Here is a 72,089-nt window from a genome sequence, read left to right as displayed (position 1 = left end):
GGATGTTATTAGCAGCGGGTGCCCGGCTCCTTCCCTGCAGCGCCGCATTAGCCGAAGGCTGGAGTTCTCTCCTGAAATCAGCTTCCGGCTCTCCCCATTCGAACTATGGGAGAGACGTCATGATGTCTCTCCCATAGTTCCGAGGAGCAGCTGGGCAGACAGGACGGCGGCAGATGCAGGAGCAGGGATTAAGGTAAGTGTTGTTTTTTTTTTATAAGCGACACTACAGGGGCATTACTATGGGGGTATATGGGCACTATTACAGGGGCATTACTATGGGGGTATATGGGCACTACTACAGGGGCATTACTATGGGGGTATATGGGCACTACTACAGGGGCATTACTATGGGGGTATATGGGCACTACTACAGGTACATTATTATGGGAGTATTACTACTGTATATGGACACTACTACAGGGGCATTACTAATGGGGTATTACTACTGTATAGGGGCACTACTACAGGGGCATTACTATGTGGGCACTACAGGTATATTACTAAGGGGATATTACTACTGTATATGGGCACTACAGGGGCATTACTATGGGGGCACTACTACAGGGGCATTACTATGTACATATATATATATATATATATATATACAGTATATATATATATATATATATATATATATATATATATATATGTGTAGGGGGCAGCAGTCAAAATATTGCCTAGGGCACCAAATTTTCTAGGGCCGGCTCTGAAGAATCTAGGGGATATGTATAAGGAATAATGCACCACTAGTGTAAATAACTACATTTTTTTAGCTGGGTACACACTAGGACGATGGATCAGCCGCCTGGCCGATCCGCCGTGCTATCTGACTATTGGTAAGAGCATACACACTTACCAATCATTGGCCCGATGTGTCGTGCCGGACATCACAACTGGGCAGGCATTTACATGTGCCTGCCCTGTTGCAGTATTAGTCACCGGCGACATCTGCAACAAGTGTACGGACAGTCAACAGATATTTATTTATTAACAGTTTCTTATATAGCGCAGCATATTCCATTGTGGTTTACAATTTAAAACAAAGTTAATAGAATAAAACTGGGTTGTAAGAGAAAGACATAAAGGTAAGAGGGCCCTGCTCGCAAGCTTACAATCTATAGGATATATAGGCCATCGGTTGTGCAGCACAGCCGATGTGCTATGTCTATGAACGACGTAGGTCACAGACATATCGGTGGGACACACCCGCTGACACGCACGCGACATATTGGCCATTCAATTGAACGGCCGATATATAGGCCAGTGTGTACCCAGCTTTAGAAGTCACCTTAGACTTCTGTGAAATGTATATAGTACTCAGTCTACATAATCTGGCTTTTATTGTAACACATATATCATTGATGGTTTCTACTATTTATATATGTTACAGTAGATTGAGCATTATCCCATATAAACAAACATAATGACATTTACGGCAACATGGGTGTATTACTTATGCTTACCATTGTCAGTTATAGAGCCTACTTTAGCACTTATGTTACTGTAACTAAAATGGCATTGTGTTGCTTGGATTGGTCAGATGACTGCACTCCGAACATCCCTCTTCCCATCATAAGAAGCGGAGAAAAATATTTTGCCATTAACAACGGACCAATGGTGTTTGTAGCAAGTGCCAGGGAAAGGCCCTACAGAGTAGAAAAACAACATAAACTTCAGTTAATTTTCTCAGGTGATTTTCCAGGACACTTTCATTTTTTCCATGCTGAAAGTTTAATTCCCAAAGCTTTTATTCTGATAATACACACTCCAGGGGCACCCACATTTTATTTTGTTCGGCACCAAAGGCAAAGTGTGGGATGGATTTTGTATCTTTAGTCCCTTATGGTCACATGGGTCTCCTGGTTTTCATTTCAGATTGACTGATGCTCCAAGGGGTCTATTCAGCGACAGTGATGATTTTGTCCCGAATATTATCGGGCAACATTGTCACAATATTTTAGCAATTATGATAAAATATGTAAGCTATGCAGCAATATTTTCAGCAGGGACAGCGGTTGCGGTAACAGGCTGTCCCTGCGATGTCACAGAAGGGATTGTTTTTGGGATTCCGAAAACAATCCCTTCTGTTTGTTCCCTGCGCATGCTCATGACCATGGAGGGGTAAGTACAGCTTTAGCCTCCCGAAATTGATTGATATGTGTATATAGGTTTTATACTAGCCTGTATACATGTATATTTAGGAAGCGGTATGAAATGCCGGCGGTGCATGGCCGGAAGTTTGAATCCCGGCAGCGTCAGGCAGACAAAAGCAGAGATCCCGGCAACAGCAGCCCGACAACGCTGGAAATCCCAATCGTCCTTAGGTAAGTATCTACTAACCTTACCTAACCCTCCTTAGAGGTGCCTAACCCTAACCTCCCCCCCTGTGCCTTAATTTAATCCCCCCTCTAAGTGCCTTACCCTAAGCCCCCCTTCCCTGCTGCCTAACCTAAGTCCCCCGAGGGGTGCCTAACCCTAACCTCCCCCCAGGGTGCCCAACCAGGGCTGGATTAAGCCTTTGGGGGGCCCGGGGAACTTAAGATAGTGGGGCCCTCTCCCTCTTGTAAGCGATACCCCCCTGGCTTTGACAGTCATGTGTGTGCCTCTTCCTCCCGCACCTCCATGAGGTAGCAACAGAAACACAGGTACGACTCCTAAATGCAGTCCGGCAGTGGGGGGCAGACTCCCGAACCTCCTCTTGGGCAGTGCGAGGAGGCTGGAGAAAAGCAGAATCGTTCACGGACAGCAGAGCCAGAGTTATGTTGGAGCGAGGCCCGGCAACTGAAACCTTGGGGCCCATTACACTAATTTTTCTTGCCCAAACCCCATCCCTCCCCATTTGGTACAGGCCGGTCGGCTTGAGTCTTTTGTTACATCAGCAACGGGGAACCTCTAAAAAAATGGATCCTCCCTGGACAGATGATAGCTTCAGACAGTATTCAATATTCATGTAGGCAATCGCATGGCCCGGAAAATGCCTGTTTAAGTAGGAATATAACCAATGTCATCATCATACAGCAGGGGTAATATGTTTTTTTTTAAGTGTTTAATGAATATTATTGTGTGACAGCCCCTTCCCTACTGTCTTTTCAACTGTCTCATCCCACCATGTCTCTTCTACAGCCTCAGATCCCCCATGTTTCTACATAACCTCAGATCCCCGTGTTTCTGCATAGCCTCAGACACCCTCCCCCATGTGTCTATCCAGCAGCCACAGCCTCCCCTTGTCTGTTCAACAGACATAGCCCCCCCCTGTGTCTCTGCATCAGCCTTAGCCCCCCTGTGTCTCTACATCAGCCTTAGCCCCCCTGTGTCTTGGCAGCAAAAGTCACAGCTACCCCCCAATTTCCCAACAGCAGCCACTACCTCCTGTCTTTGGAGGAGCATCAGCCACAAACACCTCCCTGGGTCTTTGCAGCAGCCATCTTCCCCATCTCCCCCTTCTGGAGGAGCATAAGCGACAAACAAGCACTCCCCTGTGTCTTTGCAGCAGCCACCTCCTCCCTTGTCTCTCTGCAGGAACAGCCACTGCATCCCTGTGTCCCTCCATAACCCCACACTTACCTAAGTTGCATCTTCTGCTTGCTCCTCCTCACAGCGGCGGCAGGCTCCTCACTCAGCTGGTCTTCACCCAAGCAGTAAACGGACGTCATGACGTCACACACACTGCGGCGGAAAAAAAAAAACTTTATTGAGCAAGCCAGGAGATGCCAGTGACAGTGAAGAGGCTTACCTGCTGGGTTCATCCTATTACTGCAGCGGCGCGGGCCCCGCACAGACTGGCCTGGGTAAGAGTGACTGGGGTCCCTTGGAATCTCGGGGTACTTGTATACACCTTTCACTGGGCCTAGTCAAAGCTGCTCTGGCTGGGGGGCCCCCTGAGAGGGGGGGCCCGGGAGTACTCGCCCCCTATGCCCCCCCCTTAATCCGGCTCTGTGCCCAACCCTAACCCTCCCTCCCCCTAGCCTAACCCTAACCCTCCCCCTGGGGTGCCTAACCCTAAGCCCCCACCGGGAGCCCTAAACCTAACCCTCCCCCCCCTGCCTGTCCACTTGCGGCACCCGGCATCCCTTTGATCGGGATGCCAGGTGCCGGTCTCCCAGCATCGGAAATATGACAGGTGTCTAGATTTAGACGCCTGTCATTTAACCCTCACCGGGATAAAGCAGTCGGGAAGCTGGCTGTCGGGCTTACGTCAGCCGGCTTCCCGATTGCATCCCGTATATTTATGTGCTTTTTATATATAAATGTTAAATATAATCGCATATTAATATACATGTATACAGGCTAGTATAAACCTAGAGATGTGCGGGTTCAGTTTTACTCAGATATGTTCGGATCTCAAAAACTGCATTTTATTGGCTATAGCGTTATTGCGTGTTTTGGATAGCCAATAAAATAAATCCGAACTTGCGATAATTTTGGTGTAAAGAACCGAGTAAATCCGAGTAAAACCGAACCCGCACATCTCTATATAAACCCTATATACACATATCAATCAATTTCGGGGGGTTTAAAAGCCTCTAGAGTGACATACCTGTCGCAGATCACCGGGAAGCAGGGATGGAGACTGGGCAGGCTTACAAAATGCTGCAGGAACTTATGGGAAAATTTCCATCTGTCCTTGCAGTTTTCGGGATAGTTAAGTATTTTCCTCATATAATACCATTTTGAAATGGCGTTATAATAAGGAAATATTTATCGAGTGATTTAACACTTTTTGCTTTGCTGAATAGCAAAAAGTGTTAAAGCACTGTAGAGATCAATGGCTGATCCCTACAGTGCGGTACTCTGCGAGATGGGAATCAATGGAGAAGATAATTGCATTATCTTCTATATTATCTCATTGCTGAATAGGAGATTTACATAAAAAATACGGAAATCATAGTTTCTGGATTTTTTATGTAAGAAAATCATTGCTGAATAGAGGTAAATAAAAACGAGTGTATTTCCAGGCGCCAATATAAATATCATAAGCTGCACTCCTATCAACAAATAAAGTTATACCCTATTATAACTCCAACAACAAAAACATGAACCATAGAAATATTTGTGACTAGAATGTGCTGATGTCAACTATAGAGAAGGTGAATATCATGTATCATAAAAATCAAGTACTTCCCTTCGTTGTATAGTTTGGATAATTCACATAAGTCCTCCTTCTTCCCTTATATGTCCAGTGGACTTATGTGAATTATCCATGGTTCATTGCTGAATAGACCCCACAGTATTGTACATTATTATAACATACCGACCTAAGATTTTGTTTGCAATTTTGGATACTATATTTCATAATAAAAAATATACTTTCATATCATGGGCTCACTCTTAAAGGAGGACAATATGTGTGAGCAAAGTTTTGTGTGGCGTGCAAATAAGTGTCGAACTTATGTAGCAATTATGGCCTTGAATTCAAGTAGGCGCATTTCTGTGGGTTAATGTGAACGGGCGAAAGTTTTTGCTATTCTATTTCAAACAGATGCAAGTGATAACTCTCCATAGGAATTGTGAATTTTTCTTCGCACTCCCTGAGCAGGTGATAAGGTGGTGAAAATCCTTATTTTAAAGGTGAAAATGGCAGGATTTAGATCCTTGGGATGCCCCCCCCCAAATGATAATTAGGCACTTGGTTTTAATTAGCATAATTTGGCCAATAATGACGTAACATTTTTGGGGTGATATTTTGCAAAAAGCAGAATAATGGGTTAAATTATGTGGAACAGGTATATAGAGGTGCTACATTGATGGGAAAGATATTTTTAAGCTTGTAGATGGGAGTTACAGATAATTTATGACAATTTAAATTTAAATGGCTTAAATCACATTACAGGCTTTTTTATGCACCCCTTAATTATATACAGCCTTTACATTGCTGGGAAAACCCTTGCTTTCTATAATTTTTTTCCAGTTAGTAAAAAAATGCAAAAATCAGTTATTTGAAAACTTTCAAGAGACCCCAATACTTTATTTATGGCTACTAATAGTCTTTTATACAGTTATCCAATGTTAGTTGCCATTTTTTGGTGGTACAGAGTGATTCCCCACACTTAACGGAGGTATTACCAGCCAGATTTATCATGTGACTGCCAGGATAAGCATTTTATAATTGAATAGCACAACTATTTTGAGCGTGCATATGTGCGGTAAGCAAAATGACCGTGCAGTAAGCGCATTAAGTCAACCTGCTGTAAACCATGAGTGTACCGCGGCTAACTGAATTAGGAGAGTGTGGTATGTTAAGTCAACATTTATAATGTTGACATGCATCAAATCAACATGAGAATGTCAACATGGTTGAAATGTTGACATGCTTAGCATGTCAATAGTGACCACATCAACATTCATGTCTACACAGATGAAATGTCAACATAACTGAATGCTAACCTAACATCCTTGGTGGCCCAGCAGTCAATTACCTGGTCCCAACGGCTCCAGCGGCTTCTTCCAGGTAAAGACGGCCATGTGACATGCAGTTCCGGTGCAGGTGTCTGAGGAGTGGTGTTCTGGTAAGTATTCTCAAATTATCCCTACCAGTAACCCTCTCTCTAGTGTCTAGCCCTAACCTCCCCATACAACCAAACCCTAACTCTCCCGGCGATGCCTAACCTTAACAGTCGGGATTCTAGGAATGTCGACATTTCACATAGATATATTTCAAATGTTCCCATTGTGAAAATAAATTAGTGTTTTTCACAGAAATTCCCCAAAGCCGGGTGGCACCGTGAAGATGCCGTTGGTTCCCGCAAGCAAACACTGAAAACTTGAAGTTTTTGAAGTTTGCTTGATACTAGGCGGTCCTCTCAGGCCCCTAACAATGAATGGGACCATTACTTAAACCTTGCACAATGAATGGGACCGTTACTTAAACCTTGCACAATGAATGGGACCGTTACTTAAACCTTGCACAATGAATCGGACCGTTACTTAAACCTTGCACAATGAATCGGACCGTTACTTAAACCTTGCACAAACGAGCATTTCCGCATGTGTAATGGACCTGTTAGTGATGATGAACAGACCCCATAGGGGGAAGATGTATCAAATCTTTTAGAGAGATAAAAAAGAAAAGTGTAGCCTAGAAACTAGTCAGCTTCTGTCATTTCATAGACTTTACTAGATAAATGACAGAAGCTGATTAGCTACATTGGGTAACTGCTTTATTTTATATCTATCCAAGTCTTGATACATCTCCCCTTTTGAGAGCAACATAAGTTTTTAAGGTGCATTGAAATTTGAAACAGAACAAAAAGTGCCCCTATAATAAATCCACTACAATTCACATAAAAAATATGACTGTGTACATCCTTATTTATGGGGGGAAATGTATCAAACCTTCTAAAGAGTGGAGAGGTATACAAGTTGCCCGTAGCAACCAAACAGCATTTATCAAGTACAAAATTATAGGTAGAAACTGATTGGTTGCTATGGGCAACTTCTCTACTCTTTAGAAGGTTTTAATACATTTCCTCCTTCGATTCTTTTACATTTCCCAGCAGTTTACATGCACTTACCTTGCATTAAAAATGCAGAATGATAATGCCAGTGACAGTCAGGGTGTATGTAGCCTATTATTATAATCTATTAATGCAGCCGCCTGTGGCACCAGACCAGGGACAGGCACATACATCGATAGTTATCCTTAAGGTGCATATACATGGGACGACTTTTGTCAATGATATGAACGATAACGATATAGTTTATCATTAGATCATTCATATCATTGACTTTTTTTGCACTGAACGACCAACGATGCGCGTGGCCATATGGACGATACCGATATCTGAGGTTGACCGTCCAGACTGGCCAACTTGCTCGATATCTATGAATTCTTCATGATTTATATTCTGTCAGAAATCGTTCATGTTCAATGATGAAATCGTTCAACTAAATTGTTCAAATTTAAAATAGGAAAAATCGTTCAATGATATCGATGATTGAGCAAGTTGTCCCATGTGTACGCAGCATTACTCCTGCATCACCCAGTGTCAGTGCCACCACCAGTGACTCACCTCAGAGGAGACCTCCCAGAGACAGGTCTCCCCATTCCCACTGGGGTGCAGCATCCCTAAGGAATAAATGAGGAGATCCAGGCGGCCAAACTCGTGTCCCACCTTGTGTGCAGCCTCCTTTATATCCCGCTGGCTGGTGACATCCAGCTGCAGGACGGTGACTGTCTCTGGGTTCCTCTCCCGCAGCTCAGCGGCCGAGTCCGGCTCCATGCAGGTCCCTATTACTTTGGTCCCATGTCTGGATGTAACCAGGAATTTGCAGACCTGGAGGCTGAGACCTCGACTTGCTCCCTGCACCATCGCTATTCCGGCTGTCATGGTTATGAGTTTAACACGCGCCAATGGGAGTAGCGCAATATGCCATTGCTGTTTCTAAAACTTCAGAAATGCTTTACAAAACATACAATACTTTGCCACCTAGTGGAAGGCCTTTATAGCTGGCCTAGTGGCCTCATGAAAAGGCAATAGAAAAGCTTTGACAAGATGGCTCCTGTTTAGAGCACATAATGTTAAACCAAAGCCATACCCTAGCGTTCAAAATGCAGATGGAGACAGAAACCTATCGTTGGGTGACGCTCCATCTGCGCCCCCCCTCTTCCCATCGTGCAGTTCGGTTTGGCGACTCCTGATTGGAGGATATTTAAATAGAAACGGCGGCGGCTGTGGATACCACAGACTGCACTGCTACACTCCGGAGATCCTGGAGGAGGGGGATCCCTCGTGTGACCACCTAAGTCCGGTCATATGTGAGTGCTGAATGGGTTGTGCCTCTGTGTGGGTATATAGAGAAGCGACATAGGTTATCCTTACACCAGGCTTAGTACCTGCTCTGTCTGTTGGCTGTCTCCTGCAACTACAGGTCCCATTGCAAAATGCCCGCACAGACTCCAGCTGCCAGGGTGTCATTGTATTCTAGTTCTATAGCACTCAGCTGGGGATGCACAGGTTGTCGCTACCTGTCCTGATTTTGTGAGCTATGAGTATTCTAAGGGATCAATTCAATTAAAGTGAGTTGGCATTGTAATTAAATTAAAAAAGCAACCAAAGGTCCTAGATCTTGCCCCTTACTTGTGTATTTCTTTGAACGCAGCCCAATGGGGCTGCAAACAAAAATCTGTAAGTCCAGTATTGTACTTGTAACCCCCTTTTTACCATTTAAGGGTCACCAGGTTACTAACTCCTTTGTTACTCCTAATATACCCACCCTTACCCTCTATTGGTGGTGTACGGTACCTTTCCATTGTCAGTGCCTCCACCCAAGCTTATATTATGATGAATTATGCTATTGTGTAGATAGACTTGCTTGGGTAAGCCTAAACTTAGTGCGGTTTCTAAAATAGGTGGTATGTATGATTCAATTATTTTACAACTCAACTCCCAATGCATACATATCTACTATACACCTTATAATGGTATACCAACTTTCCTCCTCTCCACAGGTCCGGTCAGCTCTGGATTTCTAATGACACTCCTCCTGATAAGTAAAGTCACATACAGTACACATATATTTTCTTATTTTATCCTGCAAAGTTGCAGTTAAATTACATACATAACAGTTACAGATCACACAATACAATGCATTGCATACGTGTACATGAAATAATGCAATTAACTGGTATAACCTCTTCTTATATATGCTACTATATACCACCTACTGAAAGTAGTATGTCCTAAGATGAAATGTCTAAGTTCTTATGCCTTCAGGCTGATATAAAGTTTATTAGTTGCTGTCCAGTGGATACCTCCAGTTTGTATTATAATTAGAGTCGTATACCACTTTTTAGAATTATCTCCTGGTCTGATGTTTCCTTCAATACAGGTTATTACCAATAAATAGATAAAGGATATCAGAGATAACTTTTAGCCCAGAGTTTGCCAAGGCAATATCATTTATAACAAAACTTGCATTTAAGCTGTCACTTTAAATACTGCATGGGTTAATATTTTACAGCCAATTCACACAGCAGAAGCCAGAGTAGGACTTGGTATATGCTGTTTTAGTTACTTTTTATTCCAGACACAAGTTTATGTAGAAGGAGACAGTATGCATCCCTGGATAATTAATACAAGGTACAGCTACTCTCTCTTTCAATTACTTCTGATTCCTCCTAAAGTGATGTCTTGCAGTTGTAAATACGCTCCCCGGCTCCTTCCTCCACTTATATCAAGCTAACACTGGCCTGCCTATCAGCTGTCCTGCATCCTGTAAGTGCACAAGTTATGTTTACTCACAGCTGATGACTGGTGCTTTCCAGGGAGATAGACGGCTTTATGATCACATGTCAACGTTCAGTGCCTGCCCTGGCAGGACACTAGTCTGCTTCACTGACAGGGGCTGTGTGTACACAGGCTCTCCAGCTGCTTGTGCAGGGATGACTGCTGATAGCCTCACGCCATCAGCTGCAGTGTCTCCCTCTCCCTCGGCAGGGCCGAAACTAGGATTTTTGTCACCAGGGGCAAGACAGTAATTTGGCGCCCCCATGTAATTCCCCCTGCAGTAGTGCCCGTATTGTAATGCCCCCATAGTAATGCCCATATGTTAATACCCCCATAGTAATGCCCCTGTAGTGCCCACCATACAGTAATGCCCCTGTAGTGCCCATGCTTCCATATTAATGCCCCTGTAGTGCCCATGCTTTCATAGTAATGCCCCTGTAGTGCCCATGCTCTCATAGTAATGCCCCTGTATTGCCCATGCCCCATAGTAATATCCCTGTAGTGCCCTTACAGTAATGCCCCTGTAGTGCTCATGCCCCCACAGTAATGCCCCTGTGGTAATGCCCCTGTAGTGCCCATGCCCCAATAGTAATGCCCCTGTAGTGCTCATGCCCCATTAATAATGCCCCTTATTGCCTATGCCCCCATAGTAATGCCCCTGTGGTAATGCCCCTGCCCCCATAGTAATGCCCCTGTGGTAATGCCCCTGCCCCCATAATAATGCCCCTGTAGTGCAGCTTATTAAAAAAAAAAATACTTACCTTGAACCCCGCTCCTGCATCCAGCATCGCGTCCGGTCCGCCGGCTGCTCCTTGGAACTATGGGGGAGATGTCATGACGTCTCCCCCATAGTGCCCGTGGGGAGAGCCGGAAGCTGGAGTTCGGGAGAGAACTCCGGCTCCGGCTACACCGCGTCGCTGCAGAGAAGGAGCCGGGTGCCCGCTGGTAATAAATATTACCAGCGGACGTCCGGCTTGGAGCCTCTCTGCAGCGCCGGGCTGGAGGTCACTGGCACCAGGTACAGCGGCTCACCCGGTGCACGTGCACCTCCAGCCCCCCCCTAGTTGCGGCCCTGCCCTCGGCTCTGTCATAGCCTGCCACCAAGCAGGCAGCCCTCCTGTCACTGGACAGTAGCCAGAACTTCCGGAGCTGCCTCCCCGCTGATGTGGCGGCTGACGCCGGGACTTCCTGCGCGGCTCCTAGCCACTTCCACTCACGCTGCCTGGTCCACCTCCCACAACGCTGCCTCTCTGGCATCATCAGGTAGACAGGGTGAGTGCCACTGTCCCACCTTCTTCCCCGGCTCCGGCTGGGCTCCATCTCCGGCTCTGCCCCCCCGCGCCCGGCAGCATATAGCCGCTCACTGGCTGCCCGGGTCACAGGAGGGCAGGCACTGGAGGGAGGGATCAGCAGACTCATTGGTATCTGGTAACCGGATATCTTGCCCTATAGGCAAGAGGTGTTGTCGGTGTTAAGTAGCTATAGTTCCCTCCCCTGTTCCAATCTCAATTTGTACACCAGAATATTAGGTAGTTTCTCAATGATCACATATGGATCAGGTTTCCAACGATAGGCTAATTTTTGTCGTTTTGGAATTCCTAATTGCTGTACCAATACTCTGTCCCCAATGTCAAGCACATTTTCCCGCACTTTAAAGTCATATTGACACTTATTCCTAGCACCTGCTCTCCTAGATGCTTGTTGAGCTATACTGTGAGCATGTTTCAATTCTTTCCTAAGTCTACATATATACTGCGTGTGTGTTTGTCCAGTAGAATCTCTTGCATTCAATCCAAGGGAAACATCGATGGGCAGTCGGGCTTCATGCCCGAACATCAATTCATATGGGGAGTACCCAGTGGCCTCATTCCGTGTGCAATTATATGCATGCACTAAATGGCAAATCCTCCTACTCCAATACGTTCTACACTTGGGGTCCAAGGTGCCCATCATGTTGAGCAGGGTACGGTTAAACTGCTCTGGCTGTGGATTCCCTTGGGGATGGTAAGGGGTGATCCAGGATTTCTTAATCCCGCAACACAGACAGAGCTCTCTAATAATTTTTCCCTCAAAGTCCCGCCCCTGGTCGGAATGCAATCTGGCGGGTAACCCATAATGGACAAAGAATCGTTCCCATAATGTCCTAGCCACAGTCACGGCCTTTTGGTCAAGGGTAACATAGGCCTGGGCGTAACGAGTGAAATGATCTGTCTCTAACAAAATATTACATTCCTTCCCTGGTGAGGTTTCCAATGACAGATAGTCAATGCAGACTAAATCCATTGGACCATTGCTGGTTAAATTTACCAGGGGAGCTGACCTAGTGGGTAGAGTTTTTCTTAAAATGCAATTGCCACATGTTTTACAATTATGATCAATGTCCTTCTCCATCAGAGGCCAATAGAATCTCAGTTATTAACCCCATGGTCTTGTCTACCCCAAGGTGACCATGCTAGTCATGCAGCGCAGTAAAAACTGTGGGTCTATAGGACTGTGGGGTTATAAGCTGGAATTTAATCTTTCCAGTTGATTTAACAATCTTACGATACAGTATCCCACCCCTCAATACCAACTGCTTCATCTGCCGCAACAATAATTTAGAGGGATGAGACAATGAAGTCACATCACAACCATCAGGACCATGTTCAAGATAGGACAACACAGGGGAAATATCAGAGTCACTACTTTGATCCAATCCAATTTGCTGTTTGCTTAATTTGGGTAACCCATCTAGTTCTAATTGACTTAGCCAAAAATAGGCCAGGTGCAGAGCCTTGTCAGAAGCTCCTAGTGCACTGATGCATTCCATACCCTGTGCTCGAACTCCCTGTATGGTAAAACATAACCCTTTGATGGTGGTTGCAGGGACTTCAATCCACTCTGAGCTTTCAGGTTCACTTTCTTTTCTGGGTATTCTAGATAATGCGTCGGCATCAATTTTATTGATACTGAGCAATACTTAATGGTGAAATCATACACACTCAAAGCGGCTAACCACCTGTGCCCAGTTGCATCTAATTTTGCCGTAGTTTGTACATAGGTCAGAGGGTTGTTGTCCGTAAACACCTCAAAGTTGGCCCCATAGAGATAGTCATGAAATCGATCAGCCACTGCCCACTTTAATGCCAAATATTTCAAATGTAACCTCCCTCTACCTCGATAAAGGGACTATGGGTTACTAATTACCTTGGTGCCTAATATCGAGGTAGAGGGAGGTTACATACTTATTTGCAGTTACGAGAAAATAGCTTCTAGTTGAATCTACCCCTAACATTGCATGAATAATAATTACTATCATTTAACACTGTAATCCTCCTGTCCCCTATTGTTAATTCTAGTTAATATGCATTTACCAATGTATGTGGTATATGCTATAAAAAGAAAAAAAGTGCTGTACAACTTAAATGATTGTCAAAGCTTATATGTAGTACAACTTGTTTTATGATCTTAACTATTGTAGTACATTATATCCCAATATGCTTTTAACTTGCCTTAGAAGCAATGTATTTTCGCAATCTAAATGTAACATTTACATACCTGCCATACACTTCAAGATTTTACAGATGATCAGACCAAAAGGTAATGACGAGCTGAGCAATATGACTATGGGACTGATTATCAGGAATCTGGGTCTCATTCAGACCTGGTCGCAAGCGCCGATGCGCTCGCAACTGGGTCGATGGTCCCCACAGAGCATGCGCACGACGGAGCCGGCTCCGTCGTGCGCATGTGTGAGACCCGGCTAGCGATGGGCGCTCCATTGCTAGGGGTCTCGTAGCAGTCGGGGCGAGCTGTCGATGTTGAGTGACAGCTTGCCCCATTTGCTGGGCGGGCCGGGGGCGTGCCCGGCCAAACAGAGGCGATCCAGTCGGAACGCTTGCCATTTGGGGGCAAATAAACAGAGCAGGAAGTTCCCTGGGGCTAATGAGAACCCAGACCCAACCTTAGGGTCTGGTCATAAGCCCCGATGGTCGTGACCATCACCCTGGTTGGTCGCTAGAGCTGTGGGTGGTAACCCACAGCTTAGCGATCGACCAGAAGGCGGCACTTAAAAAAGTAAGTGGCCGCCCTCATTCAGAGCGATCGCTTGCAGCAAGCGATCGACTCTGAATGAGGTCCTCTGTGTGTACGCAGGACCCTTTCTGTGCATGTGGAGAACTGGCACTGTGTGACTGCACGCAGCCCCTTCTGTGCCTCTGCCCGATTGACAGGCAGAGACATTTTCAGGATGGAGATGACCAGTGTTCCTGGAAACGGGGCCGTGTTGCTCCCATTTTCAGGAGTGGCAAGCCCAGGATCTGTGTCCATAGGTGCAGTCTCCTGTCCACACCAGCCTGCACTCACTCTGCACACTCCTCTGCACTCTCCAGCTGCTTACCGGCCTCACACAAACAGGCTGGCACTGCATCCATTACTGGAACATTATACCATCACTGCCTTGGAGTGACTTCAGACATGTGAGTTATATAACAGGATTATCCATATGCTATCCGGATTTATTTGCCTCACTGATTGACTTTCTTATTTTTATTATCATTTATTTTTCATCATCTACCATATACGGATTCATATTATATCTATATATATTTTCTGGTCTATCCAAATCAGGCAACTATTTTGGGCTTTTCACAATTACCAGCCCTATGGGAACATAAATTTCAACTATTCATTCCTCCTAGCTATTGTTGCATCATTTTTTATGTAATGCATAGTTGCTATAATACCGTATATCGATTGGCAACACGTACTATCTGGTGCAGAGTGTGTTTATATTAGTTTATTGTATTTTTGTATTTTTATATGTCGATACGTTTGCTGATCCTTAGTGCTGCTATATTTACAATAAACATTTTATGCATTTACACCACATATATGTGATATTCCACCTATCCGTTCTTTACATTTTCTGGGCACCCCGTGCTCATTGGGAGTGGTGGCATACTCCCAGGTGGCAGGCAGCTGTGTCCAATTTTTATCAGTTTTATCAGTTTATGCACACACCTGTTTATATACATTCTGTCTTATAGCTAGTTGGCTCACACCCCCTCTTGGCGCTTGGTTATTTCTCCAAATATTACAGTAGGTGGTACTGGAGCAAGACACACACCATATTATGTACATGCATCATAATATATACTGTGTGTATATGTATATATATATATATATATATATATATATATATATCACACTCACACACATACAGTTTTATTTATCCAAAGGAAATCTGTCCGATTTGTGGAAAGGAATAGGTGGCACTCTTGAATCCTGACGAAAAGGTCTTAGGACCTCCAAAATGTTTTTTTGGAGACAAAAGAATGCCGCCTATTCTTTTCCACACGGGGAGGGCCAGGTTTTCCTTATCTTGCTCCACTGACACCTACTGTACTATATGCACAGTTACTACAGTCTTCCTAGATCACTAATATATATATATATATTTATTTGTTACAGGATGATGTATGTATATTATAAGGGCACATTCGTGCCCTTATATTAAGGCTGCATCTAAAAAAACGGCTTTCTCCATAGAGAATTCTGAAGGGGGGGCAGGGTGTGCAAGGGGCTACACCTCAAAAGCTATAGAAGGTATGGACCTGAAATTTGGCATGGTCGGGTAGAACTGTCACTGGGTGCTGCATGCCAAATTTCAGGGCAAAAACATAAAAAAATGAGTATTTGGGAGTAATCTAAATGCTCCAATTGTCACTTTTTTCTGAAATTGTCAATTAGGAACCCTTTTGTGCAGTAGTCTATGGGGGATTTTTGGGAAGGCAAAACTCAAGTTAGGGGTGGAATTTAGACTTGGGGTTTGTTTTATTAGGTAGCTATGGTGCCAGGGTACGTGCTTTTGGGGTTCAGGTAAATTAGAAAGTTTTTAAACTATTACCTCAAGAATGCGCCATTATAAAGATAGGACTTTTCAACTTGTTGCACAGCCGCAGTAGGAGTTTCCAGCAGGTGTAGTTATAGTGGCTTCACTTGGGTGCAGCAAGATGGGCATCATTTGCGGGCGGTAGCGGGCAAAGCAGCGGCGGGGACACGAATGCGGCCGTGGGGACCTCGGTGGCGGGCAGTGGGTCGCGGTTGTTGGCGGGGACGTGGGTGTCGGCGGGGGTGCGGGTGTTGGCGGCAGAGGGTCCGGTGGCGGCAGCGGAGGGTCCAGCGGCGGTGAGGGCTTTGGCGGCGGCCCTGGACCGGAGAGGATTCAGACCCCCTACAGCCATTATGCCGAATACGGTAGCGGCGCCCATTTCAAAAATGGCGCCTCAGCGCTACTTTTGAAATTCAATGATGGCCGCCACTAGCCAATCACGGCTCGCGGCAGCCATCTTTGAATTTTAAAATGGGTGCCGCTGACGTACTCGGCAGAATGGCTGGTGGGGACAAGATCTTCTGAGATCAGGCGCCCCGGTCCCGCAGCTGCCACCAACTATGATGTTGCGAGCTGTGATTGGCTCGCTGCAGCCTTCTTTGATTTTCAAAGATGGCCGCCGCGAGCCAATCATGACTCGTGATATCATTGGAGGCTGCGGCACCTGCAGATGACCATAGAAGCCCTGGGGAGGTGGCAGCCACCACCCCAGGTGAAGACGCCATAAGCCCTTGTGGGTGGGCACCCGCCAGGTGAAGACGCTGAAGCCCTGGCGGTTTGGCGCCCGCCAGGTGAAGACGCCAAAGCCCTGGTGGGTTGGCACCCACCAGGTGGAGACACCGTAAGTCCTAGTGGGTGGTGGCCATGCAAAAGAGATGACACAGGCTGCCGCCCACTAGGTGCAGAGGCCGAAGCCCTGACAGGTTGGCGCCCGCCAGGTAAAGAGCTCAAGCCCTGGCGGGTTGCCTCCCGCCGGGCAAAGACACCGGAAGTCCTAGTGGGCGGTGCAAAAGAGCTGGCGGTGCAAAAGAGCTGACACAGGCTGTCGCCCACTAGGTGAAGACATGGAAGCCCTGGCTGGTTGGTGCCCGCCAGGTGAAGACGCCAAAGCCCTGGCAGGTTGGTGCCCACCAGGAGAAGACACCAGAAATCCTAGTGGGAGGCAGCCACGAAAGAGAGCTATCACAGGCTGCCGCCCACTAGGCGAAGACACCGAAGCCAAATATGCCGGAAGTCCTAGTGGGTGGCAGCCACAAAAATGAGCTATCACAGGCTGCTGCCCACTAGGTGAAGTCACTGAAGCCCTGGCGGGTTGGTGCCCGACAGGCGAATATGCCGAAGCCCTGGCGGGTTGGCGCCCACCAGGTGAAGATACCTAAGTCCTGGGGTGGCGGCGGCCATGCAAAAGAGCTTAAAGGCCGCTGTCCCCCAGGTGAAGACCTGCAAAATAAAATATTACAATATTAAAGTGTGTTGTGTTATTTTAATATTTTTTTTTACAGGTGGCAGTGGGCCCTAATGCCCAGCATGCTGGTACTTGTGGTTTTCCAAGTACTAGCATGCAGGGGGATGTGCTGGGACCTATAGTTTACCTGCAAAAGAATATATTCTTTAAAATGCACCACACAACACAATCAACCCAGCACCCACCGTCCAAGAGTGCTGGGGATAGAGACAAGCTATCAGCCTGGGCCTGAGTAGGGGGACCCCTTTATTGGGGGGGTCCCCAGCTCCTCAGGGATCCCCAGCCTAGACTGACTAGCGGTCAGGGTTGATGCTGTGGCTGGGGGGCCAGGTGAAAGGGCTCCCCTGGCTGTGGCATCAGCCCCCCATTTGAAATAGTCCGGTGCTGGTCCTGGAGAATACAGGGGGACCCTACCAATTTTCCCCCCCTGTATTTCCAGAACAAGCACCGGATCAGAGCCCAGTGCTGGTTGCATAACCTACAGGTGACCCCTACGTCAATTGTTCCCCGTATTTTGGCAACAGGGCGGGTTCTGACTAGCCCGGTGCTGGTTGTGCCTAAATATGGGGGAACCCTATGTCATTTGTTCCCTGCATTTAAGCACAACCATGACTGGCTGTCTGTGTTTAAAAAAAAAAAACAATGGTGTGGCCCCACGCCCCAGAAAACAACCATCCCTGGGCTTTGGAGACCCAGTATTGGTTGTGCTAAATGCAGGGGACAAACGATGTAGGGGGTCCCCTGTATTAAGCACAACCAGCACCAGGCTTTTGAGAACCTGTCCTGGTTGCCAAAATATGGGGGACAAATGACATTGCGTATTTAGCGCAACCAGCACAGGGCTCTGAGCCGGTCCTGGTTCTGGAAATACTGGGAGGAAAAATGCATAGGGCTCCCCTTGTATTTCCCCAAACCAGCATCGGACTCCGTCTATCAGGGGGGTGATGCCACAGCCAGGGGAGCCCTTTCACCGAGCCCCCCAGCCGCAGCATCACCCCTGACCACTAGTCAACCCAGGCCGGGGATCCCTGGGAAGTTGGGGACCCCCCCCAATGAAGGGGTCCCCCTCCTCAGGGCACCCCAGGCCCAGGCTGATAGCCCGGGGCTATCCCCGGCACCCCTGGGTGGTGGGTGCCAGGTTGATTATGTATAGTGTGGTGCATAGCACTGCAGGTCCCAGCAGGTATCCCCCGCATGCTGGTACTTGGAGAACCATAAGTACCAGCAGGTGGGGTATTAAGGGCCTGCTGGCACCTATAGTACCCCTGCAGAAGATATATTAAAATAAAACAAACACCATTTTTAAAAGTATTTTATTATGCCGCACCTTCACCTGGAGGGCGACGGCCTTTAAGCTCTTTTACTTGACCGTCGCCCATCCAGGACTTCTACGGCATCTTCAACAGCTGCGAGGGACAGGGCGGGCCGCAGACCCGGTGAGTCAACTCTGTCTCTGGGCTTTTTCCCTAATGCACACACAGGCAGCGGCCGGGCCGCGTACAATCTCTCTCCTAGACCAAGAGACAGCCGCGTGGGAGAGGAGGTGGGACCGCCCACGGGCCCCTTGAGTCCCGCCGGGCCCTAGGCGAGCAACTAGGATGCCTAGCGGGATATCCGGCCCTGGGCTGATGCAATGTTTGATGGTGCATCTTAATACTCAAAGTGGCGGATTAGCGCCGCAGCCGGTAGGCACCTGTACGAATCCCATTTGCTGTAGCATTAGCATAAAAACGCAGTTGTGCTACAGGAAAAGACTCTGTTGTGGCTGTGTTAGCGTGCACCTCTGAATCAGGCGCAGGAAATTCTACACAGTCAACACTGCTCAACCTTTTTTTTTAATTTATTACTTTGTTTCTCTTTAAATTCATGCTGTTTACATGTAGCAGATAAAGGGCTCACACCCCTTTATCTGCTACATGTAAACAGCATGAATTTAAAGAAACAAAGTAATAAATTTTTGGGCTGCCGTCAAACGCGGCCATTGTCTCATGCGATGTTCTCGCCGGTGTGAGACAATGACCGCGCTTGACGGCAGCCCAGATTTGGTTAAAAGTTCTTGCAGCACCATACGGTTCAGAGTAAAATTAATTGAATTCATGCTCTGTGCGGGGAGCAGGTAAGTTGCCTGCTTTTTAATGCCGTTATGTCGGCAACTCGCACCCTTCGCATTGGAATAGGATTTACCCCAAAGTGTGGCTTTCAATTGTATTATATCACCTGTCAAACTAGTGGCTCGTGGTATTCAGTCCTTTTTTTGGCCTCTGGCCTCTTTTGAACTTTGGCATAAATACGATCCCCAGTCTGTTCTATTATTTCACTTAGCTTTCAGAAAATGTTTTGTACTTAAATCAAATTTACACACTTACCTGACAACAGCTGATTTGGTAAGCTATACACACTTACTAATCAGCTACTCAATGGGGATGATTCAGTTGTGTGGGCGGCTATTTTTTTAGGGTGCTTGATGGAGCGGGCTGGGCCGGGGGGCAGGGTGCCATCTGCCCCCCGGGCTGGTATAATTTCAGTGTTATGGGGCCGTCATTCTCCATACACTTCTGGTGGCCGGGAGACATGCATAGGATGCTCCCCGGCCACTCAGTTTGTGTAGCGAGACTAATCAGTGCGGCCGTCTGCCACACTGATTTTCTTTGACGCCCTTGTAATAAGCAGCTGCCTGGGGAGCATCTTGTGCACGTCTCCCAGCCGCAGGCAGCGCAAGCCAGGATTCGGACTCACGGGCAGATCGCTAATACATTAACCAGGGGCGGGGCGTAACTGGGTGAGGGGAGGTGGCCAGGTACCTCCTCTTCCCAGCTCTCCCGTGCGGTCTGTCTCCACAGTGCAGTGCAGACTGCAGAGTCAGCAGTTAGAAAGGGGAGCTAGTGATCACTGCAGAGACTGTGCTTGTACAGATGCCCGGAGGCATCCCCTGGTAGCCTGAATCACCTGGACTGTACATGGAGGTAACAAGTTTGGGGGCCCTACTACTAGGCCATTGACTGCCTGTCCAGCTGAGATGAGACTACAAGTCCCAGCACACCTTGTCAACTGGATGTGCTGGGACTTGTAGTGCCATCACAACTAGAGAGGCCCTGAAAAAACGAAGTGCACACATTATATGTATTATATATATATACACACACACATTCCACAAAGTCTGTAATGCGTATCATTGAAATCTATAGCTTCCACTGGTGCCCTCAAACTCAATGTAAATCCCCCTTAGTCTCTCGTCCTCACCCCCTCTGTAAGTTGCCCTCAGTCTCCCTGTCCTCTCCCTCCCTATAACTCCCCTTTAGTGTCCCTGCCCTCAGCCCCCCTTTAACACACATTCAATATTCCTGCCACTAATACTGCTGTCACTTACTCTGATTCTCATTGGCCTGTCACTCAGTCACATTCACCCTTCATATAACTCTCACTGACCCTCAGTGTCTACACTCATCATTTACTGTATTCCTGCCAGACAATGACAGACATAGAGGGGCAGAACAGAAACAAAGACAGACATAGAGGGGCAGAACGGAAACAAAGACGGACATAGACGGACAGAACGGAAACAAAGACGGACATAGAGGGGCAGAACGGATACAAAGACGGACATAGAGGGGCAGAACGGAAACAAAGACGGACATAGAGGGGCAGAATGGAAACAAAGAAGGACATAGAGGGGCAGAACGGATACAAAGATGGACATAGAGGGGCAGAACGGATACAAAGACAGATATAGAGGGGCAGAACGGAAACAAAGACGGACATTGAGGGGCAGAACGGAAACAAAGACGGACATAGAGGGGCAGAACGGATACAAAGACGGACATAGAGGGGCAGAACGGATACAAAGACGGACATAGAGGGGCAGAACGGATACAAAGACGGACATAGAGGGGCAGAACGGAAACAAAGACGGACATAGAGGGGCAGAACGGAAACAAAGACGGACATAGAAGGGCAGAACGGAAACAAAGACGGACATAGAGGGGCAGAACGGAAACAAAGACGGACATAGAGGGGCAGAAGGGATACAAAGACGGACATAGAGGGGCAGAACGGAAACAAAAACAGACATAGAGGGGCAGAACGGAAACAAAAACAAATATAGAGGGGCAGAACGGAAACAAAGACGGACATAGAGGGGCAGAACAGAAAGAAAGACGGATATAGAGGGGCAGAACGGAAACAAAGACAGACATAGAGGGGCAGAACAGAAACAAAGATGGACATAGAGGGGCAGAACGGAAACAAAGATGGACATAGAGGGGCAGAACGGAGACAAAGACAGACATAGAGGGGCAGAACGGATACAAAGACAGACATAGAGGGGCAGGAGAGCAAGAGGGGAAAAAGACCAAGATGGGATTGAAGAGAGAGACAAAGTAGTGAAGTAGTGGGATTGGAGAAAAACAAATAGTGGAGGCAGAAGAGAGATATGGAGAAGAGATAGAGCGGGAAGTGAAAGATGGAATGAGAAGGGAAAAGTGGGAAGAGAAATGTGGGTTGAAGAAAGAGAGTTAAAAAAAAATTAAGAAGACAGCCAGGCAATGCAGGACATTAAATCTAGTGTGTGTATATATACTGTATATGTGCAGTATGTTTTTAATTGTTAATTCTTGTTTGGATATTTTTTTTGCTGTAATGTGTGTTTACTAAGGGGTCTGTGTACTAAGCCTTAGAGAGAGATACAGTGGATGGAGATAAAGTACCAACCAATCAGCTCCTGTCATTTTACAGGTTGTGTTTGAAAAATGACAGGAGCTGATTGGTTGGTACTTTATCTTCATTCAATTTAACTCTCTCCAGGGCTTAGTACTGTGCATTGTGATCTGCAGTGAGTTAGTCACTGATGCTGCAGTGTGCCTGTGCTGCCCGTGGCTGAGGGCATGGGGGAGACTGGGAGCTCCTCTCTCTATTCCGCTCTTCAGCGCCTGCAAGTTGAAGTGGCAGCAACCGGTAGTTCCGCTGTGTGAGTCTGACAGGTCAGGTCAAACTTTTGTAGGGCGGCATGGGCAATGCATATGTGTTTTATTTTTGTTCCTGTGAGGGCTATTGCGTTTTTTACGTGTAACCTCTAGTCAGGGTTAACATCACCAGGGCCACTTGCTTATGTTGCCCCCCAGGCTGAAAGTTGCCAGCCAGCCCCTGATCAGAGGACCTTATACCCTGGGTCTAGCAGAAATTGGTGGATACAGTCAGGTGGTCTGGCAGCAGCATTCTGAGTGGTGGATGGCACAACATGCAGAGGGAGCAAAAATATCTGCATACTGAGGGGTAAATTTACTAAAATGAGAGTTCTATTTAAAAAGTGATGTTGCCCATAGCAACCAATCAGATTCTACTTCTCATTTATCTAGCACCTTCTAGATGATAATACCTGGAATCTGATTGGTTGCTATGGACAACATCACTTCTTAATAGAACTCCCATCTTAGTAAATTTACCCCTGAGAGTCAGAACTACAGCTGCAATTCCAATCAAGACTAGCAGTGTTCATAGACAGGAAATGACCCAGGTGTCTAATCAATGTGGAAAGGAGAGCACAGTGCCTGATTCAGACCCGCTCACGAGTGCTGAGCACTCGCAAGCGGGTCAATGGTGCCTTAGGGCGCATGTGCACGACGGAGGGAGCTCCATCATGCGCGAGACACGCATAGCGACGGCCAAGCCATCGCTATGGGTCTCTCACCAAAGGGGGCATGCTGTCGATGGTGATTGACAGCATGCCCCCTTTGGTGGGCATGCCGGGGGCGTTGCTGCCCAGATGGAGGCGTTCCCATGGGAACGCTTACTGTCTGGAGCCGGCCCGCTGACATCACTAGTGATGTCAGTGGGAGTGCTTTTGGCTCTGATAGAGCCAAAAGCACTCCTGGGCTTGTGGCAGCAAGACCCTACCGCAGGGTCTCATCGCAAGCCCGATGGTCGTGACGGTCTTGACCATCGCGACCATCTTTTTGGCCGCTCGCATTAGCTGTGGGTGGTCACCCACAGCTATGTGAGCGGCCAGGAGGCCGCTCCAATTTTAGGTAGGAGGGCCCTGATTCAGAGCGAGCGCTCTTGTCAGAGCATCCGGCTCTGAATCAGGCCCACAGTCCAAATGCACACACACAAGTGTTGAAGCCAGCATGATCAGGATTGATCTCCCAGGCGAATTACATATACAGATCCATGAGATAGTTGGCAGAGGTAAGTCTAAAGGCAAAAAGGTGAAAAACTAGTCAGGGTCGTGACAGGTGCAAGTCAAAATATGCAATAAACTTTTGGTTAGGGTGGCGCCCAAACAGAAGTTTGGGCGCCCTACAAAGGACTTTAGATGGGTTTAGCTATTTTTCAAGGCTAAACTTGGTCTAATAGGGTTTGAAGACTGTGAAAATGAATGGGTGCCCATAATAATTGATGTGCAACACTGGGTGCCCATTACTTATCGCCGTCCACACAACAATTGAATCACCCCCAATATGTCTGGCCAGACATCACAACTGAACAAGCATATAAATTTGCCTGCCCAGTTGTGATGTAAATGTCGGCAGTTCCTGTGGCAAGAGTACAAGAGTTCCACAGGTCTCTCATACACACAGTCAGATATCTGCAAGATATATTGGCATTGGCTGTGCTGCAGGACCGACTTGATATGTCTGAACATCAGCATTCACAGCAGTGGCGTAACCAGAGTATTTGGAGCCCAGGCCAAATTTGTAAATGAGCCCCCACCCCCACCCCTATGTGCGCGTGCAGCGAAAAATGGGCATGGTCACAAGGGGCGTGGTCACTGAAAAATGGGGTGTGTCAACATGACACACACCCCTTTCTTGTCACTGGGAACATTTCTTTCCATTTGCACCTTAATGCAGTGCCCCTTATACAGTCCCCCCTATGCAGTGCCCCTAGTAGTGACCCCCCTTATGCAGGCCCCCAGTAGTACCCCTTATATAGCATCCCCACTATACAATGCCACCAGTAGTGGTCCCTCTTATGCAGGCACCCAGTAGTGCCCCTTACACATTTCTCCCTGTAGTAGTCCCCCTTATGAAGCCTGCCATTAGTTCCCCTTATACAGTGCCCCCAGTAGTGATCTCACATATGCAGCCCCCCCAGTAGTGATCCCCCATATGCAGTGCTCTTTATACAGTGCCCCCAGGAGTGATTCCCCCTATGAAGTGCCCTCTGTAGTGGTTCTCCCTTTTCAGTGCCCCCTGTAGTGGTCCCCCCAGTAGTAAGCCCCTTATATAGTGCCCCAGTAGGAGTCCCCCTTGATGCAGTGCCCACAGTAGTAGTCCCCCACCAGTAGTGGTACCTCCCCTAGTAGTAGTCCCCAGTAGTGGTCCCCCCAATGCAGTGCCCCCAGTAGTAGTCCCTCCCCTTTACAGTGCCCTTTATATAGTGGCCCCAGTAGGAGTCCCTGTTGATGCAGTGCCCCCAGTAGTAGTACCCCCTATAGAGTGCCCTTTATATAGTGGCCCCAGTAGGAGTCCCCCTTGATACAGTGCCCCCAGTAGTGGTCCCCCCAATGCAGTGCTCCCAGTAGTATCCCCCCCAGAAACGTGGCCCCAGTAGTAGTCCCCTCCTTAGTAATAGTGTTTCCCCCCAGTAGTGCCCCCCCGAAGCAGTGCCCCCAGTAGTAGTCCCCTCCTTAGTAATAGTGTCCCCCCCGAAGCAGTGCCCCCAGTAGTAGTCCCCCCCCCCGATAAATACACACTGACATTAAACAGTAAATAAAAGTAAAATACTTACCTGAATCCACTCTCCGGCTCCCGCCGCCGTCCGCACATCAATCCTCCCGGGCTGGCGCGCTCTGCGTTATGGGAGAGATGTCATGATGTCATTACGTCTCTCCCATTACCCAAGCCAGCTCTTGCAGTGGGCGCTGAAGCTGCAGCAGTCAATGAGAGTCTATCTGACTCTCATTGGCTGCTGTTTAACACACACATCGCCACCAGCGCTGGCGGTGATGTGTGTGCAGCAGCAGCCAATGAGAGTCTGTCTGACTTCATTGGCTGCTGATTCACACACACATCGCTGCCGCTCGGCGGTGATGTGTGTGCATTGGCAGCAGCAGCCAATGAGAGTCATCTGACTCTCATTGGCGGCTGGTTAACACACACATCGCCGCCAGCGCTGGTGGCGATGTGTGTGTTAACACAGATTGAGCCCGCCACCTGCCACCCTCCTCCTGGCACTACTGGGCAAGCGCTCAGGGGGAGGGAAGGGGCTCAGCTGTGCAGCACAGGACTGGGTCTGTGCCAGGCTTGAAGAGGAGGAGGGGCCACGCTCTCCCCTCTCCTCCCCGCTCCTCCCCCCCAACCCCAGCTTCCTCTGGCTGTGCTGCTGCTTGGATGCCGGGGATCTGACGTCACGAACTCGTGATCATCTGTGGCGTGTTCCAAGGTTAGGAGGGGCCATCCACGCACTGCAGTCCCAGGTAAGACAATTTCATTTCTTTTGTATTTATCATGCACTGGCCGTCACCCTCTTCCTGTCATCACCCTGTCACTGTCACCCATTGGTCATTCTTTCTTTCCCTGTCACCGTCTCCTGGTGTCACACTCTCACTGTCACCTAGTACTGCCACCCAGTGGCGTAACTAGGGCAGGGCGAGCGGGGTTCGTGCCCTGGGCGCTGTTGGACCAGCGGCGCGGGGGGGCGCCGCCGGCCACGGTACCGGCCCGCCCGCCCTAGATAGCCAGTGTAGCGCCGACTGCAATGAGTGCGGTCAGCGCTACACATTTGCACAGGACCGGTGCTAGGCTTCCAGCGCCGGTCCTGTGCTGCACGCCTGAGCCCGTTCCCTCCCCCTGAGCACTTGCCCAATAGCGCCAGGAGGCGGGCTCAGGCTGTGCATAACAAACGCATCGCCGCCAGCGCTGGCGGCGATGCGTGTGTTAAACAGCAGCCAATGAGAGTCAGATAGACTCTCATTGACTGCTGCAGCACCCACTGCAAGAGCCGGACTTCCGTCCAGCTCCTGCAGTGGGTAATGGGACTGACGTCATGACGTCAGTCCCATAATGCTGAGCGCGCCAGCCCAGGCGGACTGGAGGGCGGGAGCGGCATCGGCATCGCGGACAGGAGCAGCGTGGAATCAGGTAAGTATATTTTTATATATATTTATTTATTTTTAAACCTTACCTATCTGCACAATGGGGAAGGGGTTGGCTACTACTGGGGGGGACATCTACTGGGGGGGACATCTACTGGGGGTGTCATTAGGAGGACCTCTACTGGGGGGGGCTACTCTACTGGGGACTACTACTTGGGGGGGGACTACCACTGGGGGCATTCTAAAAGGGGCCTAGTATTACTAGAGGCACTGCACTCGGGGGACCACTAATGGGGGCAATAATAGGATGGGCCACTACAGGGACCACTGGATAGGGGGGGGTCACTACTGGGAGCCTGCATCAGGGGGACCACTACTGGGGGCACTGCATGGGAGGGGGGGACACTACTGCTGGGGGCACTATATAAGGGGCTTACTGCTAGGGGTACTGCGGGGACCACTACAGGGGGCACTAGATAGGGGGGATCACTACAGGGTGCCTGCATAAGGGGACCACTACTGGGAAAACTGCATGGGGGGGACTACAGTTGGGGGCACTATATAAAAGGGCACTGCATAAGGGAATACCGCTACTGGGCGCACTGCATTGTGGGGACTGCTACTGGGGGCACTGCATAAGGGGGAACACTACGTGGGGCAATGCATTTGGGGGGGCCACTACTGGGAGTACTGAGTAAGGGGAACTAATTGGGCGCTGTATAAGAGGGACCACTACTGGGGATACTGTATAAAGGGCACTACTATGGGCCTGCATGAGAGGGACCACAACTGCATACTGGGGGTACTACTGGGGTTAAGGTGCATATGGATAGGAATGTTCAGTTTGACAATAAAGGGGTGTGTCATGTTGACACGCCCCATTTTTAAGTGACCACGCCCATTTTTTGCCACGTGCGCCTTCGCCGCGCGCACATGGGGGGGCTCCCTTTTCAAATTTGCCCTGGGCTCCAAATACCCTAGTTACACCACTGCTGCCACCCTCTCCCTGTCATCACCCTCTGTCATGTAGTGCTGTCACCCTCCCCCTGTCGTCACCCTCTCACTGTCACCTAGTACTGTCACCCTGTCATCATCCTCCCCCTGTCACCTAGTGCTGTCACCCTCTCTGTCATCACCCTCTGTCACCTAGTGCTGTCACCCTCTCCCTGTCATCACCCTCTCCCCATCACCTAGTGCTGTCACCCTCTCTGTCATCACCCTCCCCATGTCACCTAGTGCTGTCACCCTCTCCCTGTCGTCACCCTCCCATGTCACCTAGTGCTGTCACCCTCTCCCTGTCGTCACCCTCCCCTGTCACCTAGTGCTGTCACCCTCTCCCTGTCACCTAGTGCGGTTGCCCTCACTCTCCCTGCCCCCCTCTCCCTGTCACCTAGTGCTGTCACCCTCTCCCTGTCATCTCCCTCCCCCTGTCACCTAGTGCGGTGGCCCTCACTCTGTCGTCACCCTCTACCTGTCACCACTGGCTGTCTCCCTCTCCCTGTCACCCACTGGTTGTCTCTCACTGCCTGTCCTCACCCTGTCCCTTTCACCCATTGGTCACTCTGTCATCACCCTCTGTCACCTAGTGCTGTCACCCTCTCCCTGTCGTCACTGTCTCCCTGTCACCTAGTGCGGTTGCCCTCACTCTGTCATCACCCTCTCCCTCTCACCCTCTGGCTGTCTCCCTCTCCCTGTCACCCACTGGTTGTCTCCCTCTCCCTGTCACCCACTGGTTGTCTCCCTCTGCCTGTCGTCACCCTATCTCTCTCACCCATTGTTCATTTTCTTCCTGTCACCCACTGCTTTCACTGTCTCTTGGCATCACCCACTGCTGTTACCCTCTCCCTGTCACCCTTTGTCACCCTCTCTCCGTCACCCAGTGCTGTCACCCTTTCCCTGTCGTCACCCTCTCCCTGTCATCACTTTTTCCCTGTCACCCTCTGTGTGTTACCTAGTGCTGTCACCCCCTCACCCTGTCGTCATTCTCTCCCTGTAACCTTCTTCCTGTCACCCTCTCTCTGTCACCCACTCCCTGTCACCTAGTGCTGTCACCCTCTCCCTGTCACCCACTCGCTGTCTCCCTCTCCCTGAATATGTTTCTTAGTGTGTATTTGTAGCTTAACACCCAGGGTGGTCCTGCTGTATAGGGGCCGTTTAACACTTCATACATTTTTATGTGGCGGTCTGTGTATGTGTCATTGGGCTCTATTTACTACAATCCGCATATTGAATGCGGATTGTAGTGTGATATTACCGAGTGAATTCGCATTGCGAATTCAGGTAATATCACAGGGATTTACTATAAATCCCTTGCAGGGACAGAGCTTGCGATAAAGCTCTGTCCCTGCGGATCCCATCCGCACTCTAGTCGCGGTATTTTCGGAAAAAATACCGCGACTAAGAGCACGCGCATGCGCCGACCGACCACCGCTACTATCCCCCCCACTGACGCTAAGCCCCGCCCCCGGCACTAAGCTCCGCCCCCGCGATCGCGGACCCCCGCAACCCCCCCTCCCTTCATTACACTTACCTGCATCCTCCTGGCCTCCGGTGGTCTTCTCCGGGCTTTCCGATCAGGTGATCTCCCATACTGCACTGGGGCCCGATCACCTGATGACCGGGCCCCAGTGCACTGTGGGAGACCAGCTGACCGGAGAGGAGCCATCACCGGAGGCCCGATCACCGGTCCCTGGATTCAGGTAAGTGAAAAAAAAAAGTTTAATTTTTTTTTTCTTTTTTTTACAGCAATCAGCTTGCGGTCTCTTTAGACCACACAGCTGATTACTGGTACCGGCTCCCGCCTCTGCTCTCCCCGTTAGAGCAGAGTGGGAGCCCGGTAACCGGGGGAGACCCTGGATAACGCCACCTCCAGGTGGCGTTATTATCACAGGGCTTCCCCCGGTATTTTTTTCACAATTTATTTTTAGTAACTTGCACACAGATCACATTTCCCATTACAATTATGGGAAATGCGATCTGCTTTACTAAAAATAAGTGATACTGGGGGTTGGAGTAGAATTTTACTAATTCTACTCCAATTGCCCTGTAATAAATACAGGTGAAACTAAAATAATGTGAAAAGGGTGTGAAAACACCCTTTTTCACTTTATTTTAGTAAAAATAATGTTAATAAATAGAGCCCTATGTGTGTGTTTAATTATTTTCATGTAGGGGCCTATGTGTGTGTGTTTTTTTTTATGTGGCGGTCTATGTGTGTGTGTCTATGTGTGTGTTTAATTATTTTCTATGTGTGTTTTTTTTTTTTTCATGCAAATCCTATATGTTTTACTTTTATGTGGATGCTAATGTGTGTGGTGTTTTCTCATGTGGGGATCTATGTGCGTTTTTTTTTCTGCAAAGCGATATCTGTTTTATTTTTACGTGGGGGCAGAATGTGTTGTGTTTTGATTTTTTTTAATGTGGAGCCTATGTGCTTTATTATTTTCATGCATATGGGGGCCTATGTATGTAGTTTTTTCATGCAAAGCCTATGTATGTGTTTTTTATTTATCACGTGGGGCCCCACACAGTGGAGGTTAATGTGTGTGTGGTTTTTTTCCCTCTTTTGGGTCCATTATATATTATTACTAAGGATTCTGTATTTTCTGATGCAGGATAAGGTCCATTTGGGTGACACCATTACTTACTACACTCGGTTACACCACTCTTAGTGACGCCACTGAGTATAGTATTAACTTATAGCCATGTGTATATAAAGTAGGGGTGTGCACCGGCCACTTTTCGTGTTTTGTGTTTTGGTTTTGGATCTGGATCTTTCTTCGTGTTTTGGATCTGGATTGGTTTTGCCAAAACCACCCTTCCGTGTTTTGGGTTCTGGGTTTTGTGTTTTGGATCTGTATTTTTTTTTTAAAAAGCATAAAAACAGCTAAAATCACAGAATTTGTTGGTTTCTCTGCTCCTATGCTATTATTAACCTCAATAACCTTAATTTCCACTCATTTCCAGTCTATTCTGAACACCTCACACCTCACAATAGTGTTTTCATGTCCAAAAGGTTGCACCGAGGTAGCTGGATGACTATGCTAAGCGACATGAGTGGGCGGCACAAACACGTGACCCATCTAGGAGTGACACTGCAGTGGCAGACAGGATGGCAGTTAGAAAAACTAGGCCCCAAACTGTACATAATGCAAAGAAAAAATAGAAGTGCAAGATGGAATTGTCCTTGGGCCCTCCCACCCACCCTTATGTTGTATAAACAGGACATGCACACTTTAACAAATCAATCATTTCAGCGCCAGGGTCTGCCACACAACTGTGGCTGAAATGATTGGTTCGTTTGGGCCCCCACAAAACAAGCTGGCAATTAATGTGTCCCTGCACAAACTGGCTCTACGGAGGCAAGATGTCATCCTCATCCTCCTCATCCACCGATTCCTCACCCTCTTCAGTGTGTACATCCTCATCCTCACAAAGTATTAACTCGTCCCCACTTGAATCCACCACCACAGGTCCCTCTGTACCTTCTGGAGGCTGGTCTCCCTGGAAGAGTTGATAATTCATTTTTATGAACATCATCTTCTCCACATTTTGTGGAAGCAACCTCCTACGCCTTTCGCTGACAAGGTTCCCGGCTGCACTAAACACTCTTTTGGTGTACACACTGGAAGGGGGGCAACTCAGGTAAAATAGAGCCAGTTTGTACAGGGGCCTCCAAATTGCCACTTTTTCCTGCCAGTACAGGTACGGACTGTCTGACATGCCTACTTGGATGCTGTCACCGTTGTAATCCTCCACCATTCTGTCAATGGAGACAGTATCATATGCAGTGACAGTAGACATGTCAGAAATTGTTGCCAGGTCCTTCAGTCTGGACCAGATGTCCAAACTTGGTCCTGCCTGCCCTGCATCACCGCCAGCGGGTTGCTTAGGATACCTATGTTTTTTCCTGGCAGCCCCAGTTGCGGGAGAAAATGAAGAAGGAGCTGTTGACATGTCACGTTCCGCGTCAGCTGACAGTGTTTTCACCAGCAGGTCTTTGCACCTCTGCAGGCTTGTGTCAGCTGGAAAGAGAGACACCACCTAGGCTTTAAACCTAGGATCGAGCACGGTGGCCAAAATGTAGTAGTCTGATTTCAACAGATTGACCAACCTGGAATCCTGGCAAAGCGAATGAAGGGCTTCATCTACAAGTCCCACATGCCGAGCGGAATCGCTCCATCTTAGCTCCTCCTTCACTTTCTCCAGCTGCTTCTGCAAAAGCTTGATGAGGGGAATGACCTGACTCAAGCTGGCAGTGTCTGAACTGACTTCACGTGTGCAAAGTTTGAAGGGCTGGAGAACCTTGCACAACACGGAAATCATTCTCCACTGCACTTGAGTCACTTGCCTACCCCCTCCTTTGCCTATGTCATTGGTGGATGTATAGGCTTGAATGGCCGTTTGCTGCTCCTCCATCCTCTGAAGTATATAGAGGGTTGAGTTCCACCGCGTCACAACCTCTTGCTTCAGGTGATGGCGGGGCTGGTTCAAGAGTGTTTGCTGGTGCTCCAGTCTTCGGCACGCAGTCGCTGAATGGTGAAAGTGGCCAGAAATTTTTCGGGCCACCCAAAGCGTCTCCTGCATGCCCCTGTCGCTTTTCAGAAAATTCTCCACCACCAAGTTTATTGTGTGAGCAAAACATGGGACATGCTGGAATTTGCCCAGATGTAATGCCCGTACAATATTGGTGGCATTGTTAGATATCACAAATCCCCAGGAGAGTCTAAGTGGGGTAAGCCACTGGGCGATGATTTCCCTCAGTTTCTCTAAGAGGTTGTTGGCGGTGTGCTTCTTACTGAAACCAGTGATACACAGCGTAGCCTGCCTTGGAACGAGCTGGCGTTTCTGAGATGCTGCTATTGGTGACGCTGCTGTTGTTGTTGCATAAGGTGATACATCTACCCAATGGGCTGTCACAGTCATATAGTCCTTAGTCTGCCCTGTTCCACATGTTCGTGGTTAAGTGGACATTTGGTACAACCGCATTTTTCAGGACACTGAGGACACTTTTTCTGACGTTTCTGTACAGTCTCGGTATTGCCTGCCTAGTGAAGTGGAATCTAGACGGGATTTGGAACCGGGGACACACTACCTCCATCAATTGTCTAAATCCCACTGCACTAATGGCGGATACCGGACGCACGTCTAACACCAACATAGCAGTCAAGGCATCAGTTATACGTTTTGCTTCAGGATGACAGCTGTCGTAATTCATCCTCCTTGCTAAGGACTGTTGGAGGGTCAATTGTTTAGTAAAAGTAGTGGTGTTCCTACTTCCTCCCTGGGATGATGAACGACTCCCAGCAGCAACAGCCAGGCCTGCCAAGAGCCGTGGCGAACTCCGACAATAGGGGGCGTGGCCTAATCATGGGAAGCATGGCCACTCCCCCTTGCCGAGAAAAAAAAAGATTTGCAGTGACTCTTTGCAGCGCTGCTCGCTGGGGAGAGGGGGCGCTTTGAGCCCCCTCAGCCCAGCACAAAGCCAGGGGGGGCGCGATCAGTGTGATCACTCCCCCGCACAAGCATAGGAGACTGCTGCTGCTGCTCAGCAGCCACGAGCAGTCTCCAACTGTGGCTCAGCACAAGCTGTGTGCTGGGCTGCTGTGAGGGGAGGGCAGCATGATGTATAAGGAAGGATGTTCCTAGGTGGTTAACGTCCTTACCCTTCTTATTTCACCTTTACATATGGTACATATGGCTAGACAGTTGTTGTCCCGATTTGGATAGAAATATTGCCAGACCAAAGAGGTGGAATGTTTGGTCTTCTGCCCAGGCATGACCGTGATGGGCTTTTTCATCCCACGGACAACAATTGTCTCCCCTGGAGTCTGATTTGAAACAAACCACATCACCATCAGAATCCTCCTCGCCAACTTCCTCCTCAGCGCCAGCTACATCAGTATCCTCATCCTGTTGTACTTCAACAGTGACATCTTCAATTTGCATATCAGCAAGTGGACTGTGGGTGCTCCTTTCAGCACTTGCAGGGGGCATGCAAATGGTGGATAGAGCCACCACTTCCCATCCAGTGCTGGGATGGTCAGGCATCGCAACCGCCACCACACTTGGACTCTCCTTGGGGATTTGTGATATCTTCTTAGAACGCACAGTTCTTCACTGTGCTTTTGCCAGCTTAACTCGTTTGATTTTTTTAGCGGGAGGAGGTCTTCCATCGTCATGTGAAGCTGAGCCACTAGTCATGAACATAGGGAAAGACTTTAGCCATTCCTTGCCACTCCGTGTCGTAAATGGCATATTGGCAAGTTTACATTTCTCCTCAGGTGATTTAAATGTTTTTTTTAAGGTCATTTTCCTGAACTTTTGTCATTTGGGATTATATGTGCCCTCTACTATGACATTGGGCATTGGCCTTGGCAGACGACGTTGATGGCATGTTATCGTCTATGTCATGACTAGTGGCAGCAGCTTCAGCACTAGGAGGAAGTGGTTCTTGATCTTTCCCTATTTTATTTTTATCGGAGAAAGTTTGGTCCTCCATTTATGTTATATTGATATATACGTGTGGCTAAGGCGCACTCAAACACAGAAAATAATTTTTTATTTTTGTTGGAGACTAGTGCACTTTGTGGGTTACACCACCCTTTAAGAAATGAGCCAGCCGGCTCTTTACTTATGGGACACAGGCGCACGCTTGGCGCTGCTCCTTTGTTGATGCACGTGCAGCTACAACCCACACAATTCACAAAGACAGAATAAAAAGAAGAATTTTTTATTTTTTGTGGAGCGCACTTTGAGGATTACACCACCATTTACCAGATGAGCCAGCTGGCCCTTTACTTATGACACAGGTGCACGCTTGGCGCTACTTTGTTGATGCATGTGCGGCTACTGCGCACACAATTCACAAACACAAAAAATATTTTTTTATTTTGCTTGGAGTGCACTTTTGTAGGTTACATCACCCTTTAACAGATGAGCCAGCCAACCCTTTACTTATGACACAGGCGCACGCTTGGTGCTACTTTGTTGATGCACGTGCAGCTACTGCGCACACAATTCACTAACACAAAAAATTATTTTTTATTTTGTTTGGAGTGCACTTTGGGGGTTACAGCACCCTTTAATGGACAAGCCAGCCAGCCCTTTACTTATGGGACACAGGCACACACGTGGCGCTGCTCCTTTGTTGATGCACATGCAGCCACAGTGCACACAATTCACAAACACAGAAAATATTTTTTTATTTTGTTTGGAGTGCACTTTGGGGGTTACACCACCCTTTAACACACGAGCCAGCTGGCCCTTTACTTATGACACAGGCGCACACTTGGTGCTACTTTGTTGATGCATGTGCAGCTACTGCGCACACAATTCACAAACACAAAAAAAAAATATTATTTTTTTTGGAGTGCACTTTGGGGGAGCTCCCCTGATGCACAGATCACCCCCTGGACAACACTACAGCACCTCTCTAGGACTACAGCCTTTATGGGACACTGCACAACACAGTCCAGCCAGCCCCTATAGACTTTGGAGTGGACACAGCCCCTATGGACAACTGACTGGACAACACAGCCCAGCCAGCCCCTATGACAGCAGCACAACACAGCCCAGCTAGCCCCTATGGACAACAGCGTACAACACAGCCCAGTCAGCCCCTATGGACTGAGTGGTCACAGCCCCTATGGACAACAGCAGCACAACACAGCAAGCCAGCCCTAGCTCCCACCCTCCCTCTTCACTGTCCACAGCCAGAGTGAGAAATGGGGCTGACGTGGGGACCTTTTATAGAATCCAAAACCCGTGAGATCCGGAAGGCGGGATGATGACGTTTTGCCTCGATTTCAGTTCTGAGTCAGGTGGGAAAAGTCGAGCCTGACTCGTATACGACTCGGATTGGGGGGGTTCGGATTTCAGAAATCCGAACCCGCTCATCCCTAATATATAGATATATATATATATCTATATATAATAAAAGGCTGGCACCCCACCTTGCAGTTCCACCAGCCCCATTCCCCCAGACCTAGTGTGTGTCTCAGCCCCATTCCCTTAGACCGTGTGTCTCTTGGCACCATTCCCACACTGTGTCAGCCTCATTCTCCCCCCAGCCCCAGGGTGTGTCAGCATCATTCTCCCCTCCAGCATGTTTCCCAGCCCCAGTGTGTCAACCTATTTCCCCCCACTCCCAGCGTGTCAGCCTCTTTCTCCCCCCAAGCCCCAGAGTGTGTCTCAGCCTTCCCCCCGAGCCCCAGTGTGCATCTCAGCCATACCCCCCCAGCCCCAGTCCATGTCTCAGCCCTCCCCACTCCCAGCCCCAGTGCATGTGTCAGCCTTCCCCCCCAGCCCCAGTGCGTGTCTCAGCCTTGCATCCTCCCCATCCCATACCAGTGCAGAAGCTCATTCTGACCGGCTGAGAGGTGCGCTGCCAGGTCGGAGTGGAGCTCCGATCGTGGCAGTGGCATGTGGGAGGCAGCGACAGAGCCTTGAATGCCCCTAGGCATTAGCTTATTATGCCTATGCCTAGGGCCGGCTCTGAAGGAGGGTTAGGAGCTAGGGAGAGGTTACAGTGCCATTTCCACAGTGAAGACCCACCGAAGGGGGGGAGGGGGGATTAAAATAGGCTCAACTTCTGGCGGCTGGGAGGTGAGTGAGCTGGGCAGTGAGATGGACTGTGGTGGTTACAGGGAAAAAAAAAAATTCCTGTCTGCACTGCAGTCTGTGTATCCTGTTGGCCTATTTTCAATGGGAGGCATTTAGCTGTAGCTACACCCACCCCATTGTTAATCCGGCCCTGGACATGGCTTGGCAGCACAGGACGGTACTGGGCGCAGGGAAGCCAACTGTATTGCTGACCATATAACTAGCATAGCATAATAATATAGCGCTAGCATCAACAGCCTGAACATATACAGTTTGTAGCGTTTCCCACTTGGCTGTTTCTGTGTGCTGCCACACCCTGCCCTATTTTGAAAGGGCAGAAAGCATATTCCCATCCAGTGTGGCACCCCACTCAGACAACCTGCTTGAAGGGTGGTTAAAATGGCAGTGCGGCATGAACCACCAGTGACTACTTGTAATGCACATTCACCACACTTGGCCTCTGGCCACTATAATTACCAGCGCACCATACAGGACTAGGATCACCCATTTGACCTTATAACCAGAACAACATTACAATACAATAATAGGAAAAGCCATCTGACCATATAACCTGTGCTGCATAATAAAGGACTAGGATCAGCCCTAGTTATAAGAATATAAATATCTCTATCTAGCTAACTAAAAATAACAAACATGTGGCTCCCAGCAAAACAGACAAACCATAAAACCCAAAACAAACAAAGCAACAAAAAAAAACCACTCTTGCTTTCCCATTGCAAAAAAAACAAACAAATTAAAGCAGGATGAACACAATCCTGCTAGCCACATAAGTACATAATATAACATTACACCAGAAAATAAAATCAATAACAATCCACTCACCTGTACCTAGAAACCGCTGTTTCTTCCTCTTCTCTTTGTCAGGAGGAGGAGGATGGTAATCCTCATCTTCATCTGAAGCTGGATAGCTGGATTGCTGCTGAGTTGACACAACCATCTCCTACTGCAGAAGAGAATGGCGCACCTCGAATTTGTTTAAATACTGGCGAGAAGAGAGTGCCAAATTCTCCCTGTGGAGAGAACTGATACAATTCCCGCCGTCGCCAAAGGTTGTTGATTTCGCATTCGACATAGGCAAATTTATTGGGAATTGAATTTGGCGAATTAAAAAAATAAAAATTTGCATTTTTATGAGGCGAACATGGCAAAAGAAACAATTTGTCGAAGTGTACTTGCACTTCGCACCTAATTGAATGCCCCTCATTATCGCCAAATTTTATGAATCTCAATAGGTAGCTGGCTGTATGTGATAGGCTGGGTCAAACGCCAGTTTGAACAGGCCAATACACACATGGCACAAGTATACATTGTGACCCCGGCTTCCAGCAATGTGTACTTGTGCCATGTGCGTAGTGACCTTGTCCAAACAGCATCATCACCACCCTATCCCATGCAGCCGGCACCTATTAGGAGTCATAAAATTTGGTGATAGGTAATTTTGCTTATTTTGTTCTTGCTTTTAATATCACCAAATTTTATGACTCCCAATCGGTGCTGGCTGCATGGGATAGGGTGGTGATGACGCTGTTTGGACAAGGTCACTACACACATTGCACAAGTACACATTGCTGGAAGCCGGGGCCACAATGTGTACTTGTGCCATGTGTGTATTGGCCTGTTCAAACTGGTGTCTGACCCACCCAGGGGCGGATTGGCCGTTAATGACTGCGTGGAAAATCCCAGTGGGCCGAATGCTTGTGGGGCCGCTTTTCAAATGAGGCCCGCCCCCCCGATTTACGTCACCCGACCCGCCGGCTCCTTAACAGTGACACAGACAGCCCGACCCCGGCTGTTTGCCAGTATTTCCCTGCGGCTGAGCCTCTCTCGCGAGAAGAGAGGCCAGCCTATTAAAGCCCCACCCAGCCAATGATCTGCGTTATCAAGGGAATTGAAAATGAGCGGGACCGTGGATTACAGCGGTGGCTGGCGTGGCAATGTGGGGTAAGTTGTGGTGCTGGGGTCTGCCTAGGCAGTCTGTCAGCACTCAGCCCGATCATCTCCTCTCCACTCTCCCCTCCCCAGGCTGTGAAGTTCAAGGGTCAGCTATATACATTGAATTGTGGATATTTTTGCTCATGCATCTACTCAATAGGTCATAATTTAACCTTAGAACAGTTTTTTGGGTATCCTCATCAAATTTCCTCAAAGTGCTGTTTACATGTGCCATAAAGTCATCTATAGAATCAGGAGGTTTTTGAAGCAGCCATTCTGCATTCTGTAAAAATATGTCCTCCCTTTCAGTATGGTTCTCCTTTCTCCCCTGTTTTTTTTTGGGGGGGTTGTTGGGAAGAGGATAAGGGTCCAGGTGCAATGGGTGTTACCAGAGGTCCGGTGTGGATCCCAAATCAGGGTCTTGGGTGGGAGTCTATATAGGAAAAAAAGATATAAAAATTATTTAGTCATGTTTTAACCCCTTTTTTACTATTTCTACAGTTTCCTAACACTGTGGAGGAGTGGAACAGCATCGCTGAAGATTTTGAACAATGTTGGAATTTCCCTAACTGTGGAGGAGCCATCGATGGGAAACACATCCGCATCAACCCAGCTGCCAACATCGGATCATATTACTACAACTACAAAGGATTCTTCAGCATTGTTCTCATGTCATGTCATCAAGAATGGCTGCACTTCGGATGGTGGGTCCTTCAAACAGACGACTTTCTACCAGAGACTCACCAACAAAACCCTTAACTTGCCCTCACTGGACCAGACAAAGAACGGCCTAAATTACGTTTTAGTCGCAGATAAGGCTTTTGCATTAGATGAACATGTGATGAAGCCATTTGCACAGAGGGGCCTGATCAGAGAGAAGAGGATCTTCAAATACCGTCTATCCCGGGCACGTCGCATTGTGGAAAATGCATTTGGAATAATGAGCAACCACTTCCGCATTTTCCACACCACCATAACCTACATGTGGAGAAGATAGACTGGGTCGTGATGGCGTGCTGTATGCTACATAAGTTTCTACGAAGAAAGACTACCCAACGAGGACCAGTCCCAGCTAGACCAGAAGATGTAGGACCCCTGGAGGACACTGTACATTTTACATCTGTGTCTGCACCACCAATTACAACAACATCCACCGCACATGCCAAAGAAGTGAGGGAGGAGTACATGGCCTATTTTAACAGACCAGGTGCTGTGCCATGGCAGGAGGACTGTCTGTGAACTACAGACTAAATTGGACATTTGTGATTTCCCTACAAAAACATTAAGGATTTTGGTTTAAACTTTGTCACTACTTACCAAGACTTCTGCAGACGGTCCAGGCATTTCTGCAACTTCTTCTCCCTCGCGCTCAGCCATCAAGATGATAGATTCCCTTTGAGGCTCTTGATCACTGATGAATGACATCATATGGTAGTACCAGAGCGTGGGTTCATATATATCATATATATCATCTGTGCCCGCTCCTGATCTTTTGGAGTCATCCACCTTTTTTTTTCTTTTATGTACACTGTCCTGAGGTTTTGAATCTTCTGCCGGACAGTTTTCAGGACTGCTCAGCAATGTATTTTTTCGTATACTCCAAGAGCAGCTCTAATGCAGCCAACTGGTGCAACTTTTTTGTAGTACTTGCGAGAACTGATCCTCCACAGACACTTTTTCGAGTGCAGGATTTCGATGAATCCTGTAATGAACTCATGTTCACTATCCATGGACTTATCTTATGTTGTTATGGTTACATTTTTGTATGTTTTAATATTTTCTTTTTTACAGGTTTTTAAAGGTTTGGTAGGTATGGTATTGTATTCGTGTTTTCTTTTACTGGAATGTCATGTGTTTGTTTTATGGTATTTTAATGTTTTTCTTTGTTTTACAGCATGGGTCTTCCACCTTTGGCCCTCCAGCTGTTGTAGAACTACAGATCCCAAGATGCCCTGCCACAGTTTTAGCATGCTGATATTTCCAAACCTTGGCAGGGCATGCTGGGATGTATAGTTCCACAACAGCTGGAGGACCAAAAGTTGAAGACCCCTTTTTTACAGGAATGATGTGTGTTTTTAAATGTAATGTATCATGTATGGTGTTTATTTGGTTACAGTAAACACATGTTTTTTTTTTTTTTTAAGTTTTATTACTTTAAATGTATTTTTATTTTATCTGTATTGTAAATATTTGTAAACATGTTTTGACATATATTTTATTTAAATTCAATATGAAGAATCTTCCTGTAATATATTTGTTTATCTTGTTTAAATATATTAGTTTATTGATTTTTCGAAAAGTTGAATTGTTTTCTAATTAATTATTAGATGGGCCCGTGACATTGGTGGCCAGTTGGTTAGGTGGGGGGCACACATTGGTGGGCAGTGGGAGCTTAATGCATGACCCAGGCACCGCCCGCCTCATTACAGCAAGCGGTGGCTGGGTCATGCATTTATTACCTGGGGGCACACATTGGTGGGCAGTGGGAGCTTAATGCATGACCCAGCCACCACCCACCTCATTACGGCAGACAGTGTCTGGGTCATGCATTTATTACCTGGGGGCACACATTGGAGGGCAGTGGGGGGCACATATTGGTGGTCAGTGTGGTTGCATTTAAACTGTACAAATACTCACCAAACTTCAAACAAAACAACACTTCAGTATACAGGCTCCTGAATGTGCATCTATCTTCCTCCATACACAAAGCTGCACAAGATGGCGATGGGGCGTGCACAGGGAGCTGTCAATCAAATTCTGCGTTGTGTGATGATTCGTCGTGAGAGAAAAAACCCTCACGATCGGCTCCCATCGTGATCCAGGTTGGCTAATCTGCCCTACAGCACGGCAGATCAGAGGATGCGAGGTACGACGAGCGGGGATGCGCATCGGCATCGTACTCGTGAGTATAAACTCACGATTTGTACTTATTTTACACGATTCTACATCACGATTCGTCAAAATCGGCCAAATTGGATGAAAAATCGCTATGTGTGTGGGCACCTTTAGCATTTGAGACAGCGGAAGACCTTTTTTCAAAGAGGGTGAATGATGACTACTAAAGCAAAGTATTCCTATTTGTCTCTTTATAATAAATCATGGTAGAAATTTGTTTATTTGATAATAACACCTTAACGTCCAAGAAGTTGATACTTGAATCGCTCCATAGATAAGTGAATTTTATGGGAGAAGGTAATATATTGATTTCATTCATCATTTCTTCAAAAGCTTGGAGGACCCCCATTCCATAATAAAAAAAGATCATCTATAAGTCGGCAAAAGAAAATAATGTGCTGATGTTGATCTTGTGAAAAAAATAATTGTTGCTCTTGTTTATTTGTTAATTGTTGCGTAAGATGGAGCCACCGCTGAGCCCATTGTGCATCCGTGTAACTGTAAATAAAATGTCCCATCAAACAGAAAATAATTGCGTGTCAAAACCAATTTGAGTAATTGTAGATATAGGTACTTGTTGAAACCAAAGTCATCCAAAAGGTTACACAAGAATTCATCCATAGCATCCAATCCTAATTCATGAGGAATGGATGTATATAGGCTTGAAACGTCCATGGTACACATGATGGTATTACCTTGTATTTGTGTGATTCTCTGTATCAGATTAAGGAAATCTGTAGTATCTTTGAGATAAGTAGCTTTTCTCACTATGGCCCGTATTCAAAGCTGGAATCGGCGAAAAAGTTTCGCCGATGATGTCATTTCGCCAGGCAGAAAAGTATCGCTGTATTCAATTTGGAAGACTTTCCGCCTCAATGCCATGTAATAGGCGGAAAAGATTCATCTATGAATAGCAGGCGGAAAAAAAGTGCAGAATTGGGGTTTTGGGGTGCAACGTTGCGGGAACCCCCGTGCACCCTTTAGACAGTCCCACAAAAGGTAAATTGCATCAAAAAAGTTTTCAAAATACTTAAGAACACCCCAAACAAACCACTTTCATTTTGGGGGCAAAAAAAAAAAGTTGGGGGACAAAGTTAAAAACTTGCGAACTACATGCTAGGGGGGTCTCCAAGTATGCTCCATGTGTTTTTTTTCATTGCAGGTGCTTGCGGAAGGTGGAATTTTCATGATTTTTTCAAGTTAACTTTAGCAACTTTAAAATATGCTGACCCCCATTTTCAAGTACCCCAAATTTGCTGGGATAAGTTATTTTCAGCAAAAATTTTTCCAGAATACTATTCTTCACCACTTCTGCAAAAATGCTATTTAACAGCTATTGAGCCCGTTTAAAATCACCAAATACCTTCAGCAAGCCAAATCGGGGGTAACCATAGCTAACCCCCATGTCAGAGCATCTTTTGGGTGGGGGGGGTGTTAGGCTGATTTTCCCAAATCTGACAGGACTTTCCATTTGATTCAGTTTCACGGGTCCCGTTTTCGCGTACTTTCAAATTGAATATGTGGATACTCAGGCACGCGTATTTTTCCACCTGCAAAACAGGCGAAGTAGGCGAAAAGTCCGGGACGCGGAAAAGTATCGCAGGTCCACTCAAATTGAATACGGCTCTATGTGTGGTTGGATTAAAGCATCCAAAAGTTGTGATATGAGCTGGTACAAACTGCCTCTGGCTGAAAGTATGGGCCATTCGGGGGGATGGGTAGAGTTCTTATGAATCTTGGGCACTGTGTATAAGACAGGTACTATTTGGTGTTTTCTGTGTAAGAGCCTCAAAGATTTTACGATCAATGGTTCCCAAGTCTGATGCTTGTTGCAGAATGTCCATAAGTAACTGTTGGAACCTATTGGTAGGATCTGACGGTAATTTGGTATAGACATTTTGATCAGATAGTTACCTTAATATTTCAGTTCTATACCCACTTAAGTTCTGGAGAACTATTGCTCCTCCCTAATCTGCAGGTCTTATGACCACAGAGTTATCTTCACTTAATGATTTTAATGCTTTATGTTCTTGTTTTGACAAATTTGATGGAGGGGATAGGAGCTGCGCGTGTATATTTATTTATGGATTCATCCAGAAGTCTTGTATAGGTTTTAATAGCCTCATTTTGTGAGGGGGGAACAAACGTAGATTGTGATCTGCTTTGTAAAAATTTAGACGGGGCTCGTTTTACATTCGCTACATTGATGTTGAAAGTATTCCTTCAGGCGTAATTTTCTGTTCATGCGATGAAAGTCAACTTGCCATTCAAAAGGATTGTGTAATGTGGTAGGAACAAATGATAAGCCCTTGTTAAGAACTTGTATTTCCCCTGTAGTTAATGTTTTATTAGATAAATTGAAGATTAATTCTTCTTTTTGGCAGGTGCTCTTGTATTGCCTTTCATTTTGGCCCCCCTGCCAGCTCTTTGTCTTTTGTATCTATGCCACGTCTGGTAGTCATGCCTAAAGGGGGCCTGGCTGAAAGAGACGTCTCATCAGAATCAACTACTGCGAAATCATTGTCACTAAATGTCGACTGATCTGTTGGTTTTTTGGAGGTTCTAGATGTTTTTTTTTGCCATGTTTGTTGGTACCATGGGTGAAATCCTGGTTTGGTTGGTTCGGTGCCCGTAAGCCACCTATACACTTTATTTTCATCGTAATTCTGTTGTACTGTAATGCATTTAGATTTCTTAAAAGAGGTGTGCCTCTTACTGAAACCAGTGATACACAGCGTAGCCTGCCTTGGAACGAGCTGGCGTTTCTGAGATGCTGCTATTGGTGACGCTGCTGTTGTTGTTGCATAAGGTGATACATCTACCCAATGGGCTGTCACAGTCATATAGTCCTTAGTCTGCCCTGTTCCACATGTTCGTGGTTAAGTGGACATTTGGTACAACCGCATTTTTCAGGACACTGAGGACACTTTTTCTGACGTTTCTGTACAGTCTCGGTATTGCCTGCCTAGTGAAGTGGAATCTAGACGGGATTTGGAACCGGGGACACACTACCTCCATCAATTGTCTAAATCCCACTGCACTAATGGCGGATACCGGACGCACGTCTAACACCAACATAGCAGTCAAGGCATCAGTTATACGTTTTGCTTCAGGATGACAGCTGTCGTAATTCATCCTCCTTGCTAAGGACTGTTGGAGGGTCAATTGTTTAGTAAAAGTAGTGGTGTTCCTACTTCCTCCCTGGGATGATGAACGACTCCCAGCAGCAACAGCCAGGCCTGCCAAGAGCCGTGGCGAACTCCGACAATAGGGGGCGTGGCCTAATCATGGGAAGCATGGCCACTCCCCCTTGCCGAGAAAAAAAAAGATTTGCAGTGACTCTTTGCAGCGCTGCTCGCTGGGGAGAGGGGGCGCTTTGAGCCCCCTCAGCCCAGCACAAAGCCAGGGGGGGCGCGATCAGTGTGATCACTCCCCCGCACAAGCATAGGAGACTGCTGCTGCTGCTCAGCAGCCACGAGCAGTCTCCAACTGTGGCTCAGCACAAGCTGTGTGCTGGGCTGCTGTGAGGGGAGGGCAGCATGATGTATAAGGAAGGATGTTCCTAGGTGGTTAACGTCCTTACCCTTCTTATTTCACCTTTACATATGGTACATATGGCTAGACAGTTGTTGTCCCGATTTGGATAGAAATATTGCCAGACCAAAGAGGTGGAATGTTTGGTCTTCTGCCCAGGCATGACCGTGATGGGCTTTTTCATCCCACGGACAACAATTGTCTCCCCTGGAGTCTGATTTGAAACAAACCACATCACCATCAGAATCCTCCTCGCCAACTTCCTCCTCAGCGCCAGCTACATCAGTATCCTCATCCTGTTGTACTTCAACAGTGACATCTTCAATTTGCATATCAGCAAGTGGACTGTGGGTGCTCCTTTCAGCACTTGCAGGGGGCATGCAAATGGTGGATAGAGCCACCACTTCCCATCCAGTGCTGGGATGGTCAGGCATCGCAACCGCCACCACACTTGGACTCTCCTTGGGGATTTGTGATATCTTCTTAGAATGCACAGTTCTTCACTGTGCTTTTGCCAGCTTAACTCGTTTGATTTTTTTAGCGGGAGGAGGTCTTCCATCGTCATGTGAAGCTGAGCCACTAGTCATGAACATAGGGAAAGACTTTAGCCATTCCTTGCCACTCCGTGTCGTAAATGGCATATTGGCAAGTTTACATTTCTCCTCAGGTGATTTAAATGTTTTTTTTAAGGTCATTTTCCTGAACTTTTGTCATTTGGGATTATATGTGCCCTCTACTATGACATTGGGCATTGGCCTTGGCAGACGACGTTGATGGCATGTTATCGTCTATGTCATGACTAGTGGCAGCAGCTTCAGCACTAGGAGGAAGTGGTTCTTGATCTTTCCCTATTTTATTTTTATCGGAGAAAGTTTGGTCCTCCATTTATGTTATATTGATATATACGTGTGGCTAAGGCGCACTCAAACACAGAAAATAATTTTTTATTTTTGTTGGAGACTAGTGCACTTTGTGGGTTACACCACCCTTTAAGAAATGAGCCAGCCGGCTCTTTACTTATGGGACACAGGCGCATGCTTGGCGCTGCTCCTTTGTTGATGCACGTGCAGCTACAACCCACACAATTCACAAAGACAGAATAAAAAGAAGAATTTTTTATTTTTTGTGGAGCGCACTTTGAGGATTACACCACCATTTACCAGATGAGCCAGCTGGCCCTTTACTTATGACACAGGCGCACGCTTGGCGCTACTTTGTTGATGCATGTGCGGCTACTGCGCACACAATTCACAAACACAAAAAATATTTTTTTATTTTGCTTGGAGTGCACTTTTGTAGGTTACATCACCCTTTAACAGATGAGCCAGCCAACCCTTTACTTATGACACAGGCGCACGCTTGGTGCTACTTTGTTGATGCACGTGCAGCTACTGCGCACACAATTCACTAACACAAAAAATTATTTTTTATTTTGTTTGGAGTGCACTTTGGGGGTTACAGCACCCTTTAATGGACAAGCCAGCCAGCCCTTTACTTATGGGACACAGGCACACACGTGGCGCTGCTCCTTTGTTGATGCACATGCAGCCACAGTGCACACAATTCACAAACACAGAAAATATTTTTTTATTTTGTTTGGAGTGCACTTTGGGGGTTACACCACCCTTTAACACACGAGCCAGCTGGCCCTTTACTTATGACACAGGCGCACACTTGGTGCTACTTTGTTGATGCATGTGCAGCTACTGCGCACACAATTCACAAACACAAAAAAAAAATATTATTTTTTTTGGAGTGCACTTTGGGGGAGCTCCCCTGATGCACAGATCACCCCCTGGACAACACTACAGCACCTCTCTAGGACTACAGCCTTTATGGGACACTGCACAACACAGTCCAGCCAGCCCCTATAGACTTTGGAGTGGACACAGCCCCTATGGACAACTGACTGGACAACACAGCCCAGCCAGCCCCTATGACAGCAGCACAACACAGCCCAGCTAGCCCCTATGGACAACAGCGTACAACACAGCCCAGTCAGCCCCTATGGACTGAGTGGTCACAGCCCCTATGGACAACAGCAGCACAACACAGCAAGCCAGCCCTAGCTCCCACCCTCCCTCTTCACTGTCCACAGCCAGAGTGAGAAATGGGGCTGACGTGGGGACCTTTTATAGAATCCAAAACCCGTGAGATCCGGAAGGCGGGATGATGACGTTTTGCCTCGATTTCAGTTCTGAGTCAGGTGGGAAAAGTCGAGCCTGACTCGTATACGACTCGGATTGGGGGGGTTCGGATTTCAGAAATCCGAACCCGCTCATCCCTAATATATAGATATATATATATATCTATATATAATAAAAGGCTGGCACCCCACCTTGCAGTTCCACCAGCCCCATTCCCCCAGACCTAGTGTGTGTCTCAGCCCCATTCCCTTAGACCGTGTGTCTCTTGGCACCATTCCCACACTGTGTCAGCCTCATTCTCCCCCCAGCCCCAGGGTGTGTCAGCATCATTCTCCCCTCCAGCATGTTTCCCAGCCCCAGTGTGTCAACCTATTTCCCCCCACTCCCAGCGTGTCAGCCTCTTTCTCCCCCCAAGCCCCAGAGTGTGTCTCAGCCTTCTCCCCCCAGCCCCAGTGCATGTCTCAGCCTTCTCCCCCAGCCCCAGTGCATGTCTCAGCCTCCCCCCCACAGCCCCAGTCCGTGTCTCAGCCTTCCCCCCGAGCCCCAGTGTGCATCTCAGCCATACCCCCCCAGCCCCAGTCCATGTCTCAGCCCTCCCCACTCCCAGCCCCAGTGCATGTGTCAGCCTTCCCCCCCAGCCCCAGTGCGTGTCTCAGCCTTGCATCCTCCCCATCCCATACCAGTGCAGAAGCTCATTCTGACCGGCTGAGAGGTGCGCTGCCAGGTCGGAGTGGAGCTCCGATCGTGGCAGTGGCATGTGGGAGGCAGCGACAGAGCCTTGAATGCCCCTAGGCATTAGCTTATTATGCCTATGCCTAGGGCCGGCTCTGAAGGAGGGTTAGGAGCTAGGGAGAGGTTACAGTGCCATTTCCACAGTGAAGACCCACCGAAGGGGGGGAGGGGGGATTAAAATAGGCTCAACTTCTGGCGGCTGGGAGGTGAGTGAGCTGGGCAGTGAGATGGACTGTGGTGGTTACAGGGAAAAAAAAAAATTCCTGTCTGCACTGCAGTCTGTGTATCCTGTTGGCCTATTTTCAATGGGAGGCATTTAGCTGTAGCTACACCCACCCCATTGTTAATCCGGCCCTGGACATGGCTTGGCAGCACAGGACGGTACTGGGCGCAGGGAAGCCAACTGTATTGCTGACCATATAACTAGCATAGCATAATAATATAGCGCTAGCATCAACAGCCTGAACATATACAGTTTGTAGCGTTTCCCACTTGGCTGTTTCTGTGTGCTGCCACACCCTGCCCTATTTTGAAAGGGCAGAAAGCATATTCCCATCCAGTGTGGCACCCCACTCAGACAACCTGCTTGAAGGGTGGTTAAAATGGCAGTGCGGCATGAACCACCAGTGACTACTTGTAATGCACATTCACCACACTTGGCCTCTGGCCACTATAATTACCAGCGCACCATACAGGACTAGGATCACCCATTTGACCTTATAACCAGAACAACATTACAATACAATAATAGGAAAAGCCATCTGACCATATAACCTGTGCTGCATAATAAAGGACTAGGATCAGCCCTAGTTATAAGAATATAAATATCTCTATCTAGCTAACTAAAAATAACAAACATGTGGCTCCCAGCAAAACAGACAAACCATAAAACCCAAAACAAACAAAGCAACAAAAAAAAACCACTCTTGCTTTCCCATTGCAAAAAAAACAAACAAATTAAAGCAGGATGAACACAATCCTGCTAGCCACATAAGTACATAATATAACATTACACCAGAAAATAAAATCAATAACAATCCACTCACCTGTACCTAGAAACCGCTGTTTCTTCCTCTTCTCTTTGTCAGGAGGAGGAGGATGGTAATCCTCATCTTCATCTGAAGCTGGATAGCTGGATTGCTGCTGAGTTGACACAACCATCTCCTACTGCAGAAGAGAATGGCGCACCTCGAATTTGTTTAAATACTGGCGAGAAGAGAGTGCCAAATTCTCCCTGTGGAGAGAACTGATACAATTCCCGCCGTCGCCAAAGGTTGTTGATTTCGCATTCGACATAGGCAAATTTATTGGGAATTGAATTTGGCGAATTAAAAAAATAAAAATTTGCATTTTTATGAGGCGAACATGGCAAAAGAAACAATTTGTCGAAGTGTACTTGCACTTCGCACCTAATTGAATGCCCCTCATTATCGCCAAATTTTATGAATCTCAATAGGTAGCTGGCTGTATGTGATAGGCTGGGTCAAACGCCAGTTTGAACAGGCCAATACACACATGGCACAAGTATACATTGTGACCCCGGCTTCCAGCAATGTGTACTTGTGCCATGTGCGTAGTGACCTTGTCCAAACAGCATCATCACCACCCTATCCCATGCAGCCGGCACCTATTAGGAGTCATAAAATTTGGTGATAGGTAATTTTGCTTATTTTGTTCTTGCTTTTAATATCACCAAATTTTATGACTCCCAATCGGTGCTGGCTGCATGGGATAGGGTGGTGATGACGCTGTTTGGACAAGGTCACTACACACATTGCACAAGTACACATTGCTGGAAGCCGGGGCCACAATGTGTACTTGTGCCATGTGTGTATTGGCCTGTTCAAACTGGTGTCTGACCCACCCAGGGGCGGATTGGCCGTTAATGACTGCGTGGAAAATCCCAGTGGGCCGAATGCTTGTGGGGCCGCTTTTCAAATGAGGCCCGCCCCCCCGATTTACGTCACCCGACCCGCCGGCTCCTTAACAGTGACACAGACAGCCCGACCCCGGCTGTTTGCCAGTATTTCCCTGCGGCTGAGCCTCTCTCGCGAGAAGAGAGGCCAGCCTATTAAAGCCCCACCCAGCCAATGATCTGCGTTATCAAGGGAATTGAAAATGAGCGGGACCGTGGATTACAGCGGTGGCTGGCGTGGCAATGTGGGGTAAGTTGTGGTGCTGGGGTCTGCCTAGGCAGTCTGTCAGCACTCAGCCCGATCATCTCCTCTCCACTCTCCCCTCCCCAGGCTGTGAAGTTCAAGGGTCAGCTATATACATTGAATTGTGGATATTTTTGCTCATGCATCTACTCAATAGGTCATAATTTAACCTTAGAACAGTTTTTTGGGTATCCTCATCAAATTTCCTCAAAGTGCTGTTTACATGTGCCATAAAGTCATCTATAGAATCAGGAGGTTTTTGAAGCAGCCATTCTGCATTCTGTAAAAATATGTCCTCCCTTTCAGTATGGTTCTCCTTTCTCCCCTGTTTTTTTTTGGGGGGGTTGTTGGGAAGAGGATAAGGGTCCAGGTGCAATGGGTGTTACCAGAGGTCCGGTGTGGATCCCAAATCAGGGTCTTGGGTGGGAGTCTATATAGGAAAAAAAGATATAAAAATTATTTAGTCATGTTTTAACCCCTTTTTTACTATTTCTACAGTTTCCTAACACTGTGGAGGAGTGGAACAGCATCGCTGAAGATTTTGAACAATGTTGGAATTTCCCTAACTGTGGAGGAGCCATCGATGGGAAACACATCCGCATCAACCCAGCTGCCAACATCGGATCATATTACTACAACTACAAAGGATTCTTCAGCATTGTTCTCATGTCATGTCATCAAGAATGGCTGCGCTTCGGATGGTGGGTCCTTCAAACAGACGACTTTCTACCAGAGACTCACCAACAAAACCCTTAACTTGCCCTCACTGGACCAGACAAAGAACGGCCTAAATTACGTTTTAGTCGCAGATAAGGCTTTTGCATTAGATGAACATGTGATGAAGCCATTTGCACAGAGGGGCCTGATCAGAGAGAAGAGGATCTTCAAATACCGTCTATCCCGGGCACGTCGCATTGTGGAAAATGCATTTGGAATAATGAGCAACCACTTCCGCATTTTCCACACCACCATAACCTACATGTGGAGAAGATAGACTGGGTCGTGATGGCGTGCTGTATGCTACATAAGTTTCTACGAAGAAAGACTACCCAACGAGGACCAGTCCCAGCTAGACCAGAAGATGTAGGACCCCTGGAGGACACTGTACATTTTACATCTGTGTCTGCACCACCAATTACAACAACATCCACCGCACATCCCAAAGAAGTGAGGGAGGAGTACATGGCCTATTTTAACAGACCAGGTGCTGTGCCATGGCAGGAGGACTGTCTGTGAACTACAGACTAAATTGGACATTTGTGATTTCCCTACAAAAACATTAAGGATTTTGGTTTAAACTTTGTCACTACTTACCAAGACTTCTGCAGACGGTCCAGGCATTTCTGCAACTTCTTCTCCCTCGCGCTCAGCCATCAAGATGATAGATTCCCTTTGAGGCTCTTGATCACTGATGAATGACATCATATGGTAGTACCAGAGCGTGGGTTCATATATATCATATATATCATCTGTGCCCGCTCCTGATCTTTTGGAGTCATCCACCTTTTTTTTTCTTTTATGTACACTGTCCTGAGGTTTTGAATCTTCTGCCGGACAGTTTTCAGGACTGCTCAGCAATGTATTTTTTCGTATACTCCAAGAGCAGCTCTAATGCAGCCAACTGGTGCAACTTTTTTGTAGTACTTGCGAGAACTGATCCTCCACAGACACTTTTTCGAGTGCAGGATTTCGATGAATCCTGTAATGAACTCATGTTCACTATCCATGGACTTATCTTATGTTGTTATGGTTACATTTTTGTATGTTTTAATATTTTCTTTTTTACAGGTTTTTAAAGGTTTGGTAGGTATGGTATTGTATTCGTGTTTTCTTTTACTGGAATGTCATGTGTTTGTTTTATGGTATTTTAATGTTTTTCTTTGTTTTACAGCATGGGTCTTCCACCTTTGGCCCTCCAGCTGTTGTAGAACTACAGATCCCAAGATGCCCTGCCACAGTTTTAGCATGCTGATATTTCCAAACCTTGGCAGGGCATGCTGGGATGTATAGTTCCACAACAGCTGGAGGACCAAAAGTTGAAGACCCCTTTTTTACAGGAATGATGTGTGTTTTTAAATGTAATGTATCATGTATGGTGTTTATTTGGTTACAGTAAACACATGTTTTTTTTTTTTTTTAAGTTTTATTACTTTAAATGTATTTTTATTTTATCTGTATTGTAAATATTTGTAAACATGTTTTGACATATATTTTATTTAAATTCAATATGAAGAATCTTCCTGTAATATATTTGTTTATCTTGTTTAAATATATTAGTTTATTGATTTTTCGAAAAGTTGAATTGTTTTCTAATTAATTATTAGATGGGCCCGTGACATTGGTGGCCAGTTGGTTAGGTGGGGGGCACACATTGGTGGGCAGTGGGAGCTTAATGCATGACCCAGGCACCGCCCGCCTCATTACAGCAAGCGGTGGCTGGGTCATGCATTTATTACCTGGGGGCACACATTGGTGGGCAGTGGGAGCTTAATGCATGACCCAGCCACCACCCACCTCATTACGGCAGACAGTGTCTGGGTCATGCATTTATTACCTGGGGGCACACATTGGAGGGCAGTGGGGGGCACATATTGGTGGTCAGTGTGGTTGCATTTAAACTGTACAAATACTCACCAAACTTCAAACAAAACAACACTTCAGTATACAGGCTCCTGAATGTGCATCTATCTTCCTCCATACACAAAGCTGCACAAGATGGCGATGGGGCGTGCACAGGGAGCTGTCAATCAAATTCTGCGTTGTGTGATGATTCGTCGTGAGAGAAAAAACCCTCACGATCGGCTCCCATCGTGATCCAGGTTGGCTAATCTGCCCTACAGCACGGCAGATCAGAGGATGCGAGGTACGACGAGCGGGGATGCGCATCGGCATCGTACTCGTGAGTATAAACTCACGATTTGTACTTATTTTACACGATTCTACATCACGATTCGTCAAAATCGGCCAAATTGGATGAAAAATCGCTATGTGTGTGGGCACCTTTAGCATTTGAGACAGCGGAAGACCTTTTTTCAAAGAGGGTGAATGATGACTACTAAAGCAAAGTATTCCTATTTGTCTCTTTATAATAAATCATGGTAGAAATTTGTTTATTTGATAATAACACCTTAACGTCCAAAAAGTTGATACTTGAATCGCTCCATAGATAAGTGAATTTTATGGGAGAAGGTAATATATTGATTTCATTCATCATTTCTTCAAAAGCTTGGAGGACCCCCATTCCATAATAAAAAAAGATCATCTATAAGTCGGCAAAAGAAAATAATGTGCTGATGTTGATCTTGTGAAAAAAATAATTGTTGCTCTTGTTTATTTGTTAATTGTTGCGTAAGATGGAGCCACCGCTGAGCCCATTGTGCATCCGTGTAACTGTAAATAAAATGTCCCATCAAACAGAAAATAATTGCGTGTCAAAACCAATTTGAGTAATTGTAGATATAGGTACTTGTTGAAACCAAAGTCATCCAAAAGGTTACACAAGAATTCATCCATAGCATCCAATCCTAATTCATGAGGAATGGATGTATATAGGCTTGAAACGTCCATGGTACACATGATGGTATTACCTTGTATTTGTGTGATTCTCTGTATCAGATTAAGGAAATCTGTAGTATCTTTGAGATAAGTAGCTTTTCTCACTATGGCCCGTATTCAAAGCTGGAATCGGCGAAAAAGTTTCGCCGATGATGTCATTTCGCCAGGCAGAAAAGTATCGCTGTATTCAATTTGGAAGACTTTCCGCCTCAATGCCATGTAATAGGCGGAAAAGATTCATCTATGAATAGCAGGCGGAAAAAAAGTGCAGAATTGGGGTTTTGGGGTGCAACGTTGCGGGAACCCCCGTGCACCCTTTAGACAGTCCCACAAAAGGTAAATTGCATCAAAAAAGTTTTCAAAATACTTAAGAACACCCCAAACAAACCACTTTCATTTTGGGGGCAAAAAAAAAAAGTTGGGGGACAAAGTTAAAAACTTGCGAACTACATGCTAGGGGGGTCTCCAAGTATGCTCCATGTGTTTTTTTTCATTGCAGGTGCTTGCGGAAGGTGGAATTTTCATGATTTTTTCAAGTTAACTTTAGCAACTTTAAAATATGCTGACCCCCATTTTCAAGTACCCCAAATTTGCTGGGATAAGTTATTTTCAGCAAAAATTTTTCCAGAATACTATTCTTCACCACTTCTGCAAAAATGCTATTTAACAGCTATTGAGCCTGTTTAAAATCACCAAATACCTTCAGCAAGCCAAATCGGGGGTAACCATAGCTAACCCCCATGTCAGAGCATCTTTTGGGTGGGGGGGGTGTTAGGCTGATTTTCCCAAATCTGACAGGACTTTCCATTTGATTCAGTTTCACGGGTCCCGTTTTCGCGTACTTTCAAATTGAATATGTGGATACTCAGGCACGCGTATTTTTCCACCTGCAAAACAGGCGAAGTAGGCGAAAAGTCCGGGACGCGGAAAAGTATCGCAGGTCCACTCAAATTGAATACGGCTCTATGTGTGGTTGGATTAAAGCATCCAAAAGTTGTGATATGAGCTGGTACAAACTGCCTCTGGCTGAAAGTATGGGCCATTCGGGGGGATGGGTAGAGTTCTTATGAATCTTGGGCACTGTGTATAAGACAGGTACTATTTGGTGTTTTCTGTGTAAGAGCCTCAAAGATTTTACGATCAATGGTTCCCAAGTCTGATGCTTGTTGCAGAATGTCCATAAGTAACTGTTGGAACCTATTGGTAGGATCTGACGGTAATTTGGTATAGACATTTTGATCAGATAGTTACCTTAATATTTCAGTTCTATACCCACTTAAGTTCTGGAGAACTATTGCTCCTCCCTAATCTGCAGGTCTTATGACCACAGAGTTATCTTCACTTAATGATTTTAATGCTTTATGTTCTTGTTTTGACAAATTTGATGGAGGGGATAGGAGCTGCGCGTGTATATTTATTTATGGATTCATCCAGAAGTCTTGTATAGGTTTTAATAGCCTCATTTTGTGAGGGGGGAACAAACGTAGATTGTGATCTGCTTTGTAAAAATTTAGACGGGGCTCGTTTTACATTCGCTACATTGATGTTGAAAGTATTCCTTCAGGCGTAATTTTCTGTTCATGCGATGAAAGTCAACTTGCCATTCAAAAGGATTGTGTAATGTGGTAGGAACAAATGATAAGCCCTTGTTAAGAACTTGTATTTCCCCTGTAGTTAATGTTTTATTAGATAAATTGAAGATTAATTCTTCTTTTTGGCAGGTGCTCTTGTATTGCCTTTCATTTTGGCCCCCCTGCCAGCTCTTTGTCTTTTGTATCTATGCCACGTCTGGTAGTCATGCCTAAAGGGGGCCTGGCTGAAAGAGACGTCTCATCAGAATCAACTACTGCGAAATCATTGTCACTAAATGTCGACTGATCTGTTGGTTTTTTGGAGGTTCTAGATGTTTTTTTTTGCCATGTTTGTTGGTACCATGGGTGAAATCCTGGTTTGGTTGGTTCGGTGCCCGTAAGCCACCTATACACTTTATTTTCATCGTAATTCTGTTGTACTGTAATGCATTTAGATTTCTTAAATTTCAGTAGATCGCTCCTATATGTGTCACATTGTGTGGACAGTTTAGATCACCATCTTTCATGTTCTGTATCTGATAATATTTGTTTATATGTGACTTTGGCCTTGTATATATATCTTCTTGAGCCATTCTGTCGCTCCTTGCACCTTTTTTGCGGACATAATTCAAGGCTTTCTGGATCTTACTTTGTTCTTGTCCAGCAAAGCATTTAAGGGTACACTCAAGTAATTTGATCTGTTTATATAGCATGTAAGTTGTCACTAATTTGTGTATTGTATGGATTTTATACATCTCATTCTCTTCTAGTGTTAGAGGTAACTTGATGCTTTTTCATTGAGTTTTTTTTTTCATTGAAAGGGAGGGAATTAAATTCTCATTGGTTATAGGCGCCCAATGGAGCAATTCAAATGTTGCTCCTTTCGGATATGAGAGCCACCGATACTGGCATTTCTGCATGTCGTCTCCTGAGGAAGCAACAGAAATGTGCAAAAAGTCTGGTTTGGGTGCCCAACCACCATTTGTGCACCCTAACCAGGAATTTACATGGGTTTAGCCACTTTATGCGGCTAACTGTTTTTTTGGGTGAGATGGCAATAAGGCATGGGTGCACAAAATCAATTAAATATCTCACTCCGATTTCCTGTCACTTTAGAGGGAGATCAATTGACTCTCCTCTAATATTCTCTTTTAAAGTTGTGCAATTACTGTAGGTACCTGTCCCCTTGTAATGGTCCTACTTACCATTGTTGCCTTGTAATTGGTGTTAAGTATACCTATCTTACCCCTAACCCACCCTCTAATGTAGTGGTGGGCAATAGGTGGCCCTCCAGATGTTGCAGAACTGCACAGATTTGTAGTTCAGCAACAGCTGGAGGGCTGTTTATTGCCCACCCCTACTCAAGTGCCTAACCTTAATCCTCCCAGCGGCGCCTAACTGTATCCACCAGCATTCTGAAAATGTTGACATTTCATATGGTGACATTTCAGATGTCATTGTGAACCGGTAAATGTTGACCATGTGACTGGGTACAGCTATCCTTTTTGCACCATATGGTGTGACTTCAGTGCTCCGCAACAGGTAGCGATTCAGACTTCCTTTCTCCTCAGTTTTACACACATGCAATATTTTGTGGAGGAATCTGTGGCAAGGTGCACGGTTTAGTCACAAAGTCAATGGCATGCCAATACAGGGCTATTTAGCTTGGTTTGCCTATAGGTGTATTTGGACACATTTGTATAGAGCACACAGCATCAAAAGCTCATTTCACTAATATGAGAGTGCAGAGGCTTACAAAAGTAATGTTGTGTTTGCGGCCTTATTGAGATATTTGCATGACTGGCTCTCCAACAGTGACATACATGTGAATACTACACAGGAGCAACAACTTTTCAGAGGGCAATTTTGATTTACTGTCCTCCATCAGTTTGAAGCTGAAATCAATCAGGAGGTTAGGGTCGACCCTTTGCTTTGGTCGGTGTATAGATTGTGGCGTATATGACTTACAGCCACTCTGATTGCCATAATTCCCTGTTTTAGAGACTTTTTCTTTATCTAAAGTCGTCTTTAGCCAATCAATTTGGAAAATGTGGTGTAATTTGCCATTTAAAAAGGGGAAAAGAAGATGGGAGAGGAAGTATGTATGCTTGTAATTAGCATGGAAGCTCGTAAATCTATTTTGAAAGCATGCATACTTCCTCTCCCATCTTCTTTACCACCTTTTAAATGGAAAATTACACCACATTTTCCAAATGGATTGGCTAAAGACGACTTTAGATAAAAAAACTGGTCTCCAAATTTTTTGAGTCCTGGGAAAGTTACATTGCTATGCTAGAGTTCCCACTAGGCTGTTGTAGCGGGCGTTACGCTCTACCCTATTTGTAAAGGGCAAAAAGCACCCTGCCCTCCTGCATGGGGCCCCACTAAAATAGCCTGCGTGTGCCATCCCCACTCCCAGGTCGCAGTGTCCCGCAGAAAGGGAAACCTGTAGCTTGGCAGTCACCGCCAGTAAATGGATACCAGGCACATGCGCCGGCAACTACTCACAAACACAGCAGTGTTTGGGGCAGCCTGACATGCCGGGCACACCCCCAAAAGTGATGAAAAGGGGACTCGTCTTAAAGACACACCCCTCTTCCTCGGCCAAGCTCCCATTTCTGAAGCGCGCAGATGTGCCCTTTCTCTAGGTTTGGCACACTGCCCAGCGCTGGTCCTAGAGTGAACAATATATTCTCCTTTAGAAACTCTTTGAAATACAGAATGGTATGAGACCAGACTGTCTTTTGGAAGATTCTTCCCCTAATAGTGCTAGATAGAGATGAGCGGTCTGGATTCTGTGGAATCCGAACCACTCCGTACATAGGGGATCCGAGTCCACCCGAACCCTGTTTGGGGGTCCCCCGCCTAACTCGGATCCCCGTTCGGGGCTGAACGGCGGCCACCTGATGTCGGATTCTCACTATAGAATCCGACATCAGGGCTCCTCGAGTGTAAGGCAGACTGCTGTGATAGCGGTCTGCCCTACACAGAACAAACACACAGCCACCAGCGGCAGCTGTGTGTTTGTTACAGCAGTCAATGAGAGTCACACAGACTCATTGGCTGCTGCATGGAGGGAGCCGGCTGGAGCTGACTCATAAGCTCCATCTTCCGGCTCCCTCCTCGTCACAGGGCAGCAGAGCGGACGGCGGCTGGAGCGGGGATACAGGTAAGTTTTTTTTATGTGTGTATGGGAGCCGCTAATGGAGGGCCCTACCACTGGGGGGGGCATACTACAGGGGGCCTGCTACTGTGGGGCCTACTACTGGGGGGACACACTACAGGGGGGCATACTACAGGGGGCCTGCTACTGGGGTGCCTACTACTGGGGGGGCATACTACAGGGGGACTGCTACTGGGGGGCCTACTACTGGGGGACATACTACAGGGGGCCTGCTACTGGGGGGGCATACTACAGGGGGGGCATACTACAGGGGGCCTGCTCCTAGGAGACCTACTACTGGGATGTCATACTACAGGGGGCCTACTACTGGGGGGGCATACTACAGGGGGCCTGCTACTGGGGAGGCATACTACAGGGGGCCTGCTACTGGGAGGCCTACTACAGGGGGGGCATACTACAGGGGTCCTGCTACTGGGGTCCTGCTACTGGGAGGACCTACTACTGGGGGAGCATACTACAGGGGGCCTACTACTGGGGGGCATACTACATGGGGGGCATGATACTGGGGGGCCTACTACTGGGGGGGCATACTACACGGGGCCTGCTACTGGGGGAGCATACTACAGGGGGCCTGCTACTGGGGGTCCTACTACTGAGGGGGGCATACTACAGGGGGCCTGCTACTGGGGACCTGCTAATGGGGGAATACTACTGGGGGGCATACTACTGGGGGCCTGCTAATGCGGGTATACTACTGGGGGCCTGCTAATGGGGGGGCATACTACTGGGGGGACCTGCTACTGGGAGGCATACCACTGGGGGGGCATACTACTGGGGGCCTGCTTTTGGGGCATACTACTGGGGGCCAGCTAATGGGGGGCATACTACTGGGGGTGCATACTACTGGGGGCCTGCTTATGGGGGCATACTACTGGGGTGGGCATACTACTGGGGGGGCATACTACTGGGGAGGGCATACTACTGGGGGCCTGCTAATGGGGGGCATACTACTGGGGGGCATACTACTACTGGGGGCACTGCATAGGGGGCCTTACTGCTAAGGGTACTGCATAGGGGGCACCAAAACTGGAGGCAATGTGTAAGGGACACCACTACTGACGTCATTGTGTAAGGGACACTATTGCTGTGGGCATTGTATAAGTGGCACTACTATTGTGGGCATTGTATAAGGGGCATTACTACTGTGGGCTTTGTGTAAAAGGGTCACTACTATGGGCATTGTGTAAAAGGGTCACTACTGTGGGCATTGTGTAAAAGGGGCACTACTGTGGGCATTGTGTAAAAAGGGGTCACTACTGTGGGCATTCTGTAAAAGGGGCACTACTGTGTGTCATAACATAAATAAGAGACACTACTTTATGGTGTAATGTGAATCAGGGGCACTATGCCCTCATTCAGACCCGGACGCAAGTGGCCGTTCGTGCGTTTGGCGTACATACAGAAATATGTTAATTCAAGCGCTCACTCGTAATTTTGAACGCAGCTAAACTTCCTCCCCAAACTCTACCGACCCCTCCTCTAACTAACGAGCATGCCAAATAGCGAGCGTACATCCCCAATGTGGCTTGCAGGGAACGCACGCACAAGTCCAACCCGGAAGAGGGCCTGCCAGATTCCAATTACCTTCTCGTTTATTCTGCCTACCTCCCTCAATCGTATCATGCCAATCAATATATCAATTATCTTAATTGCTCGTCAATTTTAGTTTTTTTTTGAAATGCAATAAACTTTACTCTTGTCCGTGTTTGTGTTTACCCGCAGAATACGTACGGCTTAAACATTCGCTTTTATTTGTCAAAATACATGTTTGAGGCAATTATCCATTTGTTTTCTTTGTTTTTACCCACACATATTTTACTGGGTTCATTTCTTTATTTAAATTAGCTTACGCATGTCACTGCATCAAGCCTATCATAACTCTCTATAGATTTGTGGCCCTGTCGAACACATGACTCATACACTAACCAATAGAATTTGTCCTGTTAATTACCCAAATACATTAGCCAATCAAATTTTTTTTCGGGTCTTTATTAAAATTGTTTTATTTAAAATACACCATTGCCATCATGAGAGTCTCGGCATTCACCAGGCGCGAGCTGATGGTCTTAACCGAGGTGATGGACAGGCAGATCACCAGCCAGCCTCCCCCCATCACCAATAGGGAAAAGCGTTCCGTATATGCGGAGGTACGTGGCCGCCTGCGTTCCTTCGGCTCACGCCGCCAGATCGGCCAGCTGGAGCGCAGGTGGTCCGACCTGCAACGGCGGATGCCCCGCTTGCTGGCATGCTTTTGCATGCAGATAGCGGAAAGTAAGATTTTTTGACTGTGGTTTTCATGTTTATCTTTGTGGCCCTAACTGCATGTGCATGTTTTCATGTATGGCCTATTTATTATTTGTACTCATATCTGCATGTGCATGTTTTCATATATGGCCTATTTATTCTTTGTACTCATATCTGCATGTGCATGTTTTCATGTTTGGCCTATTTATTCTTTGTACTCATATCTGCATGTGCATGTTTTCATGTTTGGCCTATTTATTCTTTATACTCATATCTGCATGTGCATGTTTTCATGTATGGCCTATTTATTCTTTGTACTCATATCTGCATGTGCATGTTTTCATGTATGGCCTATTTATTATTTGTACTCATATCTGCATGTGCATGTTTTCATGTATGGCCTATTTATTCTTTGTACTCATATCTGCATGGGCATGTTTAAATTTTTTGGGGTTTAAAAATTAGCGTTTAACAAGGTGATGTTCTAAAATAACCACAATTTGTTTTCCATCATTTAGGGGCAGAGCGAAGACTACGGCGTCATCGCCGTCAAAGACGGCGCTCTCGGCCCCTTCTCCCCAACCCCCAGCCAAAGATCCTCACCCCAAAATACCCTAAATTCCCCCTCCTCGCCAGCCTGCACAGACCCTGTGGCACATCCGTCTGTGCTACTTCCCCTCCATCCCAATTCCCCCTCCCCTCCAACCACCCCTCTCGTGACTACCCCCTCCCCTGAATCCGTAATCACCCCTCCCACCTCATTGGGGAATGTTGTCACCTCCGAGGAGGACGAGGGAGTTGGTTCTGGGCCAGGCGTCATTTTGAACGGTATGTTTCCCTTTTATCCTTTTTTGTGTTTTAAAATGTTTGGATCTAATCCTGTATCTGTGCCTTTTACTTTTTTTGGTTTGTCACAAGCTTGGATATATCTCTGTTTGTCTTTACCTTTTACTGCTGATTTCCCCATACACATATCCCACATGGCAAAACTGTTTTTTTTTTGGCAATTTTTTGGGTGTCCATTTTTGTGTCCTTTGGTTTTTTGGGTTAAATGTGCTTTTGGTCACAATATTGTCATTTTTGGATAGCTTTGTTTGGCTTGTTTTTTCAGGGGGTTTCATTAATTATGTATTAAGCCCCACACTTTTCTAACCCACAGAGGACCAGAGGTGTTTAGCGGACCTAGCCGGGTGCGTCCAAGTGATGCGGGGCCACGTGATCGGCCTGCTGGTGGTCCTTGACCATATGGCTGGGATCCTGAGTCCGTAATTTTTTATTTTCATTTAAAAATATTTTTCATAATAAAAATTTTAAACTTAGAGTTCAGTCTGATTCCTTGTCTCCAAATCTTAGATTGTTTACACTGACATAAGTAGACTCTTCCAGCAAGTATTTGCAATTAATGTCACTAAGATTGTGTGTTGTAGATTTTTAGGAAACAGGCACATGAAACAGCTAACAGTAACAATCTGCTTGGGCTTTTTTTGTGTGTTACAATTTTTATATTAGTACATTTTACATGTTCCAATTTGGGGGGCAATCAGCTTAGCCCGAGATTGCAAAGCCTACTGATTGTACATAATACCTTTTGGTGTTGGTTTTGACCCAGAATGCATATTTAAATTTAGATCAAATTGCGACATTACAGGATTAACCCTTAAGCAATTTTAACGTGGGTGAACCTGGTTACACTTGCTTGCAATGTTCAAGAAAATTTGCAAAATGACACTCTCCAAAAATGTATTCAAAACATAACTAAAAAACCAAAGTGTTGGCTCACAAACAATACACACAGTGATAACAAAAAATACAACCCGTCAGACACCATATGAAAAAAGTAAAGAAAAATCAAGAACTGGTTGACGAATGAGCATGCCAACATGATTCCACAACTGTTGCGTTGCAATATTGGTTCCAGAATATATATCCAATGTGTCCCCATGAAGGTTTGTTTTGGGTAGCAGGAAGTAGTCATCGTTTGAGTCCCAAAGATTATGAAATCAAACAGAAGATGGGAAAAAATAAACAAAATAATTAGATGGTCTCCAAAAATCCTTACCACATTGTGTCAAAGAACTTCTTTTGTACAAAAAATTACCTATAATATCTGGCCACCACATCATCGCGTATGGCCCCCCCACATACTGACCTCCAACCAACCTTGGGGGGGCCATCCTCAGGCAAGGCATCCTCTGGCTGCATTGGGACACCACTCCTTATGGCGATGTTGTGAAATATCCTACACAGGACCTCAATTTTCGAAACCATATCTGGCAAATACATGAGCTCGCCACCAGAGCGGTGGAGGCATCTGAATCGGCCTTTTAAAAGGCCGATACAGCGCTCCACCACTTGCCTGGTGGCTGTAAGTGTGGAATTAAAATTACTTTGTGGCCCTGGTGTGGGAGCCAAATAAGGAGTGAGCAGCCAGGGCGTGCAAGGGTAGCCACTGTCTCCTGTGAAAAAGAAAGGACAACATCAAGATCACTGTGTATCAAGCTTAACATTGTTATGTACTAAAGGTCTCCACTTACCCAGAATCCATGCATCACCAGCTTGTAGGTTGTTTAATTTGTGCCATATCCCTGATTGCCGGATGACGAATGAGTCGTGTGCACTTCCGGGTAATTTTGCATTCAGGGACAGGATCTGGAGGGAGGCATCACATACCACCATTACATTCAGTGAGTGATAGTGTTTGCAGTTGCGAAATATGGCCTCTAGCCGTGCTGGAGGCTGAAGTGGTATGTGAGTACCATCCACAACCCCTATGATGTGTGGGAAGCCAGCTATTTGGTAAAAATTTGCCTTGGCCACACTAAGGGCACCCATATCCAAAGGCATTTGAATAAAATGATGGAGGTGTTTGAAAAGGGCCTCCATCACTGCCCTCAGGATCCGGGAAAAGGAAGATTGTGAGATTCCCGCCACTATTCCCACCGTTGTTTGAAATGATCCTGAGGCACAGAAATGTAACACCGCCATAAATTGCGTAAGTGGTGGTATTGCTGTAGGACTGTCAATTTGCCACTCAAGATCACTCTCTATTAATGAGAGAGTGTCTATGATGATTTGGGGCGGAAGACGGTAGCGTCTTAACACCTCATCATCGGGCATTCCAAAAAGGGTGACACGTGTTCGATATATCTGGGGCCTTGCATGCCTAAGATGCCTACGCCTGGGACGAGATTGAGGTTGGTCGGCTTCCGGGAGCATGGCCAGAACAATCCGACCAAGATCAACCTGAAATGGCAAGAATTGAATGTAAGGTTTTTTTGCCCCACAAAAATTGAAAAATTACTTAGCTTGACGATACAATCCAATGATGCTTACATGCCGGGGTATTGTCATTATTTTCCCAACCTAAAAATAAAAACAAACAAACAATGTAACAATTTAGGGTGGCCATTTAGGAATCTAAATTGGGTGCAAGACAAAACATGAAAGGGGATAAACACACATTTGGGCAAAGAGCAAAATGACAGTGCGCAGACTACAACAATTTGGGCCCCAAATTTAAAAAAAATTGCTAACGGGAAATCACAACCAATTTCAAGTAAAAAAATAAGCAGATAATAATGAGCTAATTAGTTCGCAAATACAAGTAAAAAAATAAGCAGATAAAAATGCGCTAATTAGTTCGCAAATACAAGACAAAAAATAAGCAGATAAAAATGCGCTAATTAGTTCGCAAATACAAGTAAAAAAATAAGCAGATAAAAATGCGCTAATTAGTTCGCAAATACAAGTAAAAAAATAAGCAGATAAAAATGCGCTAATTAGTTTGCAAATACAAGACAAAAAATAAGCAGATAAAAATGCGCTAATTAGTTCATACATTTAGGAATCACAAAACCAAAGGTTAAAAGTGTAAGGTCAAACACAGTTGCGTTAAAAAAACATGAACATTTAATAAACAAGTGAAAAAAAAAACTTACCAATAGAGGATATATAAGTCACCGGATAAAAAGGTCATTGGGGCAGAGCCAAAAGAAACCTAACAAAGGAGAATTTGTAAAAATTTAACGACCAAAATTTTACAAAAAGAAGGAGACACAAAGTGAACAAAAGTAAGACGGCCAAAAACTTACCAAAAAATGAAACGACAAATAAAACAAACACACCAAAAAAAGCGAACGGAAATAAAAACTCCAAAAAGACAAACCAAAAACAACTCCAAACAACGCCAAATACAAATCCCGCTAACAATCCACTCCGACCAACGTAACCTCCAACAACCAACACCCGCCACCTCGACTCGAGATGCCCCAAGCCATAAATAGTGTTTATTTTCCCACACAAATTAAGTAGGGATCATAGGAACGCACAATCAATGATGCGGACGAAAAATAAGGACGCATGTATAAATACGTCACGACCCAAAAAAAACGTTCTGGTGTATTTCTTGTTTGGAGGTAAGAAATGGCTACAGACCAGGGAAACAATGGCCAAGAGTCTGCCGGTAAGTTTTTCATGCATTTCCAAACAAGGATTATTTTGAAACATAATATAGTGAAAGTTTGCAAGCTTAAATTTCTAAACGTTTAAACAAATAGGTGAGGAGGATGGCATGGAAGAGGCTGCTGGGCCCAGTATTCCGGCCAAAGCAGGGAAAAAGAAAAGGCAGCCACAATTCACAAGAAAGGAGATGGAGGTTTTGGTTCAGAAGTGTGTGGACATCCTGCCACAGGCAGACAGGAATATGGGTGCAAGCCAGAAGTGGAGAATGTGGGAGGAGGTAGCCAGTGCTGTCAATAGGGTGGGTGATTATGTCCGTCTAGCCCGGGATGTCAAACGGCGGTAAGTAAAACTTGACCCCCCTAAAACCAAAAAAAAAATTAAAACCGGAATAATGGTTACTTTTTTACCCACAGATGGCAAGACTTCAAATATCACCTGAAACAAAAAATGGTGGACAGGGCTAGGCATGCAAGGGGGACAGGTGGGGGTCCCACCCCTGTGTCATTGGAGTTGAATGATTTGGAAGAGCTGACACAGGGGTGTGTGCAGGCTGTGGAGGCGTGTCCAACATGGATACGGACATGCCAGACTTTGAGGCTCCTCATGTTGTCCCAGGTAAATATTGTGATGTCACCAACTCTGAAATGTTATTGTACCAATATGTAGATTCTAATGTGACTCTTTTCTCATTTTTCAAACAGAGACACAGGCGGATGAGTCTGCTCCAGAGGGTAGCCTTGGCCGGAGAATTTCTGCTGGCTCTGCAGGGGAGGAACCATTACATCCGGCTGAGGACCCTGCAGAAGCCAGTCCAGGGCAATCCCCCTCGCAGGCAGTGACACTCCTCACAGAACTCAATTTTAAATCGGATTTCCATACGTAGATTCTGCAGAGGATGGACGCCAGTCTGCTATGGGTGGCTGAGGCCCTGGAGCAAAATGCTGCGGCCAACGTGACCATTGGTCAGGCCCTGGCAGAAAATACCTGGGCCAACATCCGCATTGCCAATGCCCTGGAGCAGCTCGTTCGCCAGCACATGGTGGAGCCAACCTCCCTTCCTGCTGGAACATCAGGATCCTCCACCTCTGGCACAACATCAGCCAATCCTCCAAATGTGCCAAGCCCTGTGCCTAGTCCAGAGGCCACAACATCTGCCTCTGGACAGGCCAGCCCGATGACATCCCGGACCCAGTCTGGTGCCCACCCTCCCCCAGCCAAATGGGGGAAAAAACATTGACAGCACTGGCTACTTTTCCCACACTCCTTCTGTGCTTGCCCCATATTCCTTTCTGGCCAAAACTTCCCTCTCCTTTCTTGTGAATTGTTTTTAATTTTTTGTTTTAAGTTTCCATACCTTTTATGTTTGCCCAAATTAGAATTTTTATTGGAATAACACTGCCAAAAAAGTTTGGGCCAAAAATGGGCCAGAAAATGTTTTTATTTTCCAATAAATTTTGAAAAAATGTTCGACATTGTATTCTGACATTATTTTATAAATGGTTTACAGTTAATCCTGGCCCACAAGGCAAAAACGACCTCCCAAAAAAAAAAAAAAAAAGGGCTCTTTAAGGAACACTTTAAAAATGACATAAGGATGCAAATTCTCAAGACAAAAGAAAAATGCAAAAATACACACAAACATGATGACATTATTGTTACAATAGCACAAAAACCAAATACAAACAAAAAAAAACATACCTACAAATGTACGCTAATTGATTGTGTAATCCTGAAATTAGCAGCTATGATTTCCACCTGCGTACGGTTTTGTGCTAACCAAAAAAACTGTTTGCAAAACACATTACAAGCTGGTTTTCAATTCAAAAGTGATTGTTTTTCTGACAAGTCGTGATTAATCGATGAAACATCGTGGAGGGCCGGGACGGAGGAGAAGGCCATCGCCAATGTGGTCGAGTAATCCAGACCCCAAGCTGTGCGAGCAGTTTGATCGGAAAGGGGATCATCCAGTGACGTATGACTTGGTACGAACACATTTGACGTTTGCATCAGATAATGTATGTACGCCCAAAAAGCGCCTCGCCATGCCTGCGTTTTTCCATCTCCACCCCCGTCAACGCCCAAAAATGCCCTGTTCTGTCAATCACACTTGACATGTCACTTCCTGTACGCAATTTGATGAATGAGACAAAAAAAGCTCGCAATATACCGTACGCACATGCGCAGTGTTACACCGACGCATGCGCGGTTTCTCAACATAGGAACGCAACGAGCGTACTGCTGTTAACGAGCGGCTCTGAATGAGGGCCTATACGCGGTGTAATGTGAATAAGATTGTGCACTGTGACTCCTAGGGCAGTAGCCCACTTTGTAAACAAGTACTGTGATTCTGCTGCCCATACCCCACTGGGTGGGTGCACTACTTTTCATTTCTGCCACTGCTATGTGCTTTATACTGTGGTGTCTGTGTCATTGTGCAGCTGCTTTGTCGCTTAGTAACAAGTCAGCTTACTGCAACCTTTGGCCAATAATGTTGAAAACAATATTATAAGCTGTGAGGTGTTCTAAATTGACTGGAAATTAATGTTATTAAGGTTAATAATACTCTAGGAAAAAAAAAAGATCAATTTATGTGATTTTAGCTTTTTTTGTAAATTTTTGTAAAAAAATCCAAATCCAAAGATGGACGAGGAATTAGAGCCAAATCCAAATCCGGCAAATATGTTCCGGCGCACATCCCTAGTGCTAGATAGTTAGCTTTTGGTGGGCTGTGTTTTTTTTTTTTTTGAGATGAACACTCCTGTCTCCTCACAGACAGCTAAAAATTTCACAGATTGTGTTGAAGACCATGACCCACAAATGTGATGTGAAATGGTTTTTCTCCCATGTTGCGTTTAAGAGAAAACAGCAAATGCTCGTTTTAGGCCAAAATGCATTGAAACCAATGGAAACAACAAAAGCGCATACTTTGTGATATCAACTCTTGTAGCAAACACAGACAGCTCAAAATTTCACAGATTGAGTTGAAGACCAAGTCCCACAAATGTGATGTGAAATGGTTTTTCTCCCATGTTGCATTTAAGAGAAAACAGCAAATGCTCATTTTAGGCCAAAATGCATTGAAACCAATGGAAACAACAAAAGTGCATATTTTGTGATATCTCCTCTTGTAGCAAACACAGACAGCTCAAAATTTCACAGATTGTGTTGAAGACCAAGACCTACATATGTGATGTGAAATGATTTTTCTCCCATGTTGCGTTTAAGAGAAAACAGCAAATGCTCACTTTAGGCCAAAATGCATTGAAACCAATGGAAAAAACAAAAGCGCATACTTTGTGATATCTCCTCTTGTAGCAAACAGAGACAGTTCAAAATTTCACAGATTGTGTTGAAGACCAAGACCCACAAATGCGATGTAAATTGGTTTTTCTCCCATGTTGCGTTTAAGAGAAAACAGCAAATGCTCACTTTAGGCTAAAATGCATTGAAACCAATGGAAACAACAAAAGCGCATACTTTGTGATATCTCCTCTTGTAGCAAACAGAGACAGCTCAAAATTTCACAGATTGTGTTGAAGACCAAGACCCACATATGTGATGTGAATTGGTTTTTCTCCCATGTTGCATTTAAGAGAAAACAGCAAATGCTCGTTTTAGGCCAAAATGCATTGAAACCAATGGAAACAAAAAAGCGTATACTTTGTGATATCTACACTTGTAGCAAACACAGACAGCTCAAAATTTCACAGATTGTGTTGAAGACCAAGACCCACATATGTGATGTGAAATGGTTTTTCTCCGATGTTGCATTTAAGAAAAAACAGCAAATGCTCGTTTTAGGGAAAAATGCATTGAAACCAATGAAAACAACAAAAGCGCATACTTTGTGATATCTCCTCTTGTAGCAAACACAGACAGCTCAAAATTTCACAGATTGTGTTGAAGACTAAAACCCACAAATAAGATGTGAAATTGTTTTTCTCCCATGTTGTGTTTAAGAGAAAACAGCAAATGCTTGTTTTAGGCCAAAATGCATTGAAACCAATGGAAATAATGAAAAGCGCATACTTTGTGATATCTCCACTTGTAGCAAACACAGACAGCTCAAAATTTCACAGATTGTGTTGAAGACCAAGACCCACAAATGTGATGTGAAATGGTTTTTCTCCCATGTTGCGTTTAAGAGAAAACAGCAAATGCTCGTTTTAGGCCAAAATGCATTGAAACCAATGGAAACAACAAAAGCGCATACTTTGTGATATCTCCTCTTGTAGCAAACACAGACAGCTCAAAATTTCACAGATTGTGTTGAAGACCAAGACCTACATATGTGATGTGAAATGATTTTTCTCCCATGTTGCGTTTAAGAGAAAACAGCAAATGCTCACTTTAGGCCAAAATGCATTGAAACCAATGGAAACAACAAACGTGCATATTTTGTGATATCTCCTCTTGTAGCAAACACAGACAGCTCAAAATTTCACAGATTGTGTTGAAGACCAAGACCTACATATGTGATGTGAAATGGTTTTTCTCCCATGTTGCGTTTAAGAGAAAACAGCAAATGCTCACTTTAGGCCAAAATGCATTGAAACCAATGGAAAAAACAAAAGCGCATACTTTGTGATATCTGCATTTGTAGCAAACAGAGACAGTTCAAAATTTCACAGATTGTGTTGAAGACCAAGACCCACAAATGCGATGTAAATTGGTTTTTTTTCCATGTTGCGTTTAAGAGAAAACAGCAAATACTCGTTTTAGGCCAAAATGCATTGAATCCAATGGAAACAAACAAAAGTGCATACTTTGTGATATCTCCTCTTGTAGCAAACAAAGGCAGCTCAAAATTTCACAGATTGTGTTGAAGACCAAGACCCACAAATGTGATGTGAAATGGGTTTTCTACCATGTTGCATTTAAGAGAAAACAGCAAATGCTCATTTTAGGCCAAAAAGCATTGAAACCAATGGAAACAAACAAAAGCGCATACTTTGTGATATCTCCACTTGTAGCAAACACAGACAGCTCAAAATTTCACAGATTGTGTTGAAGACTAATACCCACATATGTGATGTGAAATAGTTTTTCTCCCATGTTGCGTTTAAGAGAAAACAGCAAATGCTCACTTTAGGCTAAAATGCATTGAAACCAATGGAAACAACAAAAGCGTATACTTTGTGATATCTCCTCTTGTAGCAAACACAGACAGCTCAAAATTTCACAGATTGTGTTGAAGACCAAGACCCACATATGTGATGTGAAATGGTTTTTCTCCCATGTTGCATTTAAGAGAAAACAGCAAATGCTCGTTTTAGGCCAAAATGCATTGAAACCAATGGAAACAAAAAAGCGTATACTTTGTGATATCTCCTCTTGTAGCAAACACAGACAGCTCAAAATTTCACAGATTGTGTTGAAGACCAAGTCCCACAAATGTGATGTGAAATGGTTTTTCTCCCATGTTGCATTTAAGAGAAAACAGCAAATGCTCATTTTAGGCCAAAATGCATTGAAACCAATGGAAACAACAAAAGCACATACTTTGTGATATCTCCTCTTGTAGCAAACACAGACAGCTCAAAATTTCACAGATTGTGTTGAAGACCAAGACCTACTTATGTGATGTGAAATGGTTTTTCTCCCATGTTGCGTTTAAGAGAAAACAGCAAATGCTCACTTTAACCAAAAATGCATTGAAACCAATGGAAACAACAAAAGCGCATACTTTGTGATATCTCCTCTTGTAGCAAACAGAGACAGCTCAAAATTTCACAGATTGTGTTGAAGACCAAGACCCACATATGTGATGTGAATTGGTTTTTCTCCCATGTTGCATTTAAGAGAAAACAGCAAATGCTCGTTTTAGGCCAAAATGCATTGAAACCAATGGAAACAAAAAAGCGTATACTTTGTGATATCTCCTCTTGTAGCAAACACAGACAGCTCAAAATTTCACAGATTGTGTTGAAGACCAAGTCCCACAAATGTGATGTGAAATGGTTTTTCTCCGATGTTACATTTAAGAAAAAACAGCAAATGCTCGTTTTAGGGAAAAATGCATTGAAACCAATGAAAACAACAAAAACGCATACTTTGTGATATCTCCTCTTGTAGCAAACACAGACAGCTCAAAATTTCACAGATTGTGTTGAAGACTAAAACCCACAAATAAGATGTGAAATGGTTTTTCTCCCATGTTGCGTTTAAGAGAAAACAGCAAATGCTTGTTTTAGGCCAAAATGCATTGAAACCAATGGAAATAATGAAAAGCGCATACTTTGTGATATCTCCACTTCTAGCAAACACAGACAGCTCAAAATTTCACAGATTGTGTTGAAGACCAAGACCCACAAATGTGATGTGAAATGGTTTTTCTCCCATGTTGCGTTTAAGAGAAAACAGCAAATGCTCGTTTTAGGCAAAAATGCATTGAAACCAATGGAAACAACAAAAGCGCATACTTTGTGATATCTGAATTTGTAGCAAACAGAGACAGTTCAAAATTTCACAGATTGTGTTGAAGACCAAGACCCACAAATGCGATGTAAATTGGTTTTTTTTCCATGTTGCGTTTAAGAGAAAACAGCAAATACTCGTTTTAGGCCAAAATGCATTGAATCCAATGGAAACAAACAAAAGTGCATACTTTGTGATATCTCCTCTTGTAGCAAACAAAGGCAGCTCAAAATTTCACAGATTGTGTTGAAGACCAAGACCCACAAATGTGATGTGAAATGGGTTTTCTATCATGTTGCATTTAAGAGAAAACAGCAAATGCTTGTTTAAGGCCAAAAAGCATTGAAACCAATGGAAACAAACAAAAGCGCATACTTTGTGATATCTCCTCTTGTAGCAAACACAGACAGCTCAAAATTTCACAGATTGTGTTGAAGACTAATACCCACATATGTGATGTGAAATAGTTTTTCTCCCATGTTGCGTTTAAGAGAAAACAGCAAATGCTCACTTTAGGCTAAAATGCATTGAAACCAATGGAAACAACAAAAGCGTATACTTTGTGATATCTCCTCTTGTAGCAAACACAGACAGCTCAAAATTTCACAGATTGTGTTGAAGACCAAGTCCCACAAATGTGATGTGAAATGGTTTTTCTCCCATGTTGCATTTAAGAGAAAACAGCAAATGCTCATTTTAGGCCAAAATGCATTGAAACCAATGGAAACAACAAAAGCACATACTTTGTGATATCTCCTCTTGTAGCAAACACAGACAGCTCAAAATTTCACAGATTGTGTTGAAGACCAAGACCTACATATGTGATGTGAAATGGTTTTTCTCCCATGTTGCGTTTAAGAGAAAACAGCAAATGCTCACTTTAGGCCAAAATGCATTGAAACCAATGGAAACAACAAAAGCGCATACTTTGTGATATCTCCTCTTGTAGCAAACAGAGACAGCTCAAAATTTCACAGATTGTGTTGAAGACCAAGACCCACATATGTGATGTGAATTGGTTTTTCTCCCATGTTGCATTT

This window comes from Taudactylus pleione, unplaced genomic scaffold (genome assembly GCF_031769625.1).
Source record: "Taudactylus pleione unplaced genomic scaffold, aTauple2 ptg001956l, whole genome shotgun sequence".
Lineage (NCBI taxonomy): Eukaryota > Metazoa > Chordata > Amphibia > Anura > Myobatrachidae > Taudactylus > Taudactylus pleione.
Note: the sequence above shows the minus strand (reverse complement) of the source record.